General features: G+C 29.4%; 2 protein-coding genes and 2 long non-coding RNA genes across 11 annotated transcripts; 2 read left to right on the top strand and 2 right to left on the bottom strand.

The window, feature by feature from the left end:
• Positions 1-17,023: 17,023 nt before the first annotated feature.
• On the bottom strand, positions 17,024-21,408 carry LOC129288840 (replication protein A 32 kDa subunit B). Of its 2 annotated transcripts, XM_054925630.1 has the most exons (10): positions 21,145-21,405; positions 20,711-20,821; positions 20,531-20,628; positions 20,381-20,422; positions 19,815-19,892; positions 18,637-18,715; positions 18,412-18,495; positions 18,249-18,325; positions 17,496-17,564; positions 17,024-17,412 (listed from the first exon to the last, which is right to left on the bottom strand). In XM_054925630.1, the coding sequence occupies exons 1-10, from the start codon at positions 21,244-21,246 to the stop codon at positions 17,331-17,333; spliced, it is 822 nt and encodes a 273-aa protein (XP_054781605.1). In that variant the 5' UTR covers positions 21,247-21,405; the 3' UTR covers positions 17,024-17,330. The 2 variants fall into 2 exon arrangements, with proteins under 2 accessions (XP_054781605.1, XP_054781606.1); XM_054925631.1 differs by lacking the exon at positions 19,815-19,892 and having other exon boundaries at positions 21,145-21,408.
• Positions 21,409-28,366: 6,958 nt separating this feature from the next.
• Positions 28,367-29,065, bottom strand: LOC129288841 (uncharacterized). The gene is made up of 2 exons (XR_008588076.1): positions 28,927-29,065; positions 28,367-28,819 (listed from the first exon to the last, which is right to left on the bottom strand). It is a non-coding gene; the product is annotated as an uncharacterized LOC129288841 (long non-coding RNA).
• Positions 28,637-42,768, top strand: LOC129288834 (disease resistance protein RUN1-like). Of its 7 annotated transcripts, XM_054925620.1 has the most exons (10): positions 28,637-29,073; positions 34,979-36,466; positions 37,210-38,305; positions 38,505-38,780; positions 38,883-39,596; positions 40,221-40,673; positions 40,763-40,962; positions 41,675-41,747; positions 41,850-41,947; positions 42,032-42,768. In XM_054925620.1, exons 1-6 carry the CDS (start codon positions 28,637-28,639, stop codon positions 40,626-40,628), a joined length of 4,419 nt encoding a protein of 1,472 aa, XP_054781595.1. In that variant the 3' UTR covers positions 40,629-40,673; positions 40,763-40,962; positions 41,675-41,747; positions 41,850-41,947; positions 42,032-42,768. The 7 variants fall into 7 exon arrangements, with proteins under 7 accessions (XP_054781595.1, XP_054781594.1, XP_054781593.1 ...); XM_054925619.1 differs by having other exon boundaries at positions 41,850-42,768; XM_054925618.1 differs by having other exon boundaries at positions 41,815-42,768.
• Positions 42,769-53,826: 11,058 nt separating this feature from the next.
• On the top strand, positions 53,827-56,060 carry LOC129288843 (uncharacterized). The gene is made up of 3 exons (XR_008588078.1): positions 53,827-54,091; positions 54,168-54,312; positions 55,824-56,060. It is a non-coding gene; the product is annotated as an uncharacterized LOC129288843 (long non-coding RNA).
• The last annotated feature ends 9,667 nt before the right edge of the window (positions 56,061-65,727 follow it).

The raw sequence follows: 65,727 nt of genomic DNA, 5'->3' as shown, positions 1-65,727 counted from the left end.
AGTAAATAATAACATATCTACTTCTTCTGCTCCTATTTATAAAATACCTTCTATAAATAGTTTTTGATTCAAAATATAAGACATCTTGTAATAATTAAACTATTTTTTAATTTTATTTCTTTTTAATTAACATAAAAATATTTAATATAATTGTATTTTTCTCATAAAAATAAAAGTGTATATCACTTTTTATGATATTAAAAAAAATAATTTTTTTAATGTATGCAGCATACTTAAAACTATTTTATAATAAGAACCGGGAGGGAGTATAACAAAAGAGGATGTCCTGAGCTGCACCAAATCATCAGACTCCGAGGATGACAGCTTGAAGCCAGATAGGCATGAAGCTGCTGTTTTATGGCAATTCGACCACGGTGGTACAGGGGGAAAAAATTACTAATATACTACACTTTTAAATATATTTTTCTAAATATTATAAATTTAAAACTTAATTTTAATCAAGCCAAGTTTTAAAATTTTTTAAATATAAAAGTATAAAACTCAATCTTCGTTAGACCAAGTTCAATATTTATATATTTTTTAAAAAAATAAAAATTGATGTGATAAGCATGATAGGTTATGTTTATTGCCTATCACTACCCCACCTTAATAGGTGACGGCATTCCACAATTTTTAGATATGAGAAAGGGGTAAGTTTAATTTATATGGCTTGACCTTAAAAGCCTCAAGCTCATAAATTTGATCATTTTAAAATCCATCATTTTTTGAAACTCAGCCTTTAAATGACTCAAAATCAGACATGCAAGTCCTTTTTTATTATTTTAAATTTTTTTAATTTTTAAAATTTTAAATTTTTAATTATATTATTTCATCTTTTTTAAAAATATAAGTTATAATATCCGCTAAAATAAAACAAGTCTAAAAGGACCGTTTTAACCTTAACCCATTTTTCAAAGCTTATTATGCTCGAGTTTCAAAACTCAATTTTCTTAAAAAAAAGCAATTTTTCATGTTCAAATCTTTATAAAAATAAGTTTAAATGGCAACCCGCCTAATTTGACCCTTATTCTTGATTCTAATAATTTTCCTTCACTTCACTATGGGTTGTCCCTCCCCCCCTCCTCTTGCACGGATTGAGTTCCCTTCAAAGTGAAGCAAAGGGAACCTATTAGAGGCAGAAATAAGAGCTATGCTTTGTGGGCAACCATTTATACTTGTTTTTATAAGAGTTTGAACTTGAAAAATTACATTTTTAAGGGAAACTAGGTTTTGAAACCTGAGCATGTTAAGCCCTATAAACGGGTTAAGGTTAGGGCAATCCTTTTAGGCTCATTTCATTTTGGTGAACATTATAACTTGTGTTTTTAAAAAATATAAAATTTTATAATTAAAATTTTAATTTTAAAAAATTAAAAAAATTAAAAATAATAAAATTGGCTTATAAGTCCAACCTTAAGCCCTTTAAATAAGAGTTGGATTTTAAAATTATGGATTTTGGGGTGGGTTTCAATAAGCTCATATAAACCACACTCACTCATTTCTCACCTCTAAAAACTATGGAATACAATCATTTATTAAAGTGGGGTAGTGGTAGATAATAGGCATAGCTTGCCATGCTTATCACATTAAGTTTTTTAAAATAAGGTACAAGTACTTCTATAATTTTGTATTTAAAAAAATTTACAGATTTACAATAGTTAAGGAAATATTTTTGAACTAAATAATTTTTTTCCCCCTCCTAGCACCGTGGTCAAATTGCGGTGGGCTCGTGTGGAAGAAGATCTGCAACCCATAATGAAATTTCCAGGCATCTGATTTTGTTTTGTGGGATCTGCTCAACCACTTGCTCCGAACTTATTCATAGCTTCGTGACACTTCAATATGTTCACCAGTCTCTTCTGAAAACGCCCGACACTCGAGCCAGTCTGGTGTGAAAACAACCATCACGATGCACCTTTCTACGATTTCTTGCACCGAAAGCTTCTTCATGACTTGATTTGTTCGTCCATGAAGGTCGTTATCACTGGCTGTGTAGGACCTCTCACAGTTAAGAACATGTCGTATCGGAAACCCCACTTGGATTTGGACGATGACATGGTTGATTAATTGTAGGAGACCAAGGTGTTCAAATGATCCGTTGCTTAGTACTGAGTTCCGTTTTATAGTGTTACCTACTACAGATCGTGTTAATTTCGTGGCAATAATTAAGATGTTTTCTTTTTTTCCTTCCTTCCTTGTTCTTTTATAAGCCATGTTACAAATTATTTTAATCCACTTAGTAGCTTAAATTTATTCACTTGAGTGTTTTAATTATAATTATTGAATTTCATTAATACTTAAAAAATTTTAAAATATATTTTTTAAAAAAATTAAAATGATTTTCATAGTTAAAACACTCTTCGTATATTTATACAATTGTTTTGTTTTAAAAATTTGATATTTGATATATTTTTTTAAGTATGACAAAAATTTTAGTGTTACCTTCAGTTTTCTGAGCATTCGTGGCAATAATTACGATGAAAGAGCAATTGCGTTTCTATTTCCTTTTTCATTTTTTGTTCTTACCATATTGCAACATTTCTTTTACCAGCTACATTATGTTAACACATAGTATACCTTTGATATCAAATACAAGGTATTTGTTGGAATAATTCAGTGTTCAAAAATACAAATGACAGTTTGATTTTTGTTTTCAAAAATCATTTAATATACATTTCCGTGCCACGCTGCTTAGAAGCTTGAGGATTTCTTTCACCTTTTTGTCAAAGACTCATGGACTACTAATGATTGGAATGAGGGAGTGATTAAATTTACAACTTATGCTTCCCTTTGGAATAAGGACAAAATTGTTAGTATGTCTTCATATAAGAAAAGAATTTTGTGAAGATTAGAAGGAATTGACAAGAACAAAAACCACAGAGACAATTCTTTTTAAGGAAGCTTGAAAAGTCTCTCTAAGAAGATTATAACAAGGTTCTCATGGAAGAAAAGCTAATTTGGTTTCAATTATTTAGATGTCAGTGGTTAAAATGGGGAGATCAAAACATTAAGTTCTTTCATGCTACATCTATTATTAGGAAAAAAAAAAAAGGAATCAGATTTTATATGTTAAAACAAATGATGATACTTGGGTCCAAGAACAAAACATTCTTGAGCTCTTGAAAATATGACTGTTTCCTTTTTTGAAGACCTCTTCAAAGAGGAAGATAATGTTAAACCCAAACTTATAATCGAAAGAAGCTTTCCCATTCTCTCTAACCTTCAACTTCAATATTTACACAAAGATGTGACTGATGATGAAATCAAGAACGCTGCTTTTCGCATTAGGGCTTTCAAAGCTCTTGGTTCTGATAGCATCAATGCAAGTTTTATTCATTCTTATTGGGATGATCTTAAGCATAGCATTATAAATCTTGTAACAAAGGTTTTCAGGGACCCCAACTCTATTAAGGAGATAAATGATACCTTCATCACTCTAGTCCCTAAGATTAACCACCTTACCTGCATGAAAGATGTTTGACCTGTATTTCTTTGTAATGTAAGCGATAAAATTATCACCAAAATCATCTTCAATTGCCTCTGTGCTTGTATGCCTCATCTTATTAGTGATAATCAATGTAGCTTCATTCAAGGTAGGTAAAGTAGTGATAATATCATAATTGCAGAAGAGATCATTCACTCTGAGAAATAGAATAGGAAAAATAGACTTTATGGCCCTGAAGATAGACCTTAAGAAGGCTTTCGATAGAATTTCCTAGGATTTCATTGATGATACTCTCCAAGTTGTTAGGATAGATCTTCATCTCAGAAAATTAATTCATGCTACCATCTCAACTACAAAATATGAAAGTGCTCTGGAATGGAAAACTGACTAAAGAATTCAAACCTTCCAAGGGAATTCATTAGGGGGATCCTCTCTCTCCTTATCTCTTTGTTCTTTGCATTGAATATTTAAGCCATTGCATTCTCAGTAGCATTAACAATAATGAATGGAAACCAATTAGGCTAACTCTTAATGGCCCTCCTATATCTCACTTATTTTTTTGTTGATGATTTGTTACTTTTTGCAGAACTCTCTTTATCCCAAGCAATGACTATCCAACAATGTCTTTCCGACTTTTACGGTGCTTCAGGACTAAAAATTAATATTGAAAAATCTAAACTCTTTTGTTCCAAGAATGTCAATATCAACAGAGCTTCTTAGATTAATGAAGAATTGGGAATCCCTATTATTAGAAATCTTGGGAAATACCTTAGAATTCCTCTTATCTATGAAAAGGCTTCTAAGTTCATCTTTGCTCCCCTGATTGATAAGACGAACTCACACTTAGCTAACTGAAAAAGTTGTCATCTTAATATTGCGGGAAAATCTATGCTCATTAAATATGTCCTCTCTGCTCTTCCCAACTATACTATGCAAACTATGTTCTTACTAGATAATGTCTTGGTTGATCTAGAAAAAAATATCCAAAACTTTTCTTTGGGATTCATCATATGGGAGCAAAAACCTCATCTTCTATCTTAGGATTGCATTACTTTTAATAAAAAAGATGGAGGTCTTGGCATAAAAAATATCAAAAATCATAACATTGCTTTCATCATGAAGCTTTACTGGGGTCTCATTACTCGTTTGTCTTTGGGTGCGTGTTTTGCATGACAAATATAAATGTAATAAACTTGTTATACACATAGTCGTTAAACCTAGTTCTTGTTCTTATACATAGAATATCATTTGTAAAGTTTGGGACAAGTTTATGTCTCAGGTTGGTCAAAAAGTGGGTAGAGGTGATCAGATGTCATTCTGGTGTGATAAATGGTCTTCCCTCCCTAACCCTCTTATTAGTTGTGCTTTTCATAATGCCAACTCCATTCTTCATGTAAGAGTCTTAGATTTTCGCAATACTACAGGTGGTTGAAACTTTGATCTTTTAAAATGTTATCTCCATCCTGATATCATTAGATAGATTACTCTTGTGCAACTTCTAACCCAGTAGGTTTTGGAAGATGTTCTTTACTGGAAGCTCTCCTCAGATGGCAACTTCTCTATTAAATTTGCTTATAAAGCTATTGAACCCCAGAAAGATCAAAATCATTCTGATATCTGGTCTGAGATTTAAAAATGGCCTACCTATGAAAAAATTAAATATTTCCTCTAGAAAGCTACATGGGATTGTCTTCAAACTAACTACATGTACATTAATAGAAATACTTCGCAACCACAATCTTGCCCCATAGGTTGTAAGTCCACTGACTCCTCCATCCAAATTTTGCATGATTGTAAGGAACCTAAAGAAGTACGGAAAAAGTTAGTGAATCCTACAAAACTTAATACTTTTTCCTCTCTTAATGTGCAGGATTGGATAATTTGGAATGCCAAGAACGAGGGAGGTAGTTTGATGACAAGAAAAATTCCTTGGTAGAGACTTTTTGCCCAAGCATGTTGAAATATATGGAAAGCCAGATGCAAGAAGATCTATTCTCAAGATGATATTTTAGAAAGCGACATTATCTTCTCCTACACTCAACAAATAATCAATGATCTTAAGCTTCAATCCAAGATCAACCATTTGAACAAGAAAGGAAATAGACTTAAAGCTAAAAGAAGCCCTCTTGAACCTGGTTAGGTTAGACTTGACATCAATGACTTTGTCAATACTAATGGTACTGCTACCTATAGGGGCATTATTAGAGACGATAAAGGAAATTGGATTAAGAGATTTTCTAAAAATCTTGGGTACTATAACATCTTCAATTTTAGATCGAATTAAACAAGTCCAATTAGATTAATTAAGTATGATAGTGAGGTGTAACATCTAAAAAATTTTAACCTTGATTCATTAACCTAATGAGGGTAACTAGTGAGTTAATGAGGTATGTGGCTAGAGGGGTTTAACTTGGCATAATTGATGTGATTTCAGCCCTAGAAGTGGGTTCGGAATGATGGGCTACCTGGGCAAGGAAAGAGGAAGAAAAAGTGAAGAGTTGTTTTCTATGCCACACGCCGCAACGTATGGTTAGTCCATCGTGACACACAGAGATAATTTAAATGTCACGGGCTTCTTTGTACCATACGTCGCGGCGGAAGGCATCGTGCACTGCAGCGCACGACTAAAAATTAGATATATCTGATTCGTTTCTGTATGAAAGGAACAAAAGAAGAAGAGGAAGAAAACAAAGAGCTCATTTTGGCTCTGCTAGGGCATGACATTTGGTTCCATTATTGGTGTTTTGAAGCTCCCAAATACCCAAGGTAAGATTATGGTGTCTTATCCTCCCTTTCTCTCCCTCATTTATAATGATTTGTGGTAGGGTTTGAGTTAGAAAATGGATTTTTGGTCTATAGGAGTATGAGTCTAATTCCATTAGTTAAAATGAGTATAATGGGAGTTGTTTAATGTATTAAAACACTACATTAATGATTTTAGAAGTGGATGACCTATAAGAGCATTTATTATCTAAAAATTATCATAAATATAATAGTTGGAAGAGATTAATATGCATTAATGATGGTTTGAGGTGTTATTAATGATAAGGAGAATTAATGAAATTTAATGAGCCCATTGAGTATAAGTGGGTAGTGATTATGAGTTGGTTAAAAATAGTGTATTTAGAGTTTTATGTTGATAAAGTTTCATTAGATAATGATGATATCCTTGTGGTATGGATGTAGAGAGGTTCGTTTTAGGACCACTCGAGCTTGTTGAAGCTTTGGGAAATTGTTATAGTGAGGGGTAAACTTTTGACCTCTCAAAGGTTTGAGGTAACCAGGAAAAACTTAATTTTTATAGTTATATGTTACTTGTGTTTGTGAAATATGATTTATGGGTTAAAATGATGATGCATATTGGCAAGTTCTTGACTTGTGAAATGGTTTTTAGGAAAGAAAACCTTGATTCTACCATCCTTGATGTTTTGCAAAATTGATTATGATTTATTACCATGGGTAGAGAATTGTGTTATATTATGTGTTAAATTGTGGAGTATTAAGTTATGTGAGTTCATGTGTTATGAATCAGTTGTCAAAATGCATATTATGTGAAACATGTGCATAGCATGATCATTGGTGGGAGTTTGCCTAAGGAGAGGAGTAGATTGGTTGAAATCCACGTAGTATTGGCAGTGACCATTAGAATTAAAAACTAGCCTTGGTACCGACCGTTAGAATCAAGAGGTAGCCCTTATTCCATAGTTATTTTGGGACTGTCCCACTTGTTCTATGATGGACTCAAACCTAATTAGTCTCCACCGATTTATGAGAAGGCTAAATTAGGGGTACGATACCCCATAGTTCTTAATATTGGGGAAAATTAAATTACATAAGTGAGTGACTTCACCCTGGCCTGATAACTCCTCACAAGTGGAAGGCCGAGTCAGTCCATGAAGGACGTAGCCACGTGATAGCCACCGATTTCGTGTCAGAGGTAATAGGAAGATATAAGGTAAGCATCTGATCATGCATATAAGTCCAGCCATATGGTTGTTAGTTTTGTGGTCTGGCATGTGTTGAGGGCACACGAATGTTATTTTTATGACCCTGGGTTATGTTTTTGCAAAATAACATGATATAGTGTTTTGTGGCAAGCCCGATCACATGGTTGTTAGTTTTGTGAGCCGTGGCCTAGTATTATGTGATATATGTGCTTATTTGCCTAATTGCATCTATTTACAATTGATATGCAACTGTATGGGTTAAGTGAAACTTGGTTACTGAATGGTTGTACTCACCCCTCAATTCTCAATATTTTCAGAACCTAGCTCAATGGATTTGAGTTGGGAAAAATATACAAAGGCTTAGGATTTATGGAGCATTCCTCTATATGCCTCTCTTTTGCTACTTACATGTGTATTTGTTAATGTAATTGCCAACTAGGAGTATTTGATATGATTTACATACTACTTGTATAATTTTGTATATAACTAATGTATTTTGTGCCCTGGGTTAGTGAGTTTTGGTTGTGAACCCGTTGATAAGGCCAAAATACTTGTGCAAGTAAGAACATATGTATTTTTAAGAAATTTAAAATGAAATGGTTAACTTTATCCATTATTTTCCTCCCCTTTTATATTTTGTAAAAATTAGGGTTGAAAGGTGATTTTAAGAAATAAGCATGTTGGGTTGAGTGTGGTGTGTTGCACCAGTTCACAAGAGTCCATTAAGTGTGATCAGATAGTTGTGTAAGCTACTGGCACGTGTGGTTGAGTTGAGACACCCATTTAGAAGATTTTGTGAAAATGTGGTTAAAATGGGTTTTGGTGTCCAACTTTTTATAGAAAATGACTTAGAATGTAAAACATGTACCATTAGCTAGAGCTAGAAGAAAGCTCTATGTAGACACCAAAAACATCTCAATCGAACGTCAGACGAAGATTTGGAATGCATTGGAAGTTCGCTTCCCATGCTGTCAAATGATAGCACTGATCTGTCAAATTTCATGCAATACACTGTGGCGCATGGCACAGAGGAGACACGCCATAGCGCACGAGCTGTAAGCCACAGTGCACTTGTCATTTTCTGTATGAAAATCTGTTGAGTTTTAAAACTTGTTATTATGGGTCCCAATTAATTTCTAAGCTTTTGCTTTGTTTTCAAAACTTTGATTTAGGCTTATTAAATCATGTTTGAGATTCGAACTATCGAGATTAGGATTTCCCTTGCAAGATTTTAAGAAATTTCCTTTTTATAAAACCTTACGATTTGGTAATCCTTTGAGGGTTAATCCCTGGATTACCATAATTTAGAATTAATTGTGGTTTAACCTCAGAGAGGTTACATGAGATATGTGGCTAAAGTGTGTGGTTCCAATTTCAGCCTTAAACGTGGGTTCGAAGGAGAATTAAGTCAAGCGGGATGAAAGAGGAAGAAATTCTGAGAAGAAAGATTCTGTGCCACACGCTGTGGCTTATGGATGAGCCGCCATAGTGCATGTGTGACAACATGCCTAGGAGAAGCTCTCTATGCCATGTGCCGCGGCGCATTATGCATCCACTACAACACATGGTCACTTTTCTGCTATAATAAGTCACGAATCTAGTGCAATAAAGAAGAGAAGAAATGAAGAATACAAAAGAGCAGTGCTAGGGCTTGGGAAATCTAAGTGTTAGGAGTATTTTAGAGCCTCTAAACATCAAAGGTAACCTTCCTACACTTAAATCTTTCTCTCTTCTTCCATTTTTTTAATGGTAGAAGTTAAGGTTTAATTGATAATGGTATTTTTCGGTCCATAAAAGCTATGGGTCTGAACCCATTGCTTAAATAAAGTTAATAGAAGTAGATTGAGCTAAATAAACTTGGTATTTATGATTATATATTGATTAGAGGTTGGAGGACATTAAATATCCGAAATTCCTATAAATGTAGTGGTTGGGAATAATGTGGTTCCATTAATAACCATTAAAGGGCTCAATAATATGAATGAGGGCTAAAGCAAGCTAAGAAACCCTATGGGTACTCTTACATGAGTAAAGAATGAATCTTGAGTATTAAGAAATATTGAAGTATTAGTGAAAATTAGCTCAAATATAAATATTGATGATTTGCATTATAAATGCTTGTATAGTGACTATCATTGGCACCATTCTAGCTTCTTGGAAGTTTTAAGAGTGAGTATTTAAGAGGTGAAACCTTTGATCTCTCAAAAGTTTAAGGTAACAAAAAAAATTCTCTTATGCTTTTGTGTGTTCATTAGTTTATTGATTAATGATTAACCATTAAAATGTGTAAATTGAAATGAAATGTAAGTGTAGCATGATTTGCTTGAGAATTCACTAGATTGATTTTGTGAGTTCTATGCCTTGTGATGTGAAATTCTTTGATAACAATATTAGTCAATTTTTGTATTATGTTTTATTGGGAGTTCAATGACTTTGTGATTAGTGAAATACCATGAATTCTTATTTATGAGAAGTTCAATGATGTTTAAAATAGTAAAGTTCAATGATTATGAATATGTGAGATACAAAGATTTCAAAATTTAGAGTTCAATGACTCGTTTGATTTGAAGTTCCATGAAAATGTATTTAAAGAATCTATTGATTTGCAAAATGTTGGAGTTCAATGAAATCAATTATGTGAAATTCTATTAATTGTGTGAAATGTGAATTATTACATGAATATGCATTGCATGATCTTAAGATGCGAGAGTTCGCCTAGGAAGAGAAGTAGAGAATTAAATTCACGTGGTAAGGTTCCTATCCTAATGATGGCTTGCCCGAATTGATTATATTCATATTGTCCTACTTGTTCAAGAAGGACTATCCTACCTGTTCAACGAGGAACTCGAACCTAGCTAGTTATCCACCAGTTCAACGAGAAAGCGAGTTAGGGTGTATGACACCCTATAGTATGAGAAATGGGGAAAACCGTGTTCCATAAGTAAGTTAGGTGTACCTTGGCCAAGTAATTCCCTCACAAGTGTTTAGACTAGGAAAATCATAAATTATAGACTATCCTACTATGTTATAGCCCACGGTTTCATGTTAGAGAAATAAAGAGGATATAAGGGAGATGTAATCATGTATATAGCAAGTAAGGGCACATGGTTTCCTATATTGTGATGCTAATGAGAATATTTATGAACTGAGTCTTAATCATTCCCGAGTATTTGTGATTGTATTGTGTGATAAACTTTCTAGGATATGAAAATTGTTGAAAAACCTTATTTCTTAAGTATGTCCTATTATGCTTGGAAGTGTGAATTTATACACTCAAATGTTTTACATTGGTTTTGGAGAATTGAAATTACTTGCCACTTGTATTTAAACTAATTGACATGTATTAGTATGGCTTAGTTGGACCTTAGTTACTAAGTAGTTGTACTCACCCCACTATCTTTAATATTACAGAGAATAACTCAAGAAGTTTGGATAGAGAAAAGCTCCCAGAGGCTTAGGAGTGCAATCCTAATTTATATGCCTCTTTATTTTTGAGTCATTATGTGTATTTGACAATTTAAATTGCCAACTAGGTTTTATCCATTTTTGGGTCTTACTTGCATTATGTGTTTGTGAGTTGTATATGTATTTTAGACCCTAAGGAGTGAGTTAATGATATATGTTATATGTGATAGGGCCAAAATATTAATGCAAGAGTATAGCATATTATGTGTTGATTATGGATTATTTAATGAAAATGTTTTTAAACTCTCCCTTATATGTTTTTGAGATTAAGGGGTTAAATAGTAAAAATATGATCTGAGTATTTAAGATAATATGGTGCATTGCACGAGTTAGTTTTGATAATTTGTATGTGGTCAAATTTGGTGTCAATGACTATTGACTTTTGATAATTGGTTTGGGCACTTAGTTTTGTAAAAATTGTTGAAAAAGTGTAAATTTTGCAAAAAAAAAGTATCTAAATTTTGATTGAGAAATAATTTGCTCATGAAACTAATGCCATTAGTTAGAACTCGAAAAAAGCGTTCTGTAGATACATAGTTCGCATCAATCAGACGTTGGATGAAGAATTGGGGCGCGTAAAAAGTTGCCCTAAAAGCTTTCAAATTGACAACAGAAATTTACTGTCAAAATTCATGCAATTGCGTCGCGGTGCATGTTCGACAAGCTGCGATGCATGCATCAAATTTTTTTCAAAATTTTCTTGTTTTCAAATTCTTAGCAAATGCACTCATATGTGTAATGATCCCATACTTTTAGATATTTGTGAACTCTGATTGATTGATTTTAAAGACTTTGAAAATGGTTTTGGTTTTATAAACTTAGGATCCCAACTTTTCCACCAATTGTAATTTGGTATCATGTTAACTATTTTAATCCAATCTCATTAGCACTTTAGATTTAGAATTAATCATGGGTTAGAAGGAGGACGATATTACAAGTACTATCCCAACACAGTAGCTTAACTCTTGGAAATTCTACAAGGCTTCAATCTTTGTTGGAATGAGAATCTATCTAAAATTAATATCTACTCTGATTCCTTAGAGAATTTATCACTTACCAATAATATTTGTTATGATAATCACCCTCTCTCTACGATTATCAAAAATATTAATATTCTTATTATGAGAAACTGTATGGTCACTTTTGATCATATTTATAGAAAAGCCAACAAATGTGTTGATCTTCTAGCCTATAAAACGCCTTATCATAATTTTAATATTTGTATCTTTGATAACCCGCCCCCTGAATGTAATAGCCTTATGGCTATAGACATGACAAGATATTAGTCTCTTACACGAGTTTCCTATGGTTAAAAAAATCATTTTATATTTTTAACAAAATAAAAAACATTTGAATGATTGTTTTGGATTTAATATTTTTAAAATTATCATTCTTATTTTTATTTTTAAAAATAAAAATAGAAACATCTTACAATTATTTTCTTTTGGCTAAAATATATAAAGCTTCCCTGAACTTTAAAACATTTGCATATGATTCCCCTCTCCTTTTTTTGCTAACACTCCCCCACTTTTCAACATTTAAAATTAACCTCCTAAAATTTTTTTTTCAAAACCTCCTACCATTAATTAACTATTATTTATCAATGTAATTATTGTCATGTCTTATTAATGCAATATATATATGGCATATGACATGAAAAAATATTTTTATTATTTTTGAACACAATTTAATAAAGGGTAAAATTGTAACTTTTACTTTTAACATGCATAATGATACTTTCATTTTTTTTTTAGTTTAATGACATTATTTTTATTATTCACAAACAATATAATTTAAGAGAAAAATTATAATTTTATTATTATTTATTAATTAAAATATATTTTTATATTAAAAAAATAAAAAAATATCTAAAAGCTGTCATTGATAAAAGTCATATAAATTTCATTATCTACTTTTTTTTTTTTTTTAGACTCTTATCTTTTAGTAGCTATTATTTTCTCCTTTGAATAAACTTTTAAGTACTTACTCAAACAAAAATATATGTTATTGATATACCACAAATGAAATGTATGTCGCTTTAGAATAAGATATTTTTTTTATTATTGGTGATTTGTATTGATTTTGTTAAAAACAACTCGTCAAATATCATAGTTTTCTTGTATTAAAGGGTTAATTTTTATTTATATGATTCTTATCAATGATAGGTTTTAGATATTTTTTCTATTAGTTTAATATAAAAGGCTATTTTAATTGATAAAAAATAATAATATTATATTTTTTTCTTAAATTATGTTACAATGAGAACAATGTCACTCAACTAAAAAGAATGAAAGCATCATCATGTATATCATAAGTAAAAATTATAGTATTGCCCCTTCTTAAACTATGTTAAAAAATAATAAAGAATATTTTTTTATATCATGTGCCACATGTATTGCATTAATCTGATATGGCAATAACTATATTAATAAAATAATAATTAACTAATAGTAGGAGTTTTTGAAAAACAAAATTAAAGATTAGTGGGGTTAATTTTAAATGTTTAAATGTGAAGGAAGCACAAGCTTAATGGGAAAGCATAACCTAAAAGACTAACCTGTTAGGTAGAAAAATCTTTTAAACTTATAAACTGTACACCACTTTTGAGGCTCCTCGATGTGAGACTCGTGATAATGTCACCCCATCGAGAGATGACGTCCCCGATAGGTCCACTCCATGACACTTTACTCGACTTCCTACTAGTCAAAACCCTCTATGGATAGCCTTTTTGTGATACCGACCTCTTAATAAAAACACCCATGTAATGAGTACAAATTTAAAAAGAGAGTTCGTCTCAAAAGATTACCATGTTGGCTAAAAAATCCATATGCAACAGCCACAAAATTTAGAGAAATTTCATATATTTTAGCCTTTCCTTTTTTTTATTTTTAATGCATACTAAATTATTATGGTAAATTACCTTTAACTAGATTTTTTTAAAATCTAAAATTATTTTTAAATTAACATAATTAAACAGATTTTATTTTATTTTATACTAGAAAATAATTTTAAAAACTATATTAAAAAAGCCAACACAATCAAACAGCCTAAATGTCTTTTTCTTAAAATATCAAAGGTCATTGCGGGAACCTCGGTTCATGCCTTTTAAATCAAAGATCATTGCATGAACCTCGTTTCGCGCGGCTTCGCCCTCGTTTCGCGTCAATGGCAATTAGCAAGGAAAATAACGATAATAATTATCATGGTTACCCCTGTGGCGGAGTCAGATCCAGAATCAAGAGTATAAAATAATATAATTTAAAAATTTATAATTTTTTAAATAATAATTTAAACAATCAAAAATAATAATTACACTATCACTAAAATTGTAATAGCAAAGGTAAATTGATCATCATTTTTTTAAAAAAAATTATACTCCCTCCATTTCAAATTATAAAACACTTTTAAACAAAATTTTACATATCAATAAATTCATTAAATAGACTTAACAACCTTATTTTTTCCAAACAAAAATATAAACTTTTAAAAATACTCATTATTTAATATATTAAAAAGAAAAGAGATAAAAATTAATTATAAAAAGAAAATGAATAATATTCAAATTAATGTATTTAATAAAATATTAATCTACTTAAAATATTTTATATTTTAAAATTAAAAAACTCTTTTAAAAATATTCTAAAACGAAGAGAGCATTGAACATGTTAATATAATTTTTTATATAAATATTTTATTCATATATTATCTCAATCATCAAAATATTACACATCCGATCAACTTTTGAGCTCAAATATTAAAATATTTTTTCTGCACAACTGCTATGATATCCTTGAGTCCAGCAAATACGGGTCAAGTGGCTTTTTCACAAACTTGTGACCAATCTAGAAATAGGCGCTAGCTATCATAGTTAACCAAAACATCAAATTAGATAATTTTTCAATAAAATTAACGAGTCTAATTCTTGTAAACAATCATGACTACCTAGTTCAATTGTCTCAAAACATTATTAAAGAATCACACATTGTCATGTTTTTACAAACAATCTCAAAAACGCGTATAGGAACAACCTAAATGTAATCTTATAAACCCATGAACTAGCAAGGCATCTCATATCTATGCGTATCACCTAAATGCACAGGACTCAAATATCAACATAGGCCCACACTATGCCTATGAATAGTTTTCACCAACAAAGTTTTCAAGAATTCTCATAAAAGTCCTTTGCCCAGGAAAAAAAAAAAAAAAGGTCTTTGAACTTCACCAGACTCATAAAAGTCCTTTACCCAGGAAAAAAAAAAAAACAAAGGTCTTTGAACTTCACCAGACTCATAAAAGTCCTTTGGACGCTCAATATATAATATACTTCCAGATAACTATTTCAAACAGTATTGTTGGAACTGGGCCTGATTGGCTGATTCAATCAAGAACTGGCCCATGGTCTAATCCAGTCACCCCTAGAATTAGGGGTGGAGAGGGGCTCCCAAACTTTTAAATTTTTTTTAATAAAATATTGAGATTATATATTTTTAACTCTCCAAAGTTAGCATATTATAAAAAGTTATAAAATACTAAATAAAATTTTTATTTTAATTTTATATGTAGTCTATTATATATTTATAAAGCAACTATTTCAATAGCTTAAATATATGGTTGTCATATAATTTATTTATTTTTAACAAAATAATGTTATAAATGCTCTTAAAGTATTAATATTATTTTATTTTGCTTTCATTTTATATTTGATGAAAGAAATTATGAAAATTATTATTAACAAACTTTATTAAGTATTAAAATAAAAATTTCAAAATATATTGAATATTATGTTCTTGATATTTACCATAAACTTACTTATCCAAAAAATTAATGTGCTTGATATATTGAAAGAAATTTATGATATAAATAATTTTTATTATGATATAATTCAATAAGTTGAGCATTATTACTGTGTTTATATATTTATTTACTACGATTATCAATTCATAAAATTAAATAATAAATTTAATATATAAGTAATGAAACTCATTACATTGAACAAAACTTTAGATTTTAATGATGCATTTTAAATCATTTAATACTCATAGGTATGATAAAATTTTCACCCACTTAATGGTAATTTACATCGAGAAGAAAATTGCTAAAACATTTATCGTAGATATATATATACATATATAAATCAATGAGCAAAATTTAATATATATATATATATATGTTATATATGTGTAAAATTGAATATAAATAAATATGTTAAAATATTTACTCTCTCCGTTTAAAAATATTAGACATTTTTAATTGAATCTCACCTCCCAATAAAGTAGTTATCTATTTTCAAACTAACCTTATCTTTTCATATTTACCCATATTAAATATCCTATAATAAATATAAAGTCATTCATTAATAGGAACACTTTTAATAAAAAGACAATAATTACACCTCTAAATACTAAAAATACCTTATATTTTTAAACATCCAACTCCTCAAAAAATACCTTATATTTTTAAACGGAAGGAGTATATGAATAAAAGTTACCTATTTTTAAATTAATCTTATCTTTTTATATTTACCTCTATTAAACACCCTATAATAAATATAAAATCATTCATCAATAAAGATACTTTTAAAAAAAATAATAATTACACCTCAAAAAATTAAAAATATCTCATATTTTTTAACATTCAACTCCTCAAAAAACACCTTATATTTTTTAATATAAAGTATATTTTATCATTTTAACCCGTTTCAATAAAAATTCTTGGCTCCACCCCTACCTGAAACTAAGAAAAAAGGAGCCTATCAAGACCAGTGAAAATTGATAAAAACCAGTTTTCATTTTAAAAAAAAATCAATAATCCAAAATTAAGCTGCTTTATAATTTTGTCCCGTGGTTAATTTTTGCTAGTGTTACATATATATTTGATAAATTATAGGTGATTTTAGTTAGTTAACAAAAGGTTGTGTTGGTTTGGTTAGGAAATTAATGACATCTGATTATTTGTCATTTGTAATGGACAATAAATGGTTTTATCATAACATAGGTGCAATTGACAAATTTAACATACATGATAAGGATATAATTAAATGTTGTCTAAAGTATTTTTATTTTTCATATATATTCTTTCAATTTTATTATTTTAAATAAGACCGGTCAAACTACGATTTAACCATGGTTTAGCGAACCAACCTTGATTGGTTCAAATATCCAATCCATTCTGACAACATTTAACTCCAACAAAAAGGCCCTTAATGAAGGTCCGATCATTCATTACAAACCGTTTTACAAGATAGGCTAATTACCTACCAGTTAATCTGTACTAACTCATGCTATCATCGTAAGTTATCAATAGTATAGAACTAGAAACACTAACATCAATATTTGGCACTAACACTAAGGCTTTGCTTCCGTCCGTAATTAACATAACTGCTATAATGTGCACAAGGTTAAGCAGAATCAACTTTGCAATGGATAATCATTATCAGACCAGCCCACATTAGGATTAAAGTCGTTGACAAGATGTCAACCATTGATGATTGACTTATAATGATCAGTTATAGCTTCATAAATGGCGCCTTCCTCAATAAGGTTTTTTATAGATAACCTGCAAAACCAGAACCTGCGTCAACAGAATTATGCCAGGCAACGTGGGAAGGGGAAGGAGTTATAGGATAGGCAGACACAGACATGAGCTTATCCAAAGGAATTCCAAGATGCTGTGCAATAAGGTCCCGAGAGACACCCTCCTCTTTGACACTGAAACATCAGAGATAAAGTCGAGTAACGGACCAAGTTTTGCACATAAAAATTCCAACAAAAAAAGGATCTGTGCATAATAGGATAATACAACAGAATATAATGACAAGGAAATTTTGAAGAACATAAAAAGTTACAACCACATGCACCTTAGCAAGCACTACAGGTACACTTCAATTTTAAGCAAGCTTTTGTATATCAACCTTGCAATATATAATCAAATGTATTGTTCCAATACTTAGTTGACTCAGCTTGATTCTGATTCTTGCTTATCCCATGAAACTCTCATACTTGATATTACATGCCATTGTCAATTTTCTTTTGTTTGTTTAAAAAGAAAGATTTAAATTACTTTGCAGCAGTCACGTAGAAGAGCCTACAATCTAGATATTAGTCTTTGCATTAATGGAAAAGATTATCATGCCAACTTTACATGCAAGAACCCGATAGATTAATTTACTCATTCACGAATAGGATACCTAGGAAAAAATTTCTTTCTAACGTGTTGCATGTTGCATGTTGCTATATAAAAGAAATGTATAAATGAACAGACGCACATGAAGAACGAATGCATGGATACATCAATCAAGCAAAACAAGGGCGGCCAGAAGGAAGGCAACGGAGTCGGCCATATGTTCAATAAGATCAAATAATGAACATACATAAATCAAATTTTAGAATTACCTGTTCGAGGGAAGATGCAAGATATCTAAGACCATATCTTCAACATTCTTCTGACCGTTGTTGTGCTGACCAGAGAACTAGGAAGGACAAAGAAATCTACATCAAATCAGATATTAATAAAATGGACAAAAATAAACTGGACATTCATAAATAGTCCTCTCACTTGATTTGGAGGGGCAGGTTCATAACCTCTCGTGGGATTCATAGGTAAAGAATTGTTCATAGATTGCTGTTTTGGCACACTACTCTGTCAATTTTATGATGTAAAATGAGAAAATTGAAAGGAAAAAAAAAAAAAAACAATTGACAGCACTTCCGAGCAAGAATCATATATATGCATTAATGTCATGTCAAACCCAGATATAATTTGCGATATTCTAACTAATACCCGTATCCTGGTATTATAGAGATGGACGTATATACAATCAATGAAGTGACTTGCAATCTCGTTAAAGTCGTTCAAAGGCCTGGAAACAACAGCAGTGTAGATTTCAAAAGTAGGAAACAAGGACCGAATAAATACGCAAACAACTACTATAGAACTTTGCTAATGTCAAAATAATATAGCTATCAAACCGTCTTAGAAGTGTCCATGAAAAATTAATGATAACCCAAAAGAGTCGTTTAAATAAACTTTTCCACATCAAATATCACTTTCGATATTAATAGCTTGAATTTCAAATGAACCCGACAAAAAAAAAAAAAAACCTAAAGAATGCAAAATATCGACTGTGTCTCATCATTCACTCGGTGACATGATCACTCGTCCGTTTACACTGATAATAATATAGGATAGTCAACCAAGTCACTCGGTAACCATTCATCCTACTCAACTTATTATTACCGTTAAGATTTATACCAAAAACAAAAAGGTAGAAACAGGGAACTGGAGCTGAGACTATTAGACTGACCCAATTATACAAGGGTTTATGCATGAAAGATCAGAGGAGTGTTTGATGAGGTGGTTGGAAAAAACTGTTTAAGAAGGAAACCTGCCATAGGAAAAACAGGGAAGAGAACCTTAAAGATAAAAGTTAGGTAGAGAGCTAGACTGTCGAAAGTTAGCACTGTGTCATTATCATCTTATTGACTTATTCATTTATTCTCTTGTTCTATTCTGCACTGTGTAGCGCCCAGATTGTTCTGCGATATTACTAATTTCTCGTGCTGAATGAAAGAATATTAGCTGGTTCTTGTCTTGTAGCCTCTGGTTTTCATTTGTGATGGGTCTAGAGGTGTGTAAATGAAGAGTGTGCTTGGTCAGTCGCATTCGACTGAATTTTGTTGGCCCTAGCATGTGTCTGTGTGAGATACTCATACTGTGAATTGGATGCTGTAACCTGACCAAGCAGTACTACCGCTTCAATGTAAAATTGCCAATATAAGTGTCTTGCTGTGTTCTTGGTGTTATTCTATCATGATTTAGCAAGGTTCCTATCATGCATTTCTCAACCCACCAATCTTTTGTGAGTAGTCATTTATAGCCTGGCAGTATTGCATATAGAAGAAAATTAAAAATACTGAACTGCTAAACTTAAATAATTAGAGGTGATATTCATATCACACCTAAAAGAGAATACATTTAAGGTCCTTTTGCCCTGAAAACCTTTCAAGTGTCCATGTAAGCGCACATACATTGCATCCCTAAAAACAAAAGGAAAAAAGAAAAACAAAAACAAAAACAAAAGGAGTTACTACATTTCATGAAATTAAATAAACAACACAAGTCTTATCCCAATGAATAGAGTTGATTACATAAATCGGACCACGGCCAATGTATTCTATTAACAATCAAATTTTTGAATATATTATTAACTAAAAAGTTTCGTTCAATAACTTCATTGAATAAACAATTTGTTCAAAAATGAAGCATTGGCAACTAGAAACTTTAACATCATAAAACCTCTCACTGCAAAATGGCAAATTGCCAACTCATAAATTCATATTAATTCTATCAAGTTACAATGCTAAAAAGTTCGATTGCAGTTGTCATTTATAACCCAGAAAATTTCCTTGTTTAAAGAAGAGACTAATGAAACAATTAAAAGGTCCTGAAACTAACAAATCATCAAAATATAACTAAGCGAACATAGCACCAACATGAGTAGTAAACACAAAACAAGCAAGATTACCTGATACCCTCCGCTTCATTCGTGTCTGCATCTTCCTGGAGCCTACGCATGCAAAATTACCGGTCACCGAAAATTTAAAAGACCACTAAAAGTAAACTGTTTTTTTATTTTTTTTAAAAAAAGCAAGACATGACAAATAATAAAATTCACCATTTACTACACTCAATCCTTCCAGTCCCATCATCCAGTACAAAAGTAACATCAGTAATCCTTCCAGCTTTGTTGCACACCCTTCCTACAAGAGTGACCTAGACACGATATTAACTCAAACTATCAGAAGAAGAGAAAAGCAAACCACAATCAAACGTCGATTCAATTCAAGAAACTCACATTATTAACATCCACGCCATCGATAATCATATTAGACTTATCATCGCTGGACTGAAATGCATCATTTATCTGCTTGACCGTCAGAGGAAGCAATGACTGAGCATCACGATTCTGCAAAAGCGAAGTATTAAGTCGGTTCAGGAGTTAACTCTCCGCAGTAACAAAGATTAGCTCAACGAATAATTTTCACCAATATTCCCAAAAAAAAAAATCAAACCAAAACGCAGCAAAACTATTTGGTTGGTAATTGCTCAAAGGAAATCAAAACAGATAAAATAAAACAGAACATATTGAATCAACTGTCGCAATTCAGCGATCAGCAAACCAAAACCCTAATCGCACTTGCCAGAAAACTCCAAACATCCGAACAGCAGAATGTAAGAGCATGAAAACAGTAAAATGAAAGAAAAAAGAAGTATGCAAGAGCAATGTACCTTGGAGTAGGAAAAGGAAGGTTCAGGGCCTTGAGTTGCCTGAGAAGGCATAAAACCACCACCGGAGAAGGCCGTGGCACCGTCGAACTGGCTCGAATGCATGATCGCTCTATGTGCGGTTGGGGAATCAAAACCCTTATTGTAGAGAGCAGTGGAACAGGATGTCCTAATCCAGAATATTTGAAACTGAAATTTCTATCTAGCACTAGAACTGGTGGGCTTAAAATTCTTTGATACGAAAATGAATTAGTTTCGCGCCATTATTCTTATATTATTTTTCATTACCTCTGCCCCTCTTAAGTCTGAGCCTCCTCTGCGCGGTTCTTCTTTTAAAAATATATATATATTGGACAAAATTTTTCTATTTTTATTACATCATTGCTAACATTACTCTTGATGTATTTCTTCTGTTCTAATTTATAATATTTTTTTATGAAAATATAATTTTATTAATAATATTTTTTTATTATATTCTCTTTTTGATATTATTTTACAAATAAAATATTAAATAAAAATATTTTTAATTTATACTTTTATTTTAAAAATAAAGTTATAAAATATATTTAATAAATTTGATTAATATGCTTAATTTTAAACAAATGCAGTGACCAATTCAAAAAAATCAGTTAGAGGAAACAAAATTATGCTTTAGATAAATATCACTATTTTTGTTTGGATTAAAATATAATTTCTTTTTCCAAATCCAATCATTTAGGCTAAAATCTAATTTGTGACCCAAGAGGTCAAGCTCAACTATTTGAGCTAAAAATGATAATTTTAGCCTAAATTTACCAAAACCCTCTAAAAAGGTAGAAATTATAGAAAGACTTGTTTAAAGATAGAGTTAAGAAAAAACTGTCACTTTATATTTGTAAAAAGAAATGTAAGCTACTATGTCAATATAAATCTCTCCAATTCTACAAACAACTCTACATACTACACACAATTTCTCTGAACACTTTGACAAGCTCAACTCCAAAATCTATTTGTTTGATACAAAATTTTTAACCCTGTGTCATTTTTTATTTCGCCCAACATGACTCCTTTTATCCTTTTAACATATTCAACACAACATCCTTAGTGTGTTACGCATTCACTAAAGAGCACTAAAAGTTTTTTGACAACCAATAGCGTACCAACTCCTATCAAAACAGCAACAATAGTGTGCCAAGACTTTTCCTTTTAGTTTTCTATCTTTTATTTCTTATAATTTTTTATCATTATTAATATCATGGCTGCTTTTCACCATGCAAGTCTCGCATGTTTTTTCATCGTTGTTCATTCATTCACATTAATTTTAACCATTTGTATCCTGAAAAAAATGTAGTAAAGAACCTCAGGAACTTGCCATTTGATTTTAGAAATCAAAAACATTGCACCTTTTGAGGACATGCTCCTCTAACATGCCCGCACAAAAAAGACCGAAAACAATTTTTAATATTAATTGTAATAACCCAGTCAAGAAAAGAAAAGAAAAGAAACGAAGGGAATTTAATTATTGTTAGATATTTTGATAATATTTGTAATGATCCAAAATTTAATTAAAATTTAAGTTGATAGTAAGGTATTGTGTGTGTGTGTGTGTGTGTGTGTGTGTCTATATATATATATGTACATGTTGTTATAGACTTAACAACAAGGAGAGTTGGTCTGTCGTCACATGTGAATTAAAGAAAACTTTAAAATGTTGCTCTGTCATCTATCATTTTGCGTAAAACTTTGTTTTGGTGGCTATGGGGTGCGTTGGTTTCTTCTTCTCCTCCTCTTTCCTAGCACAATCTTCCCCTCCTCCTTCGTGCTTCTGTTATCGTGGCCATAGGTGAGGATTTTTATTTCTCCTCCCTCCCTGATTTGTGTTGTCGTCGAACACTATTAAGGGGGTCCTACCGAACTCACAGCTTTATCTGTTGTCGTATTCATTGCTGGAGCATCTTAAGTAGAGTATGCTGTCGTTGCTGCATTTCATGTGGTGAGTGTAACTCCTCCGTTCCTTCCTCTGTTCCGTCAACTCCTTCTCTTCCTCTTTAATTCCCTGAGCTTATATTTATGTGTGTGTGTTTAATGGTTGGAATTTTTTTTTTTAGATGCTATATGACTGGGCTATTGGTTGAAGTTCAGGATTTTCCCTTTTCTTGTTCATATTTCCGTGAGCAATGTGGATATAGAAATTGGGTTTTCTTCATGTTTGAGATTGATTTTTCTTATTAATGAGTATATTTGAGAGGCTGATTGATTCAATATTTATATTGTAAAATTTTCGGATGAAGGAATCAAGGAGGAAGAGGTTTGGCTTAAGTTTAATAATTAATGCGTGAAAGGTATTTGACAAAATACCTGTTAGAAAAAGTTTTACTTGATTTGATAATTTTCTGAAATTTTATTAATTCTATTGAGAAGTATATGGGCTTTAGGTACTATAGTATTGCAAACAAATTTTATGAATATAGAGCTAGTGTGTAACTAAGTGAATTCATAAAAATTGTAGGGTTGTTAGGAAATTTTTGGACTAAGAGATCTAAATGTCAAAGAGTGTTACTTGGTAGTTGAAAATGATATACACACTAGGTATTGATAAAAAGTATAAGAGGGGATTGTATTTTAATTGAATAAATAGCTATGGCTATGGATAAGCCTTTAGGTGTAAATCTTGGATATCAAACTTTAACATCATTATAGTTAATTATTGATTGATTTAACTTTAGAAGGGAATTTGTGCGATATGAATAAAGGCTATTAATTAATTCTCTATATATTTATATAGGATGTTGAGAAGAAGATGAACTTTTCAAAAGTTTTAAGAAGTGAATTTTAAATATTGAGAATACTACAGATAAGTGAATAGCTTTTCAATAATTTATTAGCAAAATTCATTTCATTAAGAAATATTGATTGAGCATATTCATGTATATGTTTGTGTGTAATGCTGTGATTTTAATGCTATTTTGTATATTGATTATTATATATGAAAATTTTCATTATATCAAATTTTATAGAAAGAGTTAAAATTTTGTTTCAAATGAATGTCGTAAGAATTATTATTACAATGATATTTTTGTATTTGTCGCTTTAAATTTAACTATTACTTTTGTTGAGATAGATTTCATTAAGGCAAGTTATTCGAATTACTTCTCTTTCTCATTGATATTTAAAGATTAGTCTAAAATAAAAATTTTATTTGATAGTATTTATTTATTTATTTTTACATTGACTGTAACACTCATGCGTGAAACATATTAACCCTTCTAGATATCATTCATGAGATCTCGTGTCAAGAAAGTTTTATTTTCAACAATATCTTTTTATGAATTTTAATATTTGAAAAATGACATGGTGTTCCAATCATAATTTGATTTCATGCAAGTTTGAAAAATATTTCAGTGCAATTAAATACAGAATACTAGTTGTTAATAGCAGTTCTGTTAACCCTTAGCATATCATAGTTAAACCTTAGCAAGCTTAGTATTCGTGAGCATCGTACTTACGCTTGTTTTATGGGCCTTGTGCCTGCGCTTATTATTTGTAAATTTTATATTTGCGCTTGTTTCATGGCTTCTAACCTTCTAACCGCACTTATTCATTTTGTGGCTTTAAGCCACACTTGTTAGTTATTTTCTCTCATGGACTGTGTATTCACGCTTGATTGGTGATTTACTCTCCTAGACTGTATGTCCACACTTGTTGGTTATTTACCTTTATGAACTATGTGTCCATGCTTGTTAATAATTCTGTCCTATAAATTATGAAATTTTGAAACTTATTGTTTTTTTTTAAAATTAGTTTTGCTAAATATGTAACAGCCTTCACCCCACCCCACCAGGGATCTTTTGGACTGGAGCCTTAACCATTGAGTCAAGTTAACTCAATAGTGCCTGACTTAGCCTCAACTTCATTAAGGTAGTAGGGGTTGAGGTTTGAGTCTGGGAAGGCTCTAAAAGATCTCTTTGGTGGGGTGAGGAATAACCCAAGTATCACCTTAGAGAAAGATGGGCCGGCTGCGCGAGTGGTTAAGGCTCCAATGTAAAAGAACCCTGGTGAGGTAGGGTGAGGATTGTTACAAAATAAGTTGTTTGTTCAACCATGCATGTGTTTCTCTTTGTAAGATGAATTATATAATTAAGTTATTTAAGGCAAAGGTCATGTTTGAAAGTTGAATCTTGATGTTTCCATTGCCCTTAACCAACCTTTTATCTATTTGGTTTACATATTTTTATGAGATTATTTGAACTATGCAACATGTTTTATTTTTATTACAATTATGGTTATCACTATGAAATTCATAATTGTTTTATAAATATCATCTGCCTTTACTTTTTTATCTAAATTGGGATGTTATGCATTGAAAAGCTAATTTTTGTCTTAGATTTATTAGACGATGCTAAACTTCTTGTTGACTTATAAGGGTCTTATAACTGAGCTAGTGAAAATTTGATTGAAATTATTTCCTTTTTATGTAATTATAGAATTATGTATTTTATTTTGAAAATATAGTTAAATTCTTCACACAAACCATAATTAAGGTTTTATTGTTGCTATATATTTTGTTCGTTGGTTGAAAGGAACAAAGCTCTTAGTTGTTGTGGTATTTTGTCTAAAATTGTATTATAGAATTTTTGAAAAGCTTTATTTATGGGGGAGATGTTGCCGAAATTTTTACAAAAAGTTTATGAACCTTTAGCTTATATGAAAATGTTACAATGACCTCTTATCCTACTTTAAATGAATTAAAATATTAGATTAAAATTTTCTTGACTAAGGTCTAAGGGATGTATTCTTGTGTATATATCTTGTGTCAGTCACATCTAATTTTTTAGGCATGATATTAATTTTGTTTTAAATTTAATTAGATCTAAAATTTATTAAAAGCTAAATATCCCTAAAGAACTAAGCAGAAAATAAAAAATTAAAATAACATACAAATTACATTTATTAGGATTCTGCCTTTTTATTTTAATTAGAAAACTTAACTTTTGTTTTAGGTTTTTTGGATTTCAATAAAAATAATAATTAAAAATTGATTAACAAAACATCATAATATTTAGATAATATTTTTTAAAATTAATTTTTATAAAATTAAAGACATTTTTTAAAAATTATTTTTAAATGGAAAAAAAAGTAACTTATGCCAAAATAGAGTTTGAAGGGGTACCTGAAATTTCAAAAAGCTTATGAAAAAATAAAAGGAATTTGTGAACAAATGAAGCGTTTGGATAATTTTTTTTCAAAACCTTGATTTGGGGTTCCATAATTGATTATTCGTGAGCATCCAAACACACCTTGGTGTAAAATTTTTTGTGATAAAAATTTCAATTTAAACAATAAAAATTATTTTCTAAATTCTTGCTTCTTTCATTCTAAACTCTTGTTATTTAAGGTTATATAACACATAAATGGTCAAATAAATATTTTAGGGAATAAGTAAATGTTTTATGGGGACAATTTGTTTTTTTCTTGGGAGGGGACTAGGGAAATTGAAATTTTTAAATGGGAGTAAATGAAATATTCTGTGTCATTACACACACATATATTGGTTTGTGAGGACAATTATCCCATTACCCTACACATGGGTCAATTTTGATTTAAAAGTATCTTATAAATTAAAATAAATATATGATTATGCAATACACATAATGAAAATTATATATAAATAGTATGAACTTTGATATTTTGAACTCATTTTCCTGAAACTCAAATTCATAAAATTATAATTTTTGGATTAGTAATATTTCATTTGAACTGCTTCTTTTTTTTTTTAGAAAAATCTAAAGTCAAAGTATATTCAAAGGAGGCCATTATTAGTACATATAAAAGGCCTAATTTGAAAGTGGGGCCAAACACAAAGAAATAAAAGCGAACAAACCAAATGCAAATCAAATATGCATCTGCCTCCTTTTCACAATAAGGGCAATTGCGCGTCATTTAAATTTTACTTTCTAAGTGGTGGGAGTAACCATTCGTGCCACTCTGGAGAAGAGGGGGTTCTGCACGTGGAGGAGGTGCTCCGCGTTTTGAGGAGATTGTGAGATCCTGAGTGATTCATGGCTCTCCTAGGTCTCAGCTCTTGTGGAACGTATCATCTCATTAATCTCGAGCATTGGTTGTAAAGTTGAGAATAAAAGTTGAGCTTAAAAATTTTATTTAAATAAAAATTTAAATTTTAAAAATTAATTTTTTTTAAAGTATGACTTGAGGATTTAGTCTTAATAAGTCTTGTAAAAAGGGGTTCGAGCTCGAACGGCCCTTTAAACCCATTTATGTTATTATTAATTTTTTTTTTTGTGGAACATGTGTGAGAAGCTAAGAAGAACCTACTTACCTAAAGTTTTGATCCTACAAGTATTATATTATTATTAATTTTAATTTATTTTAAAATTAATTTAATATAATTTAGTAAATATTAGTGTACAATATAAAATTTATGGTATTTTTTATTTTTTATAATTATTATACTTGTATATTTATAAAAAAATGGACTATTTTTTAATCATGACTTGAATTTTATAATTAGACTTCTAAATGTGTGTTGTTTAATTTTTAAAAGATTATGAGAATTTTAATTTTTTTAATTTTAAAATATTTTAATTAATTCATAATGCTTAATATTTTTTATTATTATTTTTTTCAGAACAAGATTTGCAAGCTTGATCCTAAACCATTTAAATAAGGGTTAGATATCAGAAAATAGGTGAAAAATAAAAAATCAAATTTAAAGATTCTTATGGCCAAGCCCGTCCATTTTTCAGCCCTAGTTGGTTGCTCCCTCTAAGTTCGTTGATTGGGCTCCCGTCTCCTTTACCCATCAAGTCCCAATTGCATGGAATTCGGCCCACTAATACGTAGGCTACACAACTTTACTGACTTTTATTTTTACTGTTTCAATGCTAGATCACATTTTTTTTTTTTACCAAAATGCTTGATCACGTTAATAAAGGTAGAAAAAAGAGATATGATATTATGTTGATTAAAAGATTTTAATTTTTAATGTGAAAATTGAAATTGGCTAAAAAAAATTAAAAATTCTATCAATACAAACATTCAGGCTTATTCGAATGAATTCAAAAGGCTGAGATGATAAATCTGGTTTGGTTATATAATTTTTTTTATATATATTTGGGCATTTCAAATCTACTTTTGAATTTCAGCCTGACTTGAATAAGTACAGAAAGCATGAATTAGCCGCGTGAAAGAAAAGGCACAAAAGGTAAACGCGTTAGAGAAGAAGAAATGCAAAGGAAAAATATTATAATGAAAGTGGAAATACAATAATGAAAGTGGACTGAACGGCGGACAAGAACAAAGTTGAAAAAAAGCACCAGTCTACGTTAAAAATTCTAAATTCAGATTGATAATATATCATTTTTTTCCACTCGAAAGTTCTTCAAAACATTAAACGCGTAGATTGATATATCAATAATCAACATCTCTTAATTGACATAATTATTATGCAACTTCCCTAATCTTAGTTTCCCCCTTCGTCTCCTTCATCAGCAAATCAATGGCTTGCTTCTGCTTCGATTCTAAATCATCGAATTCGAGTCCCAAATCTGAAGCCGGACGGCCTAACGACGTGTTCTTGACCTTCCGAGCCAAGCACGTTTCACTAAAATTTCTCCAAAACTCGATCCAAGATGCCACAATCAAAACATTCACTAGCTGCCGGGAAAATATCATCCCAATCCTGTTGGGAGCCATCGAAGAGTCCAGAATTGTTATCGTTAATTTCAATGAAGAGTTCGGCAATTCCAAATACTATCTGGAAGAGCTGCAGAAAATGATGAAGCTTACCAGAAATGAGGGTAAAATGGTGCTAGCCGTTGTGCGAGGCATTAGGTCTTCGGATTTACATCAGCAGATCGGCAGGTTAGCGGAATTAGCATTGGGAACTTCTTCATTATCAGGCTGTAGAGTGTCGACACGAACCCACAGGCCGAGGCAAGTACCTCCTTCATTTATTTTATCTGCAAATTTGGACGATCTAATTGTCCATTAATATATTTTGAATTATTTTTCATCTTTACACTAGTAACATTTATATTGTTCGTTGAATATCTTATTTTATTTATTAGTTGAATTTGTTAAATCACAGCTGATATTTATCCATGACAATCTGAAGTCATGAATATGATTGTTGTTGTTGTTATTATTATTATTATTATTATTTGGCTTAACTATTATAATCTTCCAAGTCTGAGTTGCATACAAGTGACCTATCATAAACCTCTTTTAACAGTTAAAACTTTACAATAAACTGTCAGATTTTTACATTCATACAAATAATTCTTAGGCCATTAAATATAAGGAAGAATTATAATTAGGTCTCAAGAAAAGAAATTACTTAATTTTTCAGTCCCATTTACAAGTTAAACATCTATATCTACATGTTAAATTTTAGTATTTATAAATAGCTGGGCCCATTGAGTAATATAATAGAAAGTTTATTTATACATGGTTTAAAGTTTATCAATTACCTACACATAATTCAAATTTTTGAGGGTTTATCTATGTAAAAGAAATATTCCATCCGATTCTACATGTAAAATAACTTTTAAGAAGACGTCTTTAGTCTTTTTTTTCATTTTGAGAAAATTAATCTTTTAATCCTTCAACTTTTAACTCACTTGTAACTTAGTCCCTCAACTATGACTCGCGGCGACTCAATCCTTCAACTATAACTCGCTGCAACTCAGTTCCTCAACTTTTGATTTACCTATAACTCGATCCTTATTTTTTAATTTTTTTAAAATTTTTTTATCAAATAAGAGGGGTAAAAAATGCTCATATATTATTTTAAAATACCCTCTTCTTATTCATTAATGTGAGATAGAAGTTAACATGAAAAAAAAATTAACAAAAGTTAAGGGACTAATTTGTAAGTGATTCAAAAGTTGAGGGATTGAGTCATAGGCGAATTATAGTTGAGGGACTGAGTCACAGCGAGTCATAGTTGAGGGATTGAGTTATAAGTGACTTAAAAGTTGGAGGACTAAAAGATTAATTTTTCCTTTCATTTTTGATTTTATAGGTTTGTTGAAATATTAATTTTTTTTTTCATATATGCCATGTGTTGGAAACTGTGATGTGGGGATGTGTTTCCTCTGGAGGAGGGTTTTCTTGTTTTGCTTTAGAGCATGTTTGGTTAGAAAGGATAAGTGAAATTTTAATAAAGTGAGAAAAGGAGAATGAGGGATTGCCTCTATCATCCCCTTGTCTCATTCAAATTAAGGGAGAGAAATTTTTATTAAAATTTTTCCTTCTCTTAAGCCAAACATAGTGTTACTTTTATTTTTTTTTAAATCACCATTTGATCAGAACTTTTCAATAGTTTAGATTTAATTTTTGATAAAATTATTTTTATATAAGATATATAAATACAATATTATAATTTTAGATATTGAGATTAAATTTTAATAGTTCAAATTTATTTATATATTTTTATGTAAAATTAAAATAATAATTTTGCATAAAAAGTATAAACTTTAATATTTTGATCTTTTGGTAGTCTTAAACTACTTTTCTTGATACTTTGAATTAGTTGAAAATGACTTATAATGTTTAGAAGTAAAGTTTAAGAAGATATTGATCAATAACATCACACTCTGCTAGTTGAATAATGGAATAGTCCCTCCATTTTTAAATGTAAATAAATTTTAACTCGTTTACATAATTTAAAAAAAATTAGTTACTTCTAATAATTATGTCCGAAATTAAAAAGTATAATTAATGTTTATTTTTCTCTTAATTTAATAATATTATCTATTTATGAGAGATAATTTGAAAAAAATGTAATAAATGTTTTTTTGAAATTTTTAGTTGTTTAGATAAAAAATAATGAAGGATTCAATAAAAAAAAATGAAGCATATAACAGTTTCTCTTATAATAAAAAACGAAACTAGAATTTGTTAGCAAGTCTATATGCTCATACTTAAAATTTTTAGGAGATTTTTTTGGAAAAATTACATCTAAGTTTGATGTAAGAGAATTTATTATTAAATTTTTTTTATAAAATTTATAAAATACTCTCAAGTTTTAAATTTTTTACATTTATTACTTGACTAAGGATATTTATAATTGAGTAATAAGCATTTACAACTTGCTTGCAAGTTGTTATTTTCTTTTACAAGTTGTTACAAATATTGTTTATGATCCATGATAAAAAAATCCAGTTTTACAAGGAAGACCACTAATCATGGGGAGGGAAAAAGATTAATAAAGAAAAAAAAGACAATATTTAAAACTACAAAATAAATCTTGGATCATATTTTTTGTTGACCAAAAGTCAAACATTCATCCATTTTTTCTTTTAAAATAAATTTATTTAAGACAATTTTAAGTGAATTTATTTAATTATAAATAAATGGTATTGTTGTCAAAAAATTATTTCTGTTGTCTACAAAAATCATAACATATGGTCATATATCACTTGGCATAGTATTAATTTATACAATATATTATACACTATAGTATTTAGGGATAGGTAAGGTAGCGGCCTAGCCTAGTGTTTGAATGTTGGGGCCGGGTTTGACCTACTTAAATGAAATATTTTTTTTACAAAATTTAAAAATAATAAAAAAAATTTTTACATGAAAAAAATATAATTATCTTTATTTGAGATGTGAAACTAACATTAAGATGAAAAGTAATAATTTTTAAAACAATATATGATTAAAAATTATTCATTATTTTTATATATTAACTTAAAAATGATTAATAAAACATAAATCATAAAAAAATCAATAATAATCATGAAAACAAGATGATACTTGAAATATATTTAGAAATATAATATTATAAAACAATTATTCTCTACTGAAAAAATTTTTAAAAATAAAAAAATACATATATGTTTGAGCTGGTCAGGCAGGGCATGACTTGACCCCAGTCGAAGCTTGGCCCCATGCCTGAATAGCTTGGGTAGAGCTAGGTAGAGGTGTTCACAGAACGGAATAGAATCAGAACACCCTTATCTCCTGTCCTATCTTGAAAAAGGAACGGGACTAAATTTTTGACCAGTGTCTCGTCTTGACCCGAAAGTCATCTTGTCCCATTAGGAGTCAAGACGAGATCAGGACATCCCACTATCTTGATAAATCGGACAATGTGGGAAAAAAGGTTTGGATAATAACATTTATTAAAATGTTAAATCACATAATTTATTAAGTTTAAAATCAAAACAATACGAGTACATAAATTATAACAATTTAAAGTCAATTATTGAATTATATCAATCACAACTATAAGTGTATAACACATTATGATGACAATTATAAGTAATCTCTAAGCTATAAAAACAATGACAATAGATAAATTAGGCACAGTATTAAGTTATTGTTCTTCTTATTTAGTTGAGATATGCTAAGTTAATTACTCTTTTGAAAATAAAGCAAAAAATACGACATAAATAAAAGTTATTAAATAGATAAAGATAAAAATAAATTATATTAATATAATTAATATATTATAAAGAAAGATATTACCCTATATTGCTTACTCTATATCATTAAAATTATCAATAAAAATTGTACGTATTGAAATTATAATTGATATAAGTATAAATTACATTAGTATAATTAATATATTTAATATATATTTTTAAAATAACAAATAATATATATATAATATTTAAGACGGGGCGGGACTTCTCAAGAACAATCCCATATCCCATCTTGTCTCAAATTCCTTTTCTATCCTATTTTGCAAAGTTCTGTTTCAATTTTTGCGGATTGAAGCAAGACCCGTTCTATTATAATAGGGATGGAACCGGGCCAATGAAATGGGTACAAGTTGAAGACCTCTAAAGCTGGGCATACTGTGTAATTGGGCCACCTGATATAACTCTTACTCTCCTTTGGAGAGGCAGGGAGTAAAGTTGATGATATAACTCCAACGAAGCACAATGGAGGGAATTCCTTCAAGTAGCATCTAATTTGGGAATCTTTTCTAACAGGCAATGTAATGAAAGAATAAGACTTTGTAGAGAGTGAGCAATTTGATCATAATGATTTGGAAAATGTTTCTGATGAACAAGAAAGTTGTAAGGGTTATTATCAAATGGGAAAACAATCTGTTCTTGCATAACAAAAACAACCTTTGCAGCAAATGATGTAGGTCATGGATGATTTGAAGTTGGAATTTGATTAAACAATCCTCTTGTCAATATTCCTAACTTGATAAATCTCTACGGCCTTTGGGCTGTGACTCTTGATTTTGGCCACCAATTTGAAATCTTGAATCAATTCAAGACTCATGCCTTCATATTTCATGGAGATTTTTTCTGAATCAGCTTTCTTCTCTTGTTTCTTAATAACATTTGCATTAACTTCATTTGCTACCTTGACTTCTTCCATAGCTATGCTTCTAGTTACAATACAAAACCCAATTTCAGGACACCCTTAACATTGTTAGTATCCCTTTTTCTTTTTGGTACAACTGATATAGTGAAGGCTTTTTGATGATGAAACTATTTTCTTGTGCCGCGAAAGTATCAGAATCCTCTCGAGGCCTTGTAAAAGTCATCTGCATATCACTTTGTCGCCCTAAACATTTGAGAGCCCTTTAAGGCTTCATCAAACTTACTATTCAATGACGTCTTCAACTCCTGAAAGTTATGAGCCTTACGAAACTCTTCAAGGTAACTATCAGTATTATGGGACATAATAGTCCCAAACTAAGCTTTTGCTTATGAGCCTTGCCTCTCAGATTGATTGGAACAGAAGAAACATCGTGAAACAACTCAGAAAATGCAGAAAATTAGATTTTGGAAGCATTGTACGGCTGTTGCATGGCTAGAGCATGGGGTGCGTGAAGCCTGGATGCAGGGTGCTTCTTTGGCGCGTGACGGCGGCAGAAGGCGACAAAGCTTTTGGGTCTGGCTGGATTTCTAGTGATAGATGTGATGGTGGAGGCGGTTTGGTGGTATGACGTTGGGAAATGCGAATTTTGGCTGTGGCGGTGTGAAACAGAGTGTGCAGAGATTTTCTGGCAAGCTTTTTCTGTTCTCCAACGGCATAAACAACCAAGGAATGTTCAGAACCATGCTCTGATGCCCGACTGATGCAACACACACTCACATACTTGGACAAATCTAAACAAAGGAGAATATTAGGGAGACTACATGATAGATAGAGAGAAAGAGGGGGAAACAAATGGAGACAACAGGGGAGAGAAGACTAGAAGGAGGGAAAAATATGGATTACCTGAGGGAGAATAAGAAGGAAGGTGGGTGAAGAGAGACATGACAAGAGAGGGAGAAATTATCTAAGCGTCATGTACCAAATTTCATTCATCATAAATCTCCATATAAGAGGCTACGTTAGGCTATTTATAGAAAGTTTTCTTAACCAACAAGTATACCCACTTGCACATGCATACCCACTTGCAGAAGTCAATCTACCTGTGGAAATAAAACTACTTTCACAAGTAAACTTACAACTTGCTAAATAAAGTAAAAGCAAAAAGTAATAAAATATAAAATTAAGATATATTTTCTTTTATAGGAGGTTTCTTTAAAATATATCACTTCGTATATTTCATCACCCTGAAATCTAAAAGAACACTTGGCCCGATCCAAAACTTGGCCTTAACTGGCCATTTAAGGAACCGGTCAAAAACCAATACAAAACTACTAAAAACAAGGTAGTTCAACATAAAAACCAATTCACGAATTTCATGCAATGCACGGGGTCCATCCTCTTAACTTAATGAAAAGCAATGAATTAATTGTCAGATCTCCACCTACATGAGCATACACATCCATACAAGTATCCTCATATGCATGTTTGCTACATATAACTAATAAATGCTAATTCTTTCTATTTTTAAAATTTTCTTTTGAAGCAGTCATAGCCAAATGATGAGAGAAATCAATCAAGTCTTAAAGATAGAACTACAGATATCGGATATCTCGCAACATCTAGTGGGGATGCAAGCTCGTGTGAGAGAAGTGCTTAATTTGTCCAAATACTATTCAATTGATATTGAAAAAAATGTGATGATAGTAGGTATATGGGGAGTTGGTGGAATTGGCAAAACAACTCTTGCCAGAACAATTTATGATACAATTGGTGGCAGTTTTGAGTGTAAAAGTTTCCTTGAAAATATCAAGAATGTCTGGGTGAAAGATAATGGTCAAGTTTGTTTGCAAGAACAACTTTTTTCAGATATTTCCAAAGCAAAACATGTGAAGATACTTGACACTGGAATGGGAATCATACAATTGAAGAAAGTACTACAAAATAAAAGGGCACTTGTAGTACTTGATGATGTTAGTGAAGTAGACCAACTCATAACATTGTGTGGAGGTTGTCAATGGTTTGGTTTCGGGAGTATGATACTATTTACAGCTAGAAATGAACATCTACTTGCTCAATTTAAAGCCACATATTTCTATGAAATGAAAAGCATGGATGAAAGTGAATCTCTTGAACTGTTCAGTTGGAATGCATTCAAGCAATCTAGTCCTAGAAATGGTTTCATTGATCTTACTGAAAGAGTTATTACTTATTGTGAAGGATTACCACTGGTTCTTCAAGTCCTTGGTTCTCTTCTGTTTAATAGGACAAAACTGGAGTGGGAAAGTGTGTTGAAAAAGTTGAATAGCATTCCCACAGGTAGAATACAAGAGAAACTCAAAATAGGCTATGAATATTTAGATCATTCGGTGAAAGATATATTTTTTAATATAGCTTGTTTTTATGTGGGTGGGGAAAAACAATATGTCACACAAAAATTAAGTGGCTTTCAATTTCCTGTAGAAACTGGAATAAGCATGCTCATTGAGCGAAGCTTTTTAAAAGTAGACATGAATAACAAGCTTGATATGCATGATTTGTCGCAAGAGATTGGAAAGGAAATCAATCTTAACAAGCCAAAACCAAAACATACTTATGAGGTGTTCTTGAGCTTTAGAGGTGAAGATACACGTAGGTCTTTTGCTACTCATCTTTATGCTGCATTGGAAAAGGCTGGTGTTGCAGTTTTTATGGATAGTGAAATTAAAGGAGGAGAAAATATCTCATCGTCACTTATTCAAGCAATTGAAGGCTCCAAAATGTCTATCATTATCTTATCAATCAATTATGCCGGTTCAAGTTGGTGTTTGCAAGAACTAGAGAAAATTATGGAGTGTCACAGAAATGTTGGTCAAGATGTTTTACCAATATTCTATCATGTGCAACCATCAGATGTTCGTAAGCAAACTGGTGCTTTTGGAAGAGCATTGGAAACACTCACAACGAGAATCTCAAGTAACATACACAAGAAATTGAGTTGGACAAGGGCACTCAAGGAAGCTGCCAACTTATCTGGATGGGATTCGCATCATTTTAGGTAAACTCACTATTCTTTTGCTCATATACTATCAAAAATTCAGTTTCTTTTTGTTTATACTGCCTTTGATAACGACACTGTTTTCTTTCTAATTTTGAGGATAGTTTTAAAAATTGATGAAATTAAAACAATGCTATTGGAGTATTTTACTGTTGACCCTCAAACTTATCTCAAATTCAATTTGGCCTTCATTGTCTTCATTAGACTTGTTGTTGTTGTTGTTGTTGTCTTCATTAGACTTCTACCGGTGTGCTGTTGCATGCTAGATACATGTGGTCAATTTTGTGCCATCTCAGTACTGGGAACATGCATAAGTGCGTTCAATTCAATAGTTCAAAGATTGGTCTAATTTGTAAAATATTGGATAAAAGCCACCATAAACCAAATTTCTTTTCCCATATTCAAATATATAAAAATTGAAATCATAGAAATGTAAAGTTTACAATATTAACATTATTATAAATTTCTAAATAATATTTGTGTTGGTAGGAAGCATATATAATAGATAGAAAGGGAATGAGTAATGACTAAGATTGTAATTAAAGTAATCTAGTATAGAAGACTTTTTTTGTGAACCAAAGATAGTGTCAGCATCTCACCAAAGAAAAGCAAAAAAATTGGTCATTTTTTCATACTCATATTGCTTAACTCTGAATTTTTCTCCTTTAATTTTTATGTTCTATGAATTGTATGGAGCACTCACTAGATTTTCCTCTAATCTAACTTTCCATTTCTTTAACTAGAACCGATGCTGAGTTGATTGATAATGTTATTGAAACTGTTACCAAGAAGCTAGACAACAACACATATTTGTTTGTTGCTCAACATCCAGTGGGAGTGAAGTCTCGCTTACTAGAAATCGTCCAATTGTTAAGTAGGAAATCAAATGAGATTATGTTTGTAGGGATTTTTGGTATGGGAGGAATTGGCAAGACAACTATTGCCAAAGCCATTTACAATGAAATTGGTCGAAGCTTTGAGGGTAAAAGTTTCCTTAGAGATATTAGGCAAGTTTGGGAGCAGAAAAATGGTCAAGTTTATTTGCAAGAACAACTTCTTTTGGATATTCTAGAGACCAGAAGGATGGCAGTTCATAGCATTGAATTGATAATGAAGGAAAGGTTTTGCCATAAGAGGTCACTTATTGTACTTGATGATGTAAATAATGTTGACCAACTCAATGCTCTATGTGGAAGTCGTGCATGGTTTGGACCAGGCAGTAGAATAATAGTCACTACTAGAGATGAGCATATACTTAAGATCCTTCAAGCAGATAATAGATACAATATGAAAGAAATGGATGACAATGAATCTCTTGAACTTTTTAGTTGGCATGCATTTAAGCAAGCAAGTCCAGAACAAGATTTTGTTGATCTCTCGAAAAGGGTCATTGCTTACTCTGAAGGACTGCCACTAGCTCTTGAAATCCTAGGATGTTGTTTGTTTGGCCGGCCAGTACAAGCTTGGGAAAGTGTCTTGGACAAATTACAAAGAATTCCAAATGATCAAATACATAAAAAGCTAAAAATAAGCTATGATGGCTTGAGTGATGATATGGAGAAAGATATATTCTTGGATATATGCTGTTTTTTTATTGGTAAGGATAGAAATTATTGTGCACAGATATTAAATGGCTGTGGACTTCATGCAGAGATTGGAATTACTCGACTAATGGAGCGAAGCCTTGTAAAAGTTGACACTAATAACAAGCTTGATATGCATGGCTTATTACGTGACATGGGAAGAGAGATCGTTCGTGAAAAGTCACCAGATAAGCCTGAGAAACGCACAAGATTGTGGATGCACAATGATGTGATTGATGTGTTAAGAAACCATGTGGTAAGGATGTTCTTTCAATGAGTTTCCTGTTCCATAATGTAAGATTTAATAATGTGTTTTGTCATTACTCTATATGTACTCACTACCTTGTGGTTGCTAATTATAGTATTCAAACCCATATTATAGTCTGCTTAATTGCATTACCCAAAAAAGCAAGGTTTTCTGTTCCTCCTTTTTTCATTTTGCGCTTCATTCATAGGGAACCATTGCTATCAAGGGGCTGGCTCTGAATTTGTCAAGAACCAATACACTTTCCTTTGATGCAACTGCATTCATGATGATGAAGAGACTTAAATTGCTTCAACTTGGCCATGTAAACTTTGAAGGGAACTATGAATGTCTATCGAAAGAGTTGCGGTGGCTTTGTTGGCATGGGTGTTCTTTAAGTTACATGCCTGAGAATTTTTATCAAGAAAATGCAGTTGTTATCGACTTAAAATATAATCATCTCATAGAAGTATGGAAGAAGTGCCAGGTATTCTAAATGACATTTTAAAATTCAAAATTACTTATAATAGTTGTAGTTTATTTTATTCTTTCTAAACATTTTTGAATTTTATTTTTTTTTTCATTTCAGCTGATGGAAAAGTTAAAAATTCTCAATCTAAGTCATTCATATGACTTGAAGAAGACGCCCAACTTTTCAAAGTTGCCAAATCTTGAAAAGCTGATTCTTAAAGATTGTCCACGTTTGTCTTCGATTAATGAATCCATTGGAGATCTGAAATGCTTGATTTTGGTGAATTTGAAGGATTGTAAAGATCTTAGTGATTTGCCTAGAAGTTTATATAATTTGAAATCACTGAAAACTCTCAATATTTCTGGTTGCTCAAAGATTGGAAGACTAGAAGAAGGTATCAAGCAGATGAAATCCTTGACAACTCTTCTTGCAAAAGAAACTGCTATAACACAAGTTCCCTCTTCATTGGTGAGATTAAAAGGCATAAAATATGTGTCATTATGTGGTTATGAAGGATCATCACATGATGTATTTCCTCCTCTCATTTGGTCTTGGATGTCCCCAACAAATAATCCAAGATCCCTCATTCATACATTTGCTAGCATGCCATTTTTATTAAGAAATCTATTTCGTAGTCTTTCTAACCAAAGTAGTCAAAAATTGGAAACAAGACCAAGCACATCCCTATTGTCAACTGCAAAAACTCCAGCATTAATTAGCTTTCGTGAACAAGCTGACAATGCAGAGGCTGAAAATTTCTTGAGTTCCCTTACTATTCAAGTGGGAGGATTTAACAGAATTGTTGATGCGTTACTGAAGAGAATCCCGCAGGTTTTGTATTTATCTCTTAAATATTATAGCTATTGCTTTTATCATTGCATAATCAATATGTAAATAATCATTTTTATCATGAACTATATTGGTATCCATACACAAGGTTGTGTTAACTGTACACTGTCAAATGGTGCTAGACTACAATTGCTCAAGATGTTGGAGTTGCTTGTTCAGGGTGCTAGACTACACACTGTTTCTATTAATGGATGGTTAACAAGAACTGTTACTGACACTTGAAGAATTTATTACAGTGCACAGATAAATTTAATTCCTTAATCTATAATGGAAATTCACCATATTTCAATACAATATTGACCTTTTCTTCTCATACAGTGTCTCTATGTGCATGCGTGTGTATTGTAGAGTAATTATAAATTTTTTTAATAAAAATGTTAAGATTGTTTTAATTATTCTCTGTATCACTCTTCAGGTGGGTGGATGTGTTCTTAATCAATATACCTCTAAAAGCTAAAACAGAAGTGATTGGAAAGTGTGATCATTAGGCGTTTTTCATTAGTGTGATCATTATATAAAGCCTTTGTAAGTATTGCAACAGGTGACTTTGTGTGGCCTTTTTTCTCAATTAAATAGAGTGCCTCTTTTCTTATGTTCATGGAATAGGGATGGAGAGATGAAGGACTTGGTTGTTCTCTTCCTGGAGACAATTATCCTGATTGGCTAGCTTTTGAAAATGAAGGTCCCTCAACATCATTTAAAGTGTCTCAAGTTGTTAGTCGTTGTTTAAAAAGGATGATCATCTGCATTATCTATTCATCCCGAGGTAGCATGACATCTGTATATCCTGTTAGTGTCATGATAAAGAATTTCACAAAGGCTACCATCAAGGTTTACCAGAGAGATGCTGCAACTACTGGTGATGAGGAATGGGAAAACATTATATCTAGTTTTGGGCCTGAAAATGAAGTGGAAGTTGTAGTTAATTTTGCACATAAATGCACTGTGAAGAAGACTGCTGTTTATCTAGTATATGAAGATGAAATTGACAACAAATGGTTTGAGCATCAATGAAAGAATCATCAAACAGCGCTGAATCTCTGACCATATACATGGGAGGTTTGTATTTTGTTTGTTAATTGAGGTTGTCATGGCTTATGACCCCCCAACCTCCACTTGTTCTAAAAATGATGTTTGTTTTCATCTAGGATTAATCTCACAACACTCGGACAGAAGAGGGTAATACAGATGACAAATGCTTTGGGATTCCTTTATTTTTCAAGCTTTTTGTAATTTGCTGGGGAGAGAGAAAGAAGCATCTTCATTTGTCAGACTCTTAAGACAAAGCAAGGGAAGGGTTCCCAATTTGCAATTGCTAGCATGGCTGCTTGGAGAATGTAGCATACGGGTAATTACCCTTCTTAATATCATATATAGAAATTGTTATTTTTAAGAAGGGGTGTTTGATTAGGGGAGAATTAGCCTATAGTATATAATTCATATCATATATGTTGAAGGGTAAATGAGCAAATTACCCCCTGATCTTTAGGTCCAGTAGCGCCATAAACCTTAAACTCGTAAATTGTGCAAATTATTCTTTTAACTTTTGAAAATGGTGCAATTTAGCACTTTTGACAGTTAGTTGACCAGAAAATACTAAAAAAGGATTTCAAAAATTATAGAAAAGAACCAAATTTTTTTGGTCATTTTCTATAACTTTTTGGGTTCTTTATTATACTTTTTGATCCTTTTGTATAATTTTTGAGACCTTTTTTTTATCATTTTTTGGTTAACTAATGGTCAAAGTTAACTTTGGTTAATGATAAGGCCAGATTGCACTGTTTTCAAAAGTTGAGGGAACAATTTGCACAACAAATAAGTTTAATGTCTATGGTGCTACTTGACCTAAAGTTTAGAAAATAATTTGCTCATTTACCTCTTGTTAAATAGGATCAAGATTATGTATATGTAAATGATCTCCAATTCCTTCTATCTGTGATGGCCGTAGATTATGAGAGAGAATAGATAAAACCTGACTCTGCACTAAATTTTTTTCTCCTTTCTCCTACTGAAGACAAAAATGAGTAGAAGCTTCGTTCTGATATCACTTGTACATGCAGAATTCAAATTTTTTTCCTCGGGTTGAGGAGAACATGCTAAAAGCAAGAAGAACATATAGGAGTGCTGTTTGAGGTAACTTTTATTGCTAAAATGTCTAACCTCTAGATACATGCCCATTAGTTGATAGGTGATTTTGCAGCCCTTGGATGATGATGTGTGCTGCACTTTGGACAGCTTTTGGGGTCTGCATTTATTACTCTTCTTGGTTGAGAATTTGATGATTGTGCATCACATTATTAGTTGAGGACCTTGTAGTAGAAGCGCAAGAAAAGGTAAGCCATAGTGAATTTGACAGTATTAGGAAATAAATGTGAATTGCTGTACCAGTGACACACATTCCTTCCCAATCTCAACAGAGGAATTCAACCCATCATCAGTTCTCAAGTCCTTAGTGATTTGTTTCTCTGGTGAAGCACTTCAATTCAAGCTTAAGCACTTCAATTATATCGCATGTTGCTTGTCTCACAAGGCTAATTTAGTTTTGGGGTTGGGGAGCAAGCTTCTCTGGGTAAGATAATTAAGATAATTGTCTTCTGCGATCATCAGTCTGGCCATTATATGGATTACTATTAGAGAAAATCAATCTACAAGTCTTTATAGTTTCCTCTGTTTTGAATAAGGACCCTATAGTTTATTTTGTTTTACTTGTGCTTTTATAGTTTAATCCATTGGATTTTTTTAATCCCTGAAGGTTAAAGTCCTTGAGTTTGCTATAAACTTTAGAAGTATTATTGTTTTAGAAAAGTTAATCATTTATCAATAATTTTAACCCTCAGGGATTAACATATCTCATGGATCAAGCTATAAGGATTTGTTAAAATAAAATAAATTACAGGAATCTAATTCAGAATTGAAAGAAACTATAAGGGCCTATGAATTCTCTTACTATTATTTGTTTATCTTCCACTGAAGAAGGATTGGAATGCCACGGTTTGGTTATTGGGCTTTGACTTCTTTATGTTGCTGAGCAGGCACTTGCTGTGCTCTATTCATATGTGAATAAACTTCTCACATACACAGCTCCCTTCAATCATGAATTGAAACAACTTTGAAATTCATATTTTGCATATGGAATCAGACCCCTTTTGTTGAACCTTCTATCTGCTAGAACCAAATACCACACTAGCTTGAAGTGGGTATTAATATCATAATTGTTAAAAATAGAATCAAGATTCAAGGTTATGTATATGTAAATGATATCCAATTCCTCCTACTTTGTGATGGCCATAGATTATATGTGTGAGAGAGAATAGAATAAAACTTGAAGCTTTTGCATTTGGTATATGTTTTTTTCTCCTCTCTCCTGCTGTTAGAAGACAGATACGATCATGCGAATAGAATTTCGCAAGCTTCATCTCTCTCTCGTTTTTTTTTTTTTTTGGAGAAAGGGATCCCACCAGAGGCTCATTTATGTTAGTGCGATTATAAATAGACTGCATTTCAGATACAAGAAAGTTCACACAATTCTCAAGGGTTCATGAACATCATAAAAATTACTCTTAATATTGATAGCCGTCCAATCAGCACATATATTTGCTTTCAACTTCACATGCTTCATGGAGAGCTCCCATCCAATGTTTTAAAAAGCAAGATAGGACCAGAAAGGTTAGTGGATCATAATTTTTATGGTTCAATTGATAGTCCAAACCGATAACTTAATAATTAAATAAAAATAAAATAAGATTTATATATTTAATTTTATATATTTGATATACTTTTATTCAATCTAATTGACACGTGAATTTTAATGTGGTAGTAATATTAATAAAAATAATTTATTATAGAATAAATAATCTATAAAATATATACATGTCTTAATTTAATTGAAAACAAGTGCATTAAGCATAAAATGTTAAGTATATTAGTTTTTCTCAAAAAATAACACACACATATTATATAAACTTATAAATTCTAAATTAATATTTGTATGTTTCAACATAAAGAATAAATTTTAAATATGAATAACAAATTTAAAAAAATTAAAGAAATACAAGATATTGATTTGACTTAATTTAATTTTTTTTAGGTAAATTAAGTCTTTAAAAAAAAAGGAACAATTACATAGAGGCCCTGTGGACTAAATTTATACAAAAAAGTCCTACAAAATTTAGAAACCACAACCAATTTCTCTGGACCTAAGTATGAGTTGAAATTGGAGTGCAAAAACAATACTATCTTTACTTGTAACGCATGATCAATTTAATTATTAGATATGTGAAATTATAGTTGTAAAAAGTTAGAGTGATAGTTATAAATTATTGGTGAAATAGTTATAAACAATTAGTGTTAAACTTTGTTGCAATGTTTGTATTGATTTGACTATTAGATATATAAATTATAACTGTAAAATGTTGATACTGCAGTTGTAAAATACTGATGGGATAGTTGTATATGCAATTATTATTAAACTTTATTAGTAACGTATGATTAGTTTAACTATTAAATATATGAAGTTATAATTATAAAATATTGAAGTGATAATTGTAAAATATTGATGAGGTAATTGTATACAATTAGTATTAAACTTGTAACACATGTTTAGTTTAACTATTGAATATATGAAGTTATAGTTGTAAAAAATTGAAGTGATAGTTGTAAATTATTGATGAATTAGGCGTAAATGATTTTATTGATGTAATATATTTTTAATAGAGGTATTATTGTCTTTGCACTTCAATTTCAAATTATACTCAAGTCCTAAAGGACCTACTTGTGATTTTTAAATTTTGTAAGATTTTATTTGTAAATAAGCATGCTCTTTGAGATTTTTACATAATTTTTTCAAAAAAAAAATAATGATTCACTATCAATAAAATTCATTTTTTGATGCCAACTGCCAAATTCAGGATTCCTTTACAAAAGTAGATTTTTAAGTGTTTTCATTTTTAGATGGAACACTCGCACACTTTTCTCTCAACTTTCTATGGTCGATTTTAGTATGTAAGATTTTAGGATTCTTAATGACCCATCTACTGGATGTAAGAATCTTTTATTATTTGATTGAATCCAATTTTTTATTTTCCTTCACAGTTTAATTAGCCATGGCTTTGAAATTCAAAAAAATAAAAAGTTAAAATAGTTTTGGATTTTTTTTGAATATAAGGTTATGTAAAGAACCATACAAAAGTTATAAAAATTATGTCATATCATGTCAAAATTCAAGATGATTCTACATCCTATAAGTGTTCATTAAAAACAATAAAATTTAAATTGTCTTGAGAAGCTTGATGCACTAACATGTCAGCACATTTGTTAACTTTTATAAAGACGTGATCAAAGGTGATTGTCCAATCTTTTATTGTAAACTCTCTGATTTTCTTTCATTTTGGAGTTTTAACTCTTCTCAAAAGAGGTGCATCCACTGGATTAATAAATGGGAAGGGATTCAGTATTTTTAAGTAAGAGTTTAAATTTAAGTCTTATAAGTAAGATTTTAAATTTAAGTCTTATAAAAATTTCATTGATTTGTCAATAAAAGTGACCTTCGTTTTTATTAAAAATCACTTATAACCACTTTATAATAACTAAAAACAGATGGTAAGGTAATTGATTGGTATAAAAATTTGATTGATTTAAAACCATGCATTGGAATTTGAGTATGACGGATAATTAATAAAAGAAATAGAAAGAATAAAATGCATCTAACTTTAAATAGGGACAATTTTAAAAAATAATTAATAACACATATTATATTAAAGATTATCTATTTTTTTTTATAAAAGGCTTCTTATATAGGATGAATTATACTCTCTCCAATTTTTAATATAAGACAAGGTCAATAAACTTTACACTTATTAAAAACTGTTAGTTATAACCTTAAAATTTTTTTAAAAAAATGCAACTTTCCAATTTTTCTCTTCTTTATAATAAATTATTGTTTAGAAATTCAAATGACAATAAATATTAAAAAGGTAAAATTAGAAAAAAGAAAGCATTAATTACTCTAATTTTGTCTTATATTTAAGATAAAAAAACTTTCAAATCATTATATATATAAAAATAGGGTTAAAGGCTACAAGAGGATACTACTTGTCCATTTTGAGGTTTGTTGCAATTTTGTACTTCAAAATATCTTTCATGGGATTATGTGGTTCAGAGTTAGGTTTGGAGTTAGGTTCATGCTAATTATTATTTTTTAATGTATATAAAATATGTTATTTATATTTGGAGTTAGATGTGGGATGACTTATTAATTTTCAATAAAAATTATTTTTTTTCTTATGTGAAAGTCAAATCTCATCATATTTGAATTCAAATTAATATCTATCTATTTAAAATTGTCATCCACTCTAAAGATATGTTGAAAATCTAAATTCATATGATCAAGTGTGTGTGTATATATATGTGTGTGTGCAAATATATTAGAATTAAAATTTAAACTAATATTTATCTATCTAAATATTTAGAAAAAGGAATATGTGTTTGAATATTTAGACCTATCCTCATGATTTTAGAGAATTATAAATATGATAAAGTATTAATTTATTTAACAATAAAGTATTTAGAACTACCGTTTGTTATTTATGGAGAATATTAAGATGTTAAATTTTGGATAATACTAATATGTTGAAAAGGCCCTCGTGAAGTTTGTCAAAATTCAAATGCATTAAATATCTATACTCACAAAAATAAATATTTAATATCTATCATCTTGATGTTTTAAAAATAACCCCTTAATTTTTCCTCCCAATTTAGCCTTATTCAATTATAAATTATTAAATTAGGTCAATAGCACATTTTATACCTTTACGTCTTTCTTACTTCTCTAATTGTGTTTGGTTTATTCTCCTCTTGACTATTATTTACACTATCAATGGCTTCTATATCTAAGATGCATGCAATTCATATCATTAATACAATAAAAAAGAATTGGCGCATTGTGGTTAGGGTGATTAATATTTAGAGACTGCTAGGTAAAAATATATCTAAAGAATTCAATGATGTTGAATTGATCTTCCAGGATGTTTGAGTAACTGTTTATATGTTTTTTTTATTGTTTTTTTTATAATTTGGATCCCATCAATTGCATTTAATATATAATACTTATCTTATTTATAGGACAACATTACTATAGGGTGGTTGGATCTCTGCACTCATTTAAAAGCTTTTTATGAGATGTTTTGTAAATATGTTACATGTCTCTCAGTACTCTAAATCATATCGAATAATGGATCATCCTTATAAGTTTTGCTTCATGTTCTTTATGTGAAGTTGTGTTTGAGATGGATTTCATCCATCCATCATTTGGGTTTAATTTTATTAACATTCTAGAACTTACAGATAGAGAGGCAATGAATGATAATTATTTAGTTGGTATGTATTTAAACTTTCTAAATTTGTTCTTTAAAAACTCTATTTAGCACGTTTAAGATAATACGCTATCTTAATTCTTTATTATCAATTCAAAAACTTTAATTATGGACTGTCTAATATTATTTAATATATAAAGATTGTGTACATATATTAAATAATCTTATTTTATATAACAAGTTTTTCATTATATTATATAATATATGAAATTAGTTTAAAATAATTAAAAAGTAAAGTAACGGCAATTTTATTTAATATGTCAAGTTTTTAAAAATAATAAATTATTTATTTAATATATGTGACTCGCTTATCAAATAACAATTTTGAAAGAATTATTTATCCTTTCAAACCAATTTATTTGATAGGTTCAAAGTATAAAGTTAGGTTTGGAATCACATATCATTTTCATATATTTTTATTTTATTTTAATTATAGTTATCTATTTGAATTTCAAATCAAACAATTTAAAATGAAGTAATTATTTTTTTATTATCGGACAATAATAAAATTGAATTTTAGTCACATTTTGACTGGTGTGGTTTGAAAAATAAAATAATAAAATATATAAATTTATTTATTTTAATCAATTTAAATGGATACAAAAATTATATAAATTTTGATTTTTACAAAAATATATTATATCATTTTAATCAATTTAAATATAAATACTAATTCTAATCAATTAAGATTTTTTAAAATTTTAAATTTTTTATTTATATTATTTATATTTGTTTGTTTTAGATATTACAGTATAGTATTTTTAAATTTAATTATTTTTTAACCATGCTTTTCAAAAGTATTTTCAATTTAATTTATTCTGTTTTGTTTTTAAACACGACTTTTTTAAAAAATAAATTTTTTGAAAAAATTATTTTATTAAGATATATTTTTAATAATTTAATTTATTTATTTTTATTATATATAAATAAATTTTTTTGTTTATATATTTTTATTTTATGTATGCAATATTATATGGTTTTTTTAAAAGTCACCAATAACAATTTTTGGATGTAATTTTATGATTCATATCAAAATAAAAAATATTTTCTGTTACATTTTGAATACATGTTAAATTATAACTAATTAATTTCAAATCATATTAACAGTTTTAGTTATAAATACATTTCTATCAAAGTATTTTAATATTATATTTATATTTTTGATGATGGAAAGTTAGAATTTATACAGCTTATATTATATTCTAGGGTTTGCATTATTTTGATTATACTTTAAAGTTTATTATTGTCTTTTAGATTTTTGATTAAGGTATTTTGTAATATATATATATATATATATATGTTAGTATAATTAAAAATTTTTAATTTTAAAAAAATATAAAACTATACGAACTTTCAAGTTTAGCCCTAAATCTTATCAGTAAAGGTCAAACTTAAAAAGAAACGCTTATTTCAAAAAAAAAAGTTAATTTATACGCTTGAGTCCTTAAAAGCCAAGTTCATAAGAGTTAGGCCAACTCATATTAATAGCTTTATATGCATCTCTTACGTGATTTTATGCTTAGTAAGCTAGGCTTTGTTGTTAATTTGTAAATAGGTTCGGGCTAAATTTTTAAATTTTTATAATTTATAAATGAAATAAAAGGGTGGTCACAATAAATAAATATATATATATATATATATATAAATATATATATATATATATAACATATATATTTATACATCTAAATTTACCTTAAAATATGATTTTAAATATTTACATTGATAGATTAACATCTTATTTTATATAATCAAATGTTATTTTATTTAACTTGAAGATGTATTGACTTGAATTTTAAAGATGGATTCAGTTTCAAATTTTGAAATTTAAAGTGACTTATAATAATTATTTATACTAAATATAATTCAAATTTTAAAATTTATTTTAATTATTTAAATTGATCTCATGTATAGAATATTTTAACAAGAGGTTGTGAGAAAGTTATTAAGTTAACTAAACAATAATTATTTTAATATGCAGTTATTCGAATGCCACATGTCATTTTGTGTATATTTTAAATTGTGACATGTGTCCCTTTTGCAGTACTCTAAATTAATGCATTCTTTTTTTATATCTATATAAGTTCAAAAAAAAAAATATATGGTTAACAATACTTAACATAATTTCATAGATCTCAAATAATTTTATTTGAATTTCAAAATTTCAACCAATATAGTCATGAAGATCTATAATTTAGATAAAAATTATCAAATTTAAATAAAATTTTTCTCCCATTTAGATATTATACCAACTATAAGTAAGTGGTGTTGCCCACTATTTTCTTTTCACACTTTTTATTAAAGGTTAAAGGGAAATGTCACTCTAAACGTTAATAAAAATTAATTTTGAATGTTTGTTGAACAAGAAATTATTGAAAAAGATTAAAAAATATAGACAAGGATCAAAAAATACACAAAGGACTAAGAAAATTTTCTTGATCTCTTTTCTATAATTTTTGAGGTACTTTTTAGTAATTTTTTAGTCAACTAACAATCAAAGTTATCATCAATTAATTATCAGTGCAATATTACATTGTTTTCCAAAATTGAAGGAAGACATTGCACCAAAAATAAATTTAAAGTATTAGATACTTTTAGACCTATAGTTCAAGAGCAAATTTGTCATTTAATCCTTTAATTAATTTTGTAAAATTCTCAAGTCTTTTTTGCATGACTAATTTATATAAATGTAAGATTTTATTTTGATATTCTTTTATTGATTTTATACTGTGAAAATTAAGTTTGATTGTTAATTTGTGAATATGTTTGAACCAATTTCAAGTATTTATGTATACAAAATAAAAAGATGACAGTTACAGTATATCTTTTAAAAATATAATTTTTTATCCATCTTCATCTATATTTAAATCTTTAAAACTCAAATTATTGTAAAATATTGGAATTTGATGAACTTTTATAAAATTCAATATTCTTATAAGGTTAAGATATTGATTTTTTTTGGTGTAAATTTTAAATTCTAAAAATACTCTTATTTTCCAATTAAATAATTTTATTTATATTTTCTTATTAAAATAGTATTAATTAATTTAACAATATTTTTACTTAAATAATTATTTTATTTAATTAGTAAATATTGAGATTTAAAATTTAAATATGTTATCAAAATAAGTTAAAAGTGCAAAACATATCGATCAATTGAATGTATAGAAAATTATCTCTAAAACATATCTTTAGTAAAATAATTCTCCTAAATTAATTATAACTTTGAGGAGTATTTAAAATTTTGGCAATGCTAAAATTTAAGTAGGATAAGTTAATAATACTGGTCAATATATTCAATTATTTTGAATTGCCATTATAATAAAGTTAACAATAAAAAGACTTTAAGTTCTTAATAAAAAATTCTTTAATTTTAAATTTTGAATTTTAAGTTAGATAAATTAAAATTTCAATATATGATGTTTAGAAAAGATTTTCAATTTTAATTTGAATTTTCATGCATGTATATATTATAATAATTAAAAAATTAGAATACATTGACTTCTCTTTTAATTTAATTTAATTAAATTACATCCTTTTTATTTTTTTAAAGATACACGAATCTTCCCTATAATTAATAGTTTTAAAACAAAATTTTTTTTTCTATTTAAAATTTTTATTTTCATTCATCCAATTGTTAATTGACTGTTAAGTCATATATTAAATTAAAATAGTCTATTTAAATATAGATGTTATCTAGAAATTATTCAATATATTTAAAAAAAGTTTAATGCAATATTTTTTAAACATTTTAATCATATTTTAAACTTTTTGGTTTTGAAAACTTATTTATTTAAATATTTTTTTAAAATATAAATACACAAGTTATCTAAAATAATATTTTAAACATGTATATACAAAAAGCTTAATGAAATAGGGAAGTAATGCATAATGAGAATAAATTAGTTGGTATAATTTATGCTTATTTTTTAAAATTTTTTATTAGTTTGGTCACAAAATTTTTAAATTAATTATTTAAAATTTTCACATTTAATTATTTAAAGTTTCTTAACTTGAGGAGGGGAGAGAATATACAAATACATTACAAGAAACAATTAACACTTTTATGTTTTTAATATAATTAAAATTTAAAAATTAAACTATTTTAAAATTTTTAATTGAATATTCCTAACGGAGCTAAAAATTATACTAAAGTGTAGGTTTTAAAATCAAAAAGGAGGCTTGTGTAATTTTAGCAAAATAGAGGGAGAAGATTGTATTTTATTTTAATTAAAATAAATGGTATTAGCTACCATTTCATTCTAGTTATATATTATACTAATTAAATAAGGAAGATTACTTTAATTAGGTTTTGGAACAAAGTGATAAAGAGTGGAAGAGGAAGGATGGAATAATTAAACAATAAAAAATTTTTAAAATAAAAAATTATAAGCGAGTTAGCTTGTAGGTTGGCGGGCTCGAGTTATATGATGCGAGCTAAAACAAGCCAACATCTAATCGAGCTTTAAAATATGCAACCCAACCTGCTGCTTTTTGGCAAAGTTCGACCCATGGGTTGACTTATATTACCAACTCTAATTGAAATCGAAAAAAATACTACAATTTAATGGGAAAAGTCGCAGAGATTATGAGCTTATACTTTTACTTGACATGTCAAGTTTGGATACAAGTGGAAACAAATTAATAAAAAATGAATGAACTTATGATATGGTTGCATTATATGATGAATTGATAAGATTGCTTTAGAGTCTAACTTAAAAAAAAAAAGAAAATTTATCATGATGCCGTTGAATTTGATGAAGGAGATTTTTTTTTCATGTATGTATATGGTGGTGTTGGGAAAACGTATGTTTAGAGGACACTTTTTGCTTTATTAAGATTTAAAGATAAAATAATTCTCAATATAGCATCAAGCGGGACAGCCCACCAGAAGGACATATAACTTACTCAAATTTTGTATTCATCTTTCTATGATTGAAAACACTACATAGCATGAAACATGGGAGCAACTTGGCTAAATTATTAGTTCACATATCATTGATCATATGAGATGAGGCTCTAATGGCACACAAGTTTCATCTTGAAACTCTTGATAGATGCCTAAAAGATATTCTAAAGTTAAGTGGCTTATTAGCTAGTGATCTTCCTTTTGAAAAAAAAGTTGTTATGTTTGGTAGAGACTTCAAGTAAATTTGGTCTTTCTATTATTCTAAGTGGGTTAAGAGAAGACATTGTTTTTGTAACCATTTACTTTTTGTCTTGAGACAATTGTCAACTTTTGACAATAATAATTGACATGAGACTTCTAGAAACAAATAATGAAATATCTATTAGTGCTTTTTAGAATTTTGTTGATTGGATTATCTCAATTAGTGATAAAACTGCTATTGGAGCCAATGAAGGATTTATGAATATTAAAATCCTAGCTGATTTGTTACAATATGGTTAAGATAATCGTAAAGTCTATTGTTAATCAACTTTCTCAAATTTCCTTACCAATATATATAATTCTTCATATTTCAGAGATAGGGCTATATTAGCTCTTATATAGGTTGTAACTGAAGAAGTAAATAAGTTCATGTTATCCTTACTTCCTGAGAGAAAGTTGTACACATGAGCTTTGACAGTATTATTAAACATGTTGGAGGTATAAATTTACTTAATAACTTGCACTCTACATATTTTCTAAATTAAATTACAATGTCAAGTCTCCTGAATTATGAAATAAGGCTTAAAGTAGGTGCCCTAATTTTAATGAGAACCGAAACATTGATAAGTTTATGGGTTGTGTAATGGTACATGTCTTGTAGTTACGCGGGCTAGAAAACATGTTATTAAAGCCCAGTAAATGTTTGGATCAATTACAAAGATAAAAGTATGTATACCAGGTATTGATATGTGTCTATCTAAATAAGGTTGTCGTTTATTATGAGAAAGAAGTAGTTTCTCATTATGCTAGCCTTTGTAGTGTCAATTAATAAGAGCTAGGATTTAATCTTGTGTCATATTAGTTTGCACATAACTCATCCTGTTTTTCACCAATGACTAATTATATGTTGTTGTTTCTCATGTTCAAAGTATAGAGAGTTTAAATTATTAGTTTTTGATAAAGATAATCACTATAGAGATATAACTTTTAATGTTGTTTATAAGGATGTCTTCGATAATTTAATTTAAATAATTATAAAATTTTGTTAATTTACCTCTCATCGTATACATTTACACAATATGTATTTAGTTTTTACCATTTGATTTATTTTAAAAAAAAATATAATATTAATTATTATAATTATACAGCTCCACTGCGTATATGATAATATATATATGGATAAAATATCTTCTACAAGTTATTATTTCGAATCTATTTATAAAAACTGTAATAATTGCACAAGTACTTTACTAGTTTTATTTTATATCAAGGATAGAAGTAGTACATAGATAACATCATTTTGGCTTTTGAATACATGACTAAGGGCCTATTTGATTTAAGGAGAGAGGAGGAATTTTAATAAAAAGGAGGGAAAAGTTTTGATATTACCTTATTTTGTTTAAGAGATGTGGAGAGAAAAAATAATTATATATAAATAATTTTACCCTTATATTATTAAAATTATTTTTCCTAATAAATTATATTTATGAATGTTTTTAACATGTAATTATAAATATATAGAATAATTATTATTATTAAATATATTATTAAAAATTTATCATTGCTAAACTTGTTTAAAAAGATAAAGAGTAGAAATTAAAAGAAGAAGTATATCAATCATTATGCAACAAAATTATACCCTTCTACTTCAAATCCCCTCAATTTAAAAAGGAGGGTTTAATTTTTCTTTCACAAACCCTCTCTTCCACTCTTCCAAATCAAATAAAGAGAGAGAAGCAAAATCCTTTTTCTTTCCTCTCCCAACGAAACAATACCTAAACTTCATAATTCTTATAAATCCGAAGTTAGGCGGCGGCGTTCTTTCAAGCTTGACATTGCAAATGCCTATAACCAGGTTTCCTGGCATTTTCTTCAAAAGATTATGACCAAGACGTGTTTCCCTGCTCATTGGATTCATGTTATTATGCAATGTATTAGCACAGTATCTTATCAGATAATTTTCAATGGGTCTCCATCTGGCGGCATTTTACCTGCACAAGGTCTTCGTAATGACGATCCTCTTTCTCCATTTTATTTTTGTTATATGCTAATATTCTCTCTCTTATGATTAATCAGGCAGAAAATTTTGGTTGGTGGCAGGGTATTCAAATTTCTAATGATGATATTCCCATCGAACACGCCACATATTTGCTGGTGATACCCTGTTATTTTGCAGAGTCACTGTAGAAGACTGTAAAATCATGCTGGCTCTACTTCACAGGTATGGCTGCATTTCAGGGCAGAGGATGAACTTTAACAAATCTATTATTGTCTTCAGTCCCTGTCTCCCATTCTTTAAAACTCTCTCTTTCTGGTTTGCTGGGTGTTAAATTTATATCTCACTTGGGGAAATATTTGGGAACTTACATTGATGGTCATGGCAATTCTCTTGTGCGCTGTAAAGACTTTTTAGACAAATTGACAGGAAAATTTGCTCTTGGAAATCAAGGCTTTTCCGGCTGGAAAATTTAACTTTGATCCAAAACACTTTGTCATCTATTCTGGTTTATCCTCTCTCTTTATGGATCTTTCCTAATTATCTTTGTAACCAAATTAGTTTGAAATTTGCTGGCTTTTTTGGGGATGATTCTGTTGACAAAAATAAAACTCATCCGATTAATTGGCTTAATATCTGCGGGCCTTATGGGGGTGGTGGTTTACAAATTAAAAATATTGAGGCCTTTAATCATGCTTTATTGGAGAAACATGCGTGGCAGATTATTAGCAATGTTAAGGCTTTTATTAGCAAAATTTTTGAGATGGAAATATTTATCAAATGACTGTTATTTTAAATTTGACCTCAAATATTTTGCCTCCCCTATTAGAAAAACATGGTTAAATCCAGCAATATCATTACTTGATAATTTGTTTTGGTGTCTGAGAAATGGGAATTCTATTTCTTTATCTAGTCAACATTGGTGGCCTTTGCAACAGTTAAGTAATATACCTTCCGACGGGAATGTGCCTAACCTTGCACGGCACTCTTTCCTCAATTGGATTCTTCCTTTGCTTAATTCTTTATAAAAAAAATTAATTATTTAATCTTTATAATTTTAACTCGATTGTTACTTAGCTTCTAAATTTTTACTTGTTATACCTCAGTTCTTAAAGTTTTAACTCGGTTGTAGCTCAATCTCTGAATTTTAACTCCCTGTAATTCAATTCCTATAGTCTTAGCTATTTAGAATATTGGTCCTTATATCTTAAAAATAAAATTCTAAAAATTAAAATTATGTTGACATTGAGGGATTAATTTTAGATTAATAAAAAATTTTAATTTGATAAAGTTTAAAAAGATTTAATCTTTCTAATTTTATTTTCTAAAATATAAAAACTAATATTTTAAATGGTTAGAACTATAGAGATTGCGTTATATGAGTCAAAGTTTAGGGATTAAGTTATAATTAAGTCAAAACTTTAAGAATTGAGTTACAATGAGTCAAAATTTAAAAACTAAAATATAATTGAATCAAAATTATAGGGATTAGATGATTAATTTTTTTTATTTTATATCACTCTAACGTTTTTTTTTTCTGGTGAGATTATATCACCCTAATGTTGTTGCTTCTATTTTGAAGATTCCAATTCCCTTTTCCAACTATCCAGATAGTATAATCTGGACAAAAAATTCTCTAGGTCAATATACTGTTCGGGATGGTTATAAAGTTTTTCTTCATCAATTATATCTGGTTTTGATTGGTCTCTTATTTGGTCTTTGAATATTTCTCCAAGGATCAAAGTTTTTCTCTGGAAGATTGCCTGGAACAGACTGCCTTCAAGTGCTTTCTTAAAATCTTATCACTTGCAAGTTTTAGAAGTTTTGTGTTTTATGTAATGAGAACATTGAAACTTAATCTCATCTATTTTTACATTGTAGTTTTGCGAAAGCATGTTGGTTTGGCAGTCCTTTAAACTCAAGAGTTGATTTGTACCCCGATTAGGGAATCAAACAACGGTTAACATTTTGGATTCAAAATTACCGCTCTAACATTCTGAGCCTAATTGTACTAGAAATATTACCTTTTTATATTTCGGATGCAATTTGTTTTTTTTAAATCAGAAATGTTTTTCCAGATAAATCCTAATGAGAAGCAATTAGAAATCTTCAACTTCAATGGGAAGGCCTTCAAATGGCTCTCATCTTACAAGAACATTGTAGTTTACCTAATTCTAGATGGAATGCGTTAGGTCTTAATTTATTAAACACTTCTTATAGTAATTTGTTAATGTTGTACTTTCAACACCATGGTCTTTGCATTCATTGCAAAAAGACATTATTGGTGTATTTTTATCTTGTTTTGATGTGTGGTTTTTATTTCTTAACTATAGTTGCCTTTTTATTAAAAAAAAAAAAAAGGATAGGAGTAGTGATTTTTAAAAGAAAGATATTCATTAATGCTATGTTTGGATATTTATGAATTTAAATTTAAATTTGGACCAAATCTCCTATTTAGCCACTTAAAAATTTATGTGATTTTATTCAAATCTAAATTTTATCTTCATTCCTTCATAATTTTAAATCTTTTTTAAATCTTTATTATTTTAAATCTTCATATTTATCTTCCAAAACACTACCTACTAATAATATTTGTTAGTTAAATCATCCATGTAAAAAATTTTAAATGTATAAATTTAAAATGTAAGATTTTAAATTTAAATTTTAAATTTAAATATTTCAATCTTAAAATTTTTTGTTTTTCGACCGGCCAATTTAAACAATATCTAAAAGTTTGTGTTTAAAAACGGAATATTTAATTTCTCAGGAAATAAAGGGAAGACTGAAGTCAATACGCCTGATGTAGAGCATCCGACAAGTTCGAAAGAAAACGACACCAACTGATAATGATTGTTTTGACTTTTGACTTTTGATTGATGGAAAAAAGCAATGGGAAGGTGAGGGGATGTTTATGTAAAAGAGGGTAATCCTTTCTTTTCAATTTTATATTCTTTTTATTTTAAATTATAAAATATTTTTAAATAAAATTTTATATATTAATAAATCTCATTAAATATATTTAATAATTTTATTTTTTTAAAATAAAAATATAAAATTTTAAAAATATTTATTATTTAATATATTAAAAAGAGAAGAGATAAAAATTAATTATAGAGAGAGACAGTGTAAATTTAAAATTGATACATTTAATAAAACCTTAATATATTCAAAATGTCTTATATTTTGAGATGGATAAATTTTTTTAAGAGTATCTTATAATTTAAAACAGAGGAAGTGTGCTACTTCTTGTTTTTATTTTTTAACATAAAATAAAGTTAATTAAATTTTTACTTATTTTAAAATAGTAGTTATATTTTCAAATTTATTTTGAAAAATGTAATTTTTAGTATTACTCTTTTTTATAATTAATAACCATAATGAATTGTTGTATAGGAATTGATACATTAATAAATAAACAAATGATAAAATTGAAACATTTTAATTATTTTAACTTTGCATATATTAAGGACAAAAAAAGTTTTTAAACTTTTCTTAATAACAGAGGGAGTAATTTCTTTTAATAAAATTACACATGTCAATGAAATTTATTCAATATATTTAGTAATCTTAGTTTTTCCATAAAATTTCAAAAATATATTTAATTAATAAAAGAGAGAGGGATAATATTAGAATAATCATTATTAAATAAACCTTATTTTTTAAAAACATATTATTTTTTTGGCCAAAAAAAATAAAGCATCTTATATTTTAGGATGTTAGATCACATATATAAATATCTTTTTTATTATAAAAATATTTTTTGTACCAACACATCTAAAAATATCTTATAAAATGAGACTATGGGGAGAGTAATTTCTTGAATTGAGATTTTCTCAAGATAATTAAGGACATGTCCCAACACAAGAAAAGGTGGTCCAAATTAGTAGAAAATTACAACGGGAACGTAGGGACTTATTTCCCTTCAATCCTGTTGCCTCCGAAATTAATCGATGCCATTGTCTTGACTTCATCTGCCTCCAACATGCCTATCAAAATTGACAACAATGATGATATAGATTAAGAATAACAATAAACCTTCCCTTTTAGTGAATTAGTTTCAATTTCAGTTATTGAAAAACCGTATCCCCTCAATTTTATTTATAAGGTAGTAAAAGAAAATATTTTTATCCAATTTATAAATTATGTCATTGATTTTTTATCCTAAGTTTTTCATTTTACCTTCCATTTAATATCAATGAGAGAAAATAAATTATTAATATATATATATATATATATAATAGGGATAAAGTTAAAAACTTATTAAATTTTCAAACATAGTTAATAAATTTTAAAATTTTTTATTCTAATAAAATATGTTGGAAGTGACTTTTAAATAGAATTAGAGGAATAAATGTTAGAAATTATGCTATCCATTATTTGAATATAAACAAAATTTAACTAACTCACACAATTTAAAAAAAAAAAGATAATCATAATAATTATGTCTGAGATTAAAAAATTTGAATTAAAATGCTCTTATGATTAATCCTTCATTTTTCTAATTTATTTAATGAAAGGAAATTAAAGAAAAATTTTATAAATAATTCTTAAAAATTATTGTTTTACTCATCAAAAAAGAAATCATTTAAAATTTATTTTTTATAATTAAAAATGGAGAGAGTATATCTCAAATTGGGAAAAATGGTATAATGAAAAAGTTTGACACGTGCAAAGTTCACTTATTTTATTTTTGGATTAAAGACTTAACGTGTTGATTTTTTTTTCTAAACTTTTTTTTGGTGTGTTGTGCATTCTTTCAATGACCCTAAATTTTAAATTAAATTAAATTAAATTAATTTTTTTTCAATTAATATTTTATTTAAATTAGTTTTATAGCAAGTGAAGAGTGATAGTTTAAATGAAACTTATGCTAGTAACTTTCTTGAAAGTTCAGAGTTCTTTTTTTGTAATTTTTCTTGTCTTTCTTGTAATTTTTTCAAATTATTCTTAGCCAGATTTTTTTTTCTTATTCTTTTGCGAAGGACAGAGCATCCCATTCTTTATTTCTCTTCATCGCTATTGTACTCCTCTAGTTCTTCTCGTCAATTTCCTTTGCTTGTCATCAGCTTGTGTCTCTTTACCATCGCTAGTTCGTCCTCTACTCTTCTCTCCATCCACATCGCCGGCTGCTGTGGGGTTGGAGTCATCAAATACTCCTCCCCTATCGTCCTCCTTTGCTCCTTTCATGCCTTGTGTTGGCATGTGTATGTCTGTCATCTTCAACTTCTCCTCCTCCTTAGTTCTAGCCATTGCACGTGCTTATGGTAAGCTTGTTGTTTCTCTTCTCTTTGGGTCAAAGATTCTGCCTCTGTTTTTTCAAATTATTGCTACCATGAATTCTTGAGAAAATGAGGAGCTGATTTAATTTGGTTGATACTATATATAATTTTATTGGAAGGTTAAACTGAATGTTGATGATAAAGTTAATATGAAAAGTTATTTAAATTATTGAAGGCTTAGTATGGACTAAGCTTTGAGGAATGTTTTCAAGGTATTTGTAAAAATGCTTGAGTAAATGATTTAGTAAATTAATGTTGTTAAATTTCCATTTTATATCTTGAAAGTACAAGGGTAAATATTAGCTTGAGCTATTGGTTGATATTTTAGGATGCCAACATAGGAGAAATGATTTAATAGAATTATCATTATAGTTCTTTGTTAAGTTTAAAGAAAGCATAAGAAGAGTTAATGTGATCTATCACGGTTGATGATTGAGGATGGATTACAAGGTGTACAAGGATGAATTTAGATTTGTCAAATAATATAATGGACTCAAGGATACTTGAAAGATAATTGACTCTAGTATTATCTTTAATATGGTTTGGAAAATTAAATTGTTGTTATCTTGAGGAATATCGAGTTTCCTATAATTTAGTTTGTTTTGTGTTTTTAAGGTATCCAAACATGGAATTTGGTGGAGGTAAAACTATTTAATTTTCATATCAGGGCCTAGAGGAATTGTAAACATTACTTCAAGAATTATATGTGCTAGATTATTAGAATTATGTAGCATCTAAAGAGAAATTATAATGACATAAGGATTGTGGGTTTATGTGCTAGATTATTTGGACATTGGAGTATAAGTGGGAACTTGAGAGAATCGAGTCATAAAATTTTTTTTGAAAACTCCTAGGTGAATGGGCAATGTCCCAAATAATTTTTTGCAAAATGTTCATGAAATCTTTTTATTTAAATTTTGATATTATTCCTTTAGAAGTTGTAAAAACATTCTTGACAATTCTATTTTTGTGATTTATGTTACAAAATAAGAAGTGATTGAAGTTGATATAGAATAAACAATTTTAATTTTTAAAAAGTAATTTAATTGTTTAACTCTATGTTAATACGAAAACTTTTAATACAAAAATTCATGCAAGGAAGAAATGAAAATGAGTTTAAGAAATGGAATATGGTAGTTGAATGGTATACTTTGGAATCGAAAATGTTGAGTTGTTTTCAATTCCTTGCACGCTTGATTGTTTTTACTTGAGGGGAAGAGTTCAAAATACTAGATGCTAATAGTAGTTTCATTAGCCCTTAGCGTGCTATAGTATACCTAGTTAATAGGGTGTTTGTAGGGGGTGCTAACCCCATGCGAAGGCCAACGTACGTGGATCAAATAAATGGTAATTTATGAGTATTGTACTCACGCTTGTTTTCAAAGGCCTCGAGCCTGTGCTTGATTATTTTATGGCTTTAAGATGCACTTGTTGGTTACTTACCCCCATGGACTGTATGTCCATACTTGTTGGTTAGTTACCATCATGGATTTTGTGTCCGTGCTTGTCAATTTTTCTGATTAAGTCTCGTAAATATATATATATATATATATATATTAAAATGAGTTTTGAAAACTATCGTTTATTCAAAATAATATTTGTTGAATCGATTGTATTTTTTTGTTTAAATTTTAAAAAGAGTTTCATATTATGGTATGAAAATGAAATTCTAATGATGTGTCACCATTAATTAGATTCATACATATATAATTCATATATTTATATAGAATCATGTGGCCTGTGGGATTTGAAATCTCATTGATTTTCTTAATTTAAGCTTTTTAATTATTATTGTTATTTATCTTTGCCCTTAAATTTCAATTGGGATGCTACTCATTGGAAACCTTTTTTGGTATCAAATATTGTAGCTAACTTTATGCCTTTTGCTAATCATTAAAGGGCCTTATTGCTTTTTGGATGGTGGAATCACATTTTGATCATCCCCTTTAGTGAAATATGTATTTTATTATATGATTGTAATTTAGTGGTCCGCATATACTGTAGTTAGGTCCTAATTTTATTTTGTCGATATGCAATCTGCTAGAGTGAAACTAGTCTTCTTTGTTGGATTGGCTAGCAGGATTTTTCTATTGTAAAAATTTCAGGAGATCCAAATTATAGAGGAGATTATGTTGAAATTTCTACAAAATATTTAAGACTTTATGAACTGTATAATTATATAAAAATTATATATTGATATTTTAGCTTAATTTTTAGTTGATTTAGGCTTATGAAATGTAAGTTTATCTCATATTCCATGCTCGTCATACCTTTAGAACTAGGGTGCGATAACTCTCAAATCAAGGATGGCATAATATTGCCACTCATATATTATAAAGGAAGCAGTGTTGCTCTCATCTATTAAAAATAAAGCAATGTCACTCTTTCATTAAATATCCATTAATTTAATCATTAATTCATCCAAAAACATTACAAAGAAAGACTTAGAAAAAGAAACAAAAAAAAAAGACCGAAAAGCTCTTATAAAAAATTAATATTGAAAGTGAAACAATGTTAACAACTAGGGTGTTTTGACTTATACCCTTTTTTTGCCCTAATTTTATCCTAATTATGTTAGGATAGATTTGTTTTGACTAAAAAAAGGGATGAGACTTTATAGGAAGTGGACAACAATATGTTTAGGAAAAGACAATATGAGACATGAGATCACAATCGAGACATCCTATCCCGAATGCATTATTATATATTTTTTGTTTTTCTATTAATATTTAATACTTTATTTATTCAATTAAAGTTGGTATATATTTTTTGTTTATTTATTTTCTTTTCTTTTTTCATAACCATATATTCATCTAAGTTATGTAACTTAGTGCTTCATTTTTTGTTAATTGTTATAGTATTTGCAATCTGAAAATTATTTGTAATTGTTTTGTACTTGGTTTTAAGTTATAATTGTCATAGGCCTTCTTTTCACTTCAAATTTGTTATAAATGAATAATTAAATTTATATACTCATATTGTTTAGGTTTTGAATTTAACAAAGTTATGTAATCTAAAAATTATTATTATTTAAATCTCTTTTTTAATATTTTGTGACAGTACAATAAATCAAATTTTCAATGGAGAATCTAGTTTCACCCTGTGAATACCCTATTGATATAATAATAATAATGATAATGATGATGAAGAAAAATGACAATCAAGGACCCTTTAAGGTTATTAATTTCAATTGAGGATCATAAAATATTGAAACCTCAATTAAGGATCATGGTCCTTACTTGAAATTTAAAAAAATGTGATTGGTCTTAGGTTGCATTTGGTTTCTCCACTTTTCATATTCAGAAAGTTACTTTTTACATTTAGAAAGTTAAATGTTGTTTGGGGGCCATTTATTACATAAAACTGACTTTCCAAAAGGGCTTTCAGAATGGGTTGAAATGAGAAAATTTCAAAATCTCTGAAGAATAGCTTTTGAAATGTAAATTGAAGCAAGATGCATTAATTACTGATACCTATTATTTTAAAATGACCATGATACCCCCTTGTGTTTGTCTTTTTCTCATGCTCGGGCTCTTTTATGTGTTTTAGAAACTCATCTCCTCATTCTCTCTTCTATATGTGTGTCGCTCGTCTCGCTCTGCCATTGCTCCACCATCAGTTCGCCATTGCTCCGATGTCTCTCGTCCTTCTCTCCTCTATCTCCCCCCCGCCATCTGGTCATAAATCTGACTTCATCCATTCTTCCTTGCCCGAGCTCTTGATTTATTTTCATCATCCTTCCCCGCCATTCCAATGGCCATTTTTTCATTTGTAGACAATGGATCGAGCTTGTTATAGGTCTTGGAAGACATTATGAAGCTGATAGACACGAAAACACCTAGGACCCGTTGAACTGAACTCGGATGCTCAAAACTAAACTTGGATGCTCTAACCTCCTCTCCAATCTGCTCTTCCATCTAAAGGTATGATATCCTCCAACCATTTTTTGCTAAATCCAGAAATGGTGGTCTTCTAGTATGTTTGATCGATGGTCCTCTGATTTTTGGTATGTTCGATTGGGTTATACTCTATTTTTTTTCGTTGAAGCTAGTTCTACTCTGTTTCACCCACTTCTTCTACTTGCATTACTAATCCCAAACTCGAGAGCTTCTGAGAGAATTTGAACGTTGAAGCTAGTTCTGCTTTATGTGTATGTTTTCAAGTTTTCTTATACTCAATGAATAGGAATCGAAACGCCTTGCTGAGCTTCTTGTACACGAAAGCTAATGTTAATGCTTATTGTTCAGTGAGGACTTGTCATTCCTTTAATAATGTTTTGTACTTCTTTGATCAACAACCAACTTTTTTTATAAGGGTAATAGCTGATCAAAGATTTTCTGTGTGTGTTTGGTCGTTTTTACTCTTGTACTGCTACTAGCTTAGTTCTGCTTTTAGCTTTTTCATTAAAAAGAAAAAAAATTAATAATAGACTTAACTATGCTTATTTTCCTTGATCAGTATAATACAACAAGCACTTTCATTGAACTAGTTAATAATTCAATTTTTTTCATAATATTTATTTGCATTATTTAGTTATGCTTTGAGTGTATGTTTTCAAGTTTTCTTATAGTCAATGACTGATTAATTTTAAGTTTTGATCTCTTTTCCTAAGAATGTGTGTGTTTTAAAATTTTCTTGTACTCAATCAGTGATGAATTATTCTGGGTTTTGATCCTTCTCTTGGAAATGTGTAATTGTGTGTGTGTGTTTTTAAGATTTCTTGCACTCAGTCAGTGTCGAATTCTGTGTGTTTATGTGTGTATTTCCAAGTTTTCTTATGCTCAAACCAATGTTGAATTATGGATCTTGGTCTCTTTTCTTGGGAAGTTTGGTTTCAAAGAACATATATGTGTGATTGCTTCAAAGAAGCATGTTGGATCTTGTTGATTATGAAGTATTTTATTCATAAATGAACATTAGATGGTTTTACTTAATTAATTAATAGTTACTTTGTTTCCTGTCAAATGTGGGTGGTTTATTTTCTTTTATTCTGTTGATTTGAGATACAAAAAATTATTTTAATAAAGTTTTAACATGGAAAGTTATTCTTGGCTCGAAGAATGGTTTTGTGTGCATACTGTGTTCAGTTGGCAAATAGGTCTAATTTATGTTAATTAATTATTGAGAATGTAATATTTCGATAATAAATATGAGTAAAGAGAAGGCACTATGGACTGCTGAAGAAACTGAATTGTTCATTAAATTAGCTCTCCAACAAGTTAGAAAAAATGAGCATAAAGGATCTACCTTATTAAAGGAAGTTTGGGAGGCACTAATGTAACAGTTCAATGCATTAAACTTTAGAAGCTATGATAAGAAGTAAATGAAGAACAAATGGGACTATTTGATGAAAGACTAAAATATATGGGACAAACTGCTAAACAAAGAGACTGGCTTAGGATGAGATAGTGAAAAGAATACTGTATTAGTACTGGATGAGTGGTGGAATCAAAAGATTAAGATATACAATTATATATGGGATGCTATATATTTTATGCTTTATTCTGTAAATATATTGGACTCAGTTCTTGTAAATGTGCGGGAGAATCCTGAGTACAAAAAATTCAGACATAGACTACTTCTATATGTACAAGAATTGACATAATTGTTCTAACCAGTTGCAGCATGGGACACTTACATGTAGACAACTGTGGCTGATGACCTGCAAGATATGTACATGCCTCAATTGGATTTGACCGAAGGATTAGGAGATAGTGATGATGGAAGAAACATTAGTGGAGGAGCTCTCCCAGAAATTAGGCCGGTTAACTTGAACAATGCATACAGCAGTGGTACTAATGCAGGGAGCAAGAGAAAGAGAGGTGAAAATGGTCAAAACAAGAAGGGAAAATGTCTCGCAACAGTGATGGTTGATTTAGTGAGTCATTTAGTTTCCACACAAGAGGATAGGGTTTCAACATTAAAGTCAATTCTTAATTCCATACAGGGTGAAACAAAACCAGTTGATCAAAATATGGTGGATGATGCAAAGGAACTTTATGGAATCGAGAAGATTGCTTTTGATGAGGTGCTTCTTGGATAGTATGCTGTGGCCTTGCTTGATAAGACTGCAAGGGACATGTATATTGGGCTTTAGGACAATAGAAGAGCATTAGTGGCCTATTTGAATTGCTTGGGCAAAAAAGTAGATTAGATCAATCCTTGTTTGCCTTCTCAATGTTTTAAATCTAACTAGTGCTGTTTATGTTGTTAACTTTGTTTTGAAACTGATTGTGTTATTTGACTCTTGTTTTATGTGCTTTTAATGTCAAGTCATGAATAATAGTGTAATAGTTGTTAAATTATGTTATGCAGTTTTTATGGATGAAAGTACACAGTCTTGCTTATTACAATTACTTGT

Source organism: Prosopis cineraria, unplaced genomic scaffold, assembly GCF_029017545.1.
Source record: "Prosopis cineraria cultivar Desert tree isolate PC_DT_omini unplaced genomic scaffold, ASM2901754v1 PC12, whole genome shotgun sequence".
In the NCBI taxonomy this organism is placed as follows: Eukaryota; Viridiplantae; Streptophyta; class Magnoliopsida; order Fabales; family Fabaceae; genus Prosopis; species Prosopis cineraria.
The sequence above is the reverse complement of the archived record's forward strand: the minus strand, read 5'-3'. Positions and strand labels throughout refer to the sequence as shown.

What these genes read in the sequence shown, in the direction of transcription:
- LOC129288834 (XM_054925620.1), top strand. Translation starts at nt 28,637, where the DNA reads ATGGCTTGCTTCTGCTTCGATTCTAAATCATCGAATTCGAGTCCCAAA. An exon ending in ACACGAACCCACAGGCCGAG is followed by an intron (nt 29,074 to 34,978) that starts GCAAGTACCTCC and finishes CTTTTGAAGCAG; the next exon opens with TCATAGCCAAATGATGAGAG. An exon ending in TGGGATTCGCATCATTTTAG is followed by an intron (nt 36,467 to 37,209) that starts GTAAACTCACTA and finishes TTCTTTAACTAG; the next exon opens with AACCGATGCTGAGTTGATTG.
- LOC129288840 (XM_054925630.1), bottom strand. Translation starts at nt 21,246, where the DNA reads ATGCATTCGAGCCAGTTCGACGGTGCCACGGCCTTCTCCGGTGGTGGT. An exon ending in AATGAAGCGGAGGGTATCAG is followed by an intron (nt 19,893 to 20,380) that starts GTAATCTTGCTT and finishes TTTTGTTTTTAG; the next exon opens with GGATGCAATGTATGTGCGCT. An exon ending in ATTCCTTTGGATAAGCTCAT is followed by an intron (nt 17,413 to 17,495) that starts GTCTGTGTCTGC and finishes CTGGTTTTGCAG; the next exon opens with GTTATCTATAAAAAACCTTA.